The sequence below is a fragment of the Phascolarctos cinereus genome, unplaced genomic scaffold (assembly GCF_003287225.1).
Source record: "Phascolarctos cinereus isolate Bilbo 61053 unplaced genomic scaffold, phaCin_HiC Scaffold_726;HRSCAF=1367, whole genome shotgun sequence".
Classification (NCBI taxonomy): domain Eukaryota; kingdom Metazoa; phylum Chordata; class Mammalia; order Diprotodontia; family Phascolarctidae; genus Phascolarctos; species Phascolarctos cinereus.
Window position 1 is genome coordinate 415,002,120 of NW_027556098.1, and position 72,089 is coordinate 415,074,208.

Here is a 72,089-nt window from a genome sequence, read left to right on the forward strand (position 1 = left end):
CTAAGTAACCACATTAACCTTATTTGTAAAGCCAATTATACACTCCAGTGCCGACCTCCTCCCAGCACTAACCTGACTTCCAACTCAATCCACATTCAAATCCGAGGTGCGACAGTATAGTGGAGACACCACTGAACTTTGGTAGTGGAGGCCTGGGGTTTTATCACCTGGGTGACCTTGGTCAAGTCGCTTAAACTTTCTGAGACTCAGTTTCCTCATTTTAAAAATAAGGGTGTTGAATTAGATGATTTCCTACTTGTTTTAATTCTTATGATCTTATGAAATTAAATTAGCTACAGCCCGAATCCTGACGACCAAGTCTGGCCTTCACTCTGGCAGCAATATTAACCTCGATTTTATCCCTGATTTAGACCCAACTCTGCTTCCAACCCCGCATCATAACCCAACCTGACTGGTGTCATAGTGTGAGCCCGTTAGGGTGAGGGGAAGTATCTGTTGCTATTCCTGTTGGAAGCTCAGGCCACAGCTTGAGGAGGCTTTGGTCCCTCTGTACTTACATGTGGTGGAGGAGGTGTGAGAAGAGACATTCCCTCCCAACACCCCTTCACCACCCTCTGGAATAAAGTTTTTGGCTGGACCCTTTTGTCCACAGAGAATGCAGAGTGCAGAGGTGGGTGAAAAGAAGCATTCACCAAGATGCTGAAATCCATATATTCAACAGTAACGGCAGCATTTGTCTCAATATTCTAACATCACAGGGGCCTCCTGCATTAGCTGTTTCTAAGGTTCTTTTATCCATTTTTTTTACTGTGTTGTAAACACCCACATGACCCCTTAGTCCTAGAGATTCCAGAGATCTATACGACAGGGACTAGTACAACACGATCTCTTGAGAATGGACGCCAAAGAATGACATATATTGCTACCTTAAAGTATTACTGATGGAATAAAATTTAAATGACCATTCTTCAAGAAAAACTCATCCACTTGCTCCTCTATCAGACTCATTTAAAAAATATATTATTTGTCTGTTTACCTCCATTCATGCACATGCTCATCTGCGAAAACTTAAGATCTTCCAGCTTTGGAGAATCATTGCTTTTAGAAATGGTAAAGTAGTTAACACTAGAATGACTGCTCAAGATATAGAGTTTTTCAAAAGCAGAGTTTGTTTTATTCTGCAAATTAAAAATTAGGTAGATTTTTATAAGTAAAGCATGTATATTATGTGGCTGATGTCTTCACTTGAACTTGGTTATGAGATTAAAAGCATTGCTCTCTGGTTGAACATATGCTGAAGACGATCATACCCAGTAGTCATAGCAAAGGGGACAATATCTAGCAGCATCCATCTGAGTGAAGTATTCCACTATTTTAGTTTCGAGGCAGATGGAGGAAGCAGATGCAAGATGTGAGATATGGGATAAGACTCAGGGTGTGACCAGCCAGAAAAGTGATCAAAGAAGACTATACATTGAAGCCTCTCACTGTGGGGACTTGCCTGTGTGCTTTCTAGCTATGCTGTGTTCTGGGCCCTGCCTTGGACCACTTCTCCTGTTACCTGTTCCTGATTCCCACTTTGTGCTTAGGGTTAGGCTGCTTTCCGGGACTGGAAATCAAATGCTTTAATTCAAATATGGGAACTCTGTGGGGCAGGGCATTGTACGTGATTGCTGGGTGTGTCAACTAGCTTACACCTCATAGCTCTCCCCTTATTCCCTGAAAACCCTGCATGGAGCACTTGAAGGATTGTACAGGCAGCCTCTTGGATGCCAGACATTTACTCCAGCCTGGTATCTCCCCCTACCTTCTCCTGGGGTTCATCTTTTCTTCCCTTCTTTCCCACATCCTAACCCCATTACTTGCTCTCATATTTGGTCCATGTTTGTTTAACCACCTGGTCTGATTTGTGTCTTCTTGCCTGCCGAATTTCCACTTTCAACTCTTAGGATACCAGCCCCTACCCTTAGTGTCCCTGAGTGGTTTGCCTCTCTCCACACTGGGCTCACCCAGCACTGCATCCCACACCTTCACGCTGACCTCCCCTCCTCAACCTATTCTCGGGCCCTTGAAATGGACTCTTCACCCCTGTTGAGCAGGAAGCAGGTACTGAAGACAATGACCTTTACCTTTTTTCCCCAAAGATTTCTCCTGCCTAGTGTTTGAGTGGGGCAAAGAGTGCCCTAGGATTAAAAATAATCTTAAGGGTTACTTTCCCAGGCCCCTGAGGGGGTTTGAAGCTTATTCTGGAGCCCATCCTGTGCCAAAAGAATTGCCTTTGTTTCCCTTGTCCTGTGTTCCTTATCCTGTCATTTATCTTCCTCATCCTGCGTCAACCATCTTCCTCACCTTGTGTTTTCTTATCCTGCCCCTAATCTCCAACTTCCATATGAAACTCTAAAAATACATCATCTTCCTACAGGCTGTATAGCTTTTTGTCTGTATAAGCCTGGGCCTTTTCCCATATCGGTGCCCTTTGTCTAGCTCCTTGCTAACCTCAGGCCCGTGGAGCTTTGATGAAATGAAGCTCCCAAAGGCTACAGAGAAGGTCTAAGTGAATTCTTTCACACCTGAATCAACTCTCCCAACTCTAGACCTCAGCAGTTTGAGGTTTAATAATAAACTTTTTGACTATAACTTATGCGGATAGAGCATTGGTACTGACATTTTAGCATCAGCTGAGAGGAAAAAAAATGTGATTTGTTTTATGCAAGTCAATAAACAATGTCTTGCCATTGTTCTACAGAGAATAAAAATAGGAATTCAAAATTTTGAATTCCACAAAGATTCTTGAACTTTTTACAATTTTCACTTAAATTCTGTAGGAGGCTTGGAGTTATCAGTTAATATATTTTCCACTATACTATGTAATCTAGTACTGAATAAATAAGGAGAGTTGTCAGTGGATGAGTGGTCAGCTGCATCCAGCCTGTAAAGACATACTCCAGTGCAAAGGAAAAAAGCTCTAACAGCTACATCCAAAAAACCTCTATAAAGTTTTTTTTTCTTTTATGCCTTCTGGCAAGTGGGTCATTTGCTCGCATCTTGTTCCATGAGGCTCCAAAACTCCCCAACTTCTCTGGACCAGAAAGAAGTGTCATGTCCTATTGACTGGCTTAGTTAAAAAAAAAATGGCTTTTCTAAAGAATTAAGATGGAAAGTAACAGAAAGCAAAGTAGGCGCGAGGTGTCAGCAGTGAAAGTTAAACAAGATGAAGGATTGTTTGTTTGGAATTCCTGGTTTAATCCTTCCTCTCCTGGCTGCATTCAGGCAACTCCTTGCTTTACCCTGTTCCTGCGTCTCATTCTCTTTCTAACTTGTTAAGGAGCGCTGAGTGGAGATATTGGGAGTAGGGGACAATGAAGACTTCTTCTTGATATTCGTTAGGATCAAGGTCAATCAGAAGTAGCCCCTGCTCCAGGTTCCTGGTTAAATATGGCCTGCATAGGGGTGTGACATACTTGAAAGACAGATGGATAATTGGCAGCTAAAGTCTGAGCAGCATAGTGGAAAGAGACCCAGCCTTAGGGTCATAGGATCATAAGATCATAGAATTTAGGACCAGAAGGGGACTTAGAGATCATTTAGCTCAACCTTCTCACTTTACAGATGGGGAACCTGAGGCCTGGCAAGTTTAAGTGACTTGTCCAAGGTCATACAGATTATGAGCAGCAGAACTGAGATTTAAATCCAGGTCTTCTGACTCCCAGTCTAGGGCTCATTCTACTACATGCATGCTGCTTAGATCTGGGTTTTAATCCTGACTCTGCCATTTCCCAGAAATTTAAAAGCTAAGACAAACTGGAAGATAGGGAGGACATGCCCAGTTGCACTTGGTGAGTTCAGGTCACTTGGTCCAGATTGACTAAATCCCTGGGCACTAAAGAACCGAAACATGAGATTACTGAGCTACTGTCAAAGGTCTGTGAAGGACTGGGAAAGGGGAAAGGTTTCAAAGGAGTGGAGAAAAGTAAATGTCCTATTTTTTCCTTTATAAAATAAAAATGAAAGAGGATGGAATTTGTAACCTATGGTCTAGTGAGCTTGACTTTAATTCCTCAAAAATTTCTAGAAGAGACAGTTAAAGTTCTGGTAAGTGAACATCTTGAAAGGGAGGCAGTGACCCCCAAGACTCATGATTTTATCAAGGACAGTTGGAGCTAAGAAAGAGTGCTGGGTCTGTGGAATAGAATAGACACACAGGACATAGTTGTCAATTACCATAGTAATCTAGTGTTTGATAAACCCAAAGGTCCGAGCTTTGGGGGCAAGAACTCACCATTTGACAAAAATTTCTGGGAAAACTGGAAAGCAGTTTGGCAGAAACTAGGCATAGACCAACATCTCACACTACGTGCCTAAATAAGGTCAAAATGGATAGATCTGAAGGGTGATAGCATAAGTAAAATAGGGCAACATGGAGAAATTTACCTGTTAGATCTATGGATAAGTTTTTGTCCAGATGTGGGTGCCAGTAAGTCTGCCAAGTACCTGACTCAGCTGTCCAGAGTTGATCTTTGAGTTTTAAGTGATAATGTTCAGACTGCTACAGAGGGCGTCTCTTTTAGACGCTGTCTGGGCTCTCCTTTACCCCACTAGGGGGACTCTGGACAATTAAGAGCATCCCGAGGTCACCGCGTTACAGACAGCCTTCACCTGTGTCACAGATAACCCTCACAGATATCCAGCGCTTCTTCAACTGTGGGTCATGACCCCATATGGGGTCGAGAAAAATTTGGCAACGGTAAAAGGTTTCTGAATGCACAACGACCAAAAATTAATTCAAAATCAAATGCGTAAGGAATCCGAGGTGTTTCTGGTAGTGCTTGCCCGTGTTGCATGGGCACCTTCACTGTAGCCCTGGTTCGGAACACAAAGCATGCCCGCTTTGCACCATGCGTGTCCTCTGGCCACCACTGAGTGCTGCTGAAAAGGGATTGGGAGTGGAAAAAGTTTAAGAAGCCCTGGTCTAATCAATAAGGCAGGCATCTATACTCAGGTTGGTGAGTATGTCTCCTGCAGCCATGGCATCAAAAATTCTCAGAGATGGGATAGATTTTAGAAGTAACCAAGTCTACCTTTCCTTGTAACAGTAATTCTTTCCACAGTATCCTTGACAAAGTGCATCTAGGCTCACAGTGGTGGTCCATAGTGATGGGAATTTTCCTTCTAGGAAGCAATGAATTGTATATAATTTCATGGGGGAGTGGGGAAGGCTCGAGACTAACTATAGAATAGATGTCACTAAATCCTGACCATATCTGTGTTACTTGAGGAAGCAAGATGGAAGGGGAAGGAAGGATGAAGTGAGGAGTGGGGGCTCAGAGCCTTGGATGGGGTAGAAATGGAAGAAAGTAGGTATTGGAGACCCTTAAGGAGTGTGGTGGGCTAAGATTCTAGTGAAACTGCAGAGGCTTGAGTTAACTTTCCAGATTCTTACAAAAGTATCTGGGACTGCTGTTAAAAAAAAGTTAGTGAGCAGGCCTAAGGCAATCTGAGTTAACTTTTCTCCAAGACATATTGATCTAGGACCCAGTTCTGAGCCCTTTGGTGCAAGTAACATGTAAAGTCTTGTCTGGGCCTCTGGAGGGGAGCTCTTGAGACCGTTATAGAACTCTCTTGCTTTTTGTTTTGAATTTATTTTCCTTGAAGTTCCTACTTCCTTTTATCTACATCTTCCCTGCACATGGTCTACCTGGAGCTCTCCATACTGCTGCTGGGTGGTGAAGAGATAGATGTGTACTACTTGTATCCCAGTGTTCAGGCTGGCCAGGCTTTGGAAGACGATGGTCATTTACCGTCTTTTTTCTGATTTACTTTTCACTCAGAGAAATTATTTACTTAAATGACTCTAATCTTTTTTAATCCTGGTCTAATTCTATCATGGTGGTCTGTCTAGCCCTAATTTTAACTGTCTAGTATTTCATGCTATATTTAACCACTTTGGAGATTGCTTTTTAGCTGGGGTATATAAATAGGTTTTTTATGAAATGAATTGCTTTTGAATCTTGGGGTGTTGAATGATCTATTGCACCTGGTGTGGAATCAGAGCCTGGAGAGGGACAGTCTGGTTCCCTGAAAGCTGGTAGTTAAGGAAAGAAAAGACTGGAACTTCCCTCCCTTGTGACACCATCATTCATTTCTAGGGATAGGGGGATATTTGATGCCTGAGTGCCCAAAGGAGTTAGGAGCTAGGAATGAAGGGCAAAAGGATTTCATGGTCCCAAGGAATCAAATCCTGTGTGTGTGTGTGTGTGTGTGTGTGTGTGTGTGTGTGTGTGTGTGTTAAATTCCTGAGATCCCAGGATAGTAGGATGTAGAGTTATAATGGAGATAATCCAATCCAGACTTCTTACTTTTACAGATAAGGGAACTGAAGCCATGTGAAGCAAGCGAAATGACTCATCCAAGGCCACACAGATAGTAATTAGAAGAGTTGGAATTAAAACTTAGGTCTTATGACTTTAAATTGTCCATTACATCATAGATAGGGTACATGTATGGGGGCAGGTATATGAGTCACCTAGATGGTATGTAGTATTTGTCAAGAGGTTGGGTCCTCGGAGAGCATGGTATTAGTGAGTTAGATACTTAAGACCCCAAAGTGGGGCAGGAGAAGGGGAGATAGTCCTGGGACTCCAGTGTTCCTTTTCTCTCATTACCTTCCCTAAATTCTTTTTCCCAAATAATGTCCCCATTCCACTTTCACTCAATACTGAGCCTTCCTCTTTTTTTCCATGTCTTCCTCCACCACCTCTTATCGTTTCACATTGCTTCTCCTGCTCTTTGTGGACTGGGGACATTCTCCTGCCAAATTCTTCTGGGGATATGGGGCTGGGTGCAAAAAGCCGGGGACTGGACCTGCTTCTGCCTGGGACAACAGGATGTTACCAAGGAGATGGCTCCTCCCATCTTGTGGTCCATGGAGTTGGGGGGAAGACTTTCAGAAGTTGGACCAGGGCAGAGTCAAGAAGGAAGTAAATGCTGGTCCAGAGCAGCCTCAGTCCTCTTTTGACCCACTTTATATTTTGGGAAAAGATGATGACAGCAACTTTGGACATCTGGATTTGGTTAAAAAATTGGCCCCTATGTTCCAGGATTGTTAAGTGCCTTTCAGCCTTGATCCTTGTGTGATATTGGGCATGCCACGTAAGCCCTTTGAGCCTCAGTTTCCCCATCTGTAACATATGATGTCTAAAATCCCCCTTCCTACTCTAAATCCTATCATTGTAAACCCCCTACACATGCTGCATTCTCTCTCCTTTGGTCCACTGCAATTCAATTTTAGCACTGATAAATGCCTAGTAGTTTGCCTGATGGGAAGAATGCAAAGATAAAGCAAACAACAGTGCTACTGTGCTGATTTTGTGCCAGGCATTGTAATTAGTGCTTAGAGATACAAAGACACATATGAAAATGTCCTTACTGTCTAGGAGATTTCATTCTGATGGAAGCACAATGTGGGAATACATAGGAATATACAAGACACAAACCAGTGAGGTCATACAGGGCAACCTTAGGGGGAAAAGGTGCTGGCAGGTGGGGAGGAGGGCGGGGTCTTTGGCACAAGGTGGTCTTGGGCTGAGACTTGAAGGAAGCTGTGGATTCCAAGAGGCAGAGGCCAGGAGGGAGCACATTCCAGCTATGTCAAAGGTGTGGAAGCACCAGGGGATACGTTGAGTGTGAGGAACAGTGAGTAGGAATGTATGGCTGGACTGTAGAATTTGCAGAGGGGAATGTTGTATAAATGGACTGGAAAGCTAGGGAGGAGTCAGGTTATCGAGAAATTTAAATACCAAACAGAAGAGGTTCCTTTTAATCCTAGAGGTAATAGGGAGCCACTGGAGTGTACAGAGTGGGGAGGGAATGATATGTCTCCCCCAGGGAAAGCCACTTCGGCAGCTTCGTGGAGGATGGACTTCAAGGGGAGAGACTTGAAACTGAGAGACCAAAGTGGCAGAGTCCCTGCCCTCAAGAAGCTTATGGTCTACTGAGAGGTATCATCATGCACGGCCACATAACACGATGTCATCAAAACAGCAGAGAGCTCTCAGTGCTGAGGAGGGGAAGCTCATCTTCAGCTGTAGAGTCCAGAGATGGCCTCAGGGAAGAAATGGTGACTGAACTAGCTTTCCACTGGAAAGATTTCAGCCGGTGGCAAGGAAGGAGGCAGTGTCAGCTACTTCTCAGCCATATGAGTGGAAGGTTTCTCTGTAGAATGAAGGGAGGTGACTTCTGGGGTTCCTTCTGACTTGTAATTTATTAAACATGAACCACCTACCACGGGCCACACAGACTGAGCAACAAGACCATCCCTGCCCTCATGGAGCCCACATTCTAGTGGCTGATACAACACATACCCAGACAAGTTTAAGGGGGGAGGGAGCACTCCCTCTGGGAGGATCAGGGAGGACTGTCCAGAGGAGATTACACTTGAACTGAGCCTTCAAGGAAGAGAAGGATTCAAAGAGGAAGAGAGAGAGAAAGAGAGAGTGAGAGACAGAGAGAGAAAGAGACAGAGAAGAGAGAGAGAGAGACAGAGAAAGAGAGAGAGACAGAGAGAGAGGAAGGGAGGGAGAGAGACAGAGAGAAGAGAGAGAGAGACAGAGACAGACAGAGACAGAGAGAGGGAGAAAGACAGAGAGAGAAACAGAGTGTGTGTATGAGAGAGAGAGAAGGGGTGGCTTGCACAGAAGCCCAGGGTTAGCTAAGTTCTGGGAGCAGCCAATAATCCTGTTTGCTGGAGCCTAGAGTGCACAAAGGGGACTGTGAGGAGGAAAGCTAGAAAGATAAAATGAAGCAGGATCAAGGTGGCCTTGAGTGCCAAGCTGAGGACTCAATACCTTAGGGCAAAAGGGAGCCACTGGTCTTTCTGAGTAGGGGATGACATTGAGCCTAAGGAGGAGTACTTGGGCAGAGGTGTAGGTGGTGGATTAAAGAGAGGGAAAGTGGAAATAGGGGGTCTGGTTATTAATATCATCATGTTGCATAAAATTGATCTTGTAACTTCTGGTCCAATGGCCTTCCCATTCCTTGCTGCCCCGGACCCATCAGAGTGAATACAAAGGTATAAACCTGCCGGGCATTGGGAAGAGGGACCATACAATGGGGTCAGACCACTGGGATTAGGGGAGGCTCACTGAAGGGATAATTAGAGGAACATGGATTTAGAGCTGGTAGGGACCTTAGAGGCATTGAGCCCAACTCCCTCAGTTTACAGATGAGGAAACTGAGGCCCAGAGAGGTCAAATGGCTTGTCCAGGGTTGCATAGTCTCTGAAATGGGATTTGAACCAGGTGTTTCTGGCTCCCAGTCCAGTTGCCTCTCCCCTACACCAAAGGGTTCAAATACCATGTAGGCAACATTACGCTCTCAAGTGCAGGAACCAGACTGAAATGTAATTGGGAAAAACTGAACAAAAGACCAGAGACCATGTCAACATGTGACTTTCTAAGTCCACATGCAGCCCACTGGGATCCTTAGGTATGGTCCAGTGACCCCATTTCTCTTTGAGTTTGATACCAGCACAGGCCCCCAAGGACCATTTATCTGGGCCTGAAGAAGAGGCAGAGCTATCAGGGAAGGACCTGGCTCTAAGGTTGGTTTGGAGGAGACAGGGTTAGCCAAAGAGAGGAGGGAAAAGGCTGGAGAAGTGGTGTGGGGCCTGAGGGAAGAGAAAAAACTTCTGGGAATTGTTGCCATGTTTCCTGCTCATCAGCCCTTTTGTTATTTTAAATCACTATGGGAAGGAAGGAGGGAAGGAGGGAAGGAAGGAAGGAGGGAGGAAGGAAGAAAGGGAGAGAGAAAAGGGAGGAGGAGCAGGAAAGAAAGAAAAGAAAGGGAAAAAAGAAGGAATGAAGAGAAAAAGAAGAAATAGAGAGAGAAAGAAAGAAGGAAGGAATGGAAATGGGAATTTCAGGGAGTGTCCATCCATTGGGGAAGGGCTGAAAAAAATGTGGTTATATTAATATAATTGCATATTATTGCACCATAAAAAAATAACAAAAGAGACCATCTCAGAGATTCCTTGGTAACATGAGCTGAAACTATTGTAAAGAAAAACAATTTTGAAGGCTTTTAGCACTGTGAGCAAAGCAATGACCACCCATGTCTCCAGGAGCCCCAGGAATGAAGCATATGACCCATCTCCTGACAGAGATGTGATGAACTCAGGGTGCAGGAAGAAACACACACTGACTGTTCATCGATTGCTAATTTTTTCCCCATTTTTCTCTTGGTTTTTAAATTAAGAATTGAGGGTAGGGGGCAGCAATAATGATGCACAAAAAAAGAGGTGTTGAAATACATATATGTGTGTGTGTGTGTGTACATACACACATACACACACATATATACACACACAAATATACATACACAAGAACAGGCAGAAGTACAGAAGGAAACAAGTAAAAAGAACAATTTTGAAAGCCACAAAAATGCAATTTATTATAAACCTTTTGGAAAACATGCAAGCGGCGTGAAACGGAGATTCACACTTTCATATTCAGTCCTCTTGTGTTCTGCTGTGTATGTGGAAATGCTGATTTGGGCATGTTTAAGTTTAGACTATATATGTACATTTATACATATACACATACACATATTCAATGCACGTGAACACATACATATCCACATACACACATATGCTAAACATGCATCGCAACACACATATACATATATAACATATTTGCACATACATATACATATGCCTCAAAAATATTATAGCTTAAAAGTACACCAAGACTTTTGTAACATCCTGTATATACCTCTGTGATGTATGTGCACCTTTCGGTGGATCCCAAGAAAGTCTTTGAGGAGCTGACGTTTTGACTCACAGGTAGAATAGGAAAGTCTGGGATGAGAGGGCCTGTTCCCTAGTGGGCCTGGGGTGGAAAGCCCCGTGGGGAAGTTTGTCGTGGCAGCCAGAATGAGGAGGCCAGCCAGCCCTTGGGGCAGAGCCTCTGAAGAAAAGGTGATGCAAGGAGGTCCTGAGGTGTTCACTGGCAGGAGGAAAAGGCCGTGGATCCTTGCACCCCCGGCCTTGCCCCAAATTCCTGAGGCCCAAGAGGTGAATTGGAAGGAAGCACTGAAGATTCAGTGCTGGGCACAGCTTCCACTGTTTAGACTAGCACTGCTCTCAGCCTGTGCCTGGCCTCTGTCTACACTATGGTTCACATCTCCATTCTGATCTTTGTGTAGACCCTGTGTCTTACCTTTGAATCCACAACCCCTCACTCCATCCACATTATTCCCTTTATTGAACTCCTAGAGAAGCCAAGCCCCTCAAATTCAGAGCAGAAGGGACCCCCTTAAATTCCCATTCCAATTTCTTCTTTCCTTCATTCTTTCTCTCTTCATTCCTTTTCTCTTCATTATTTTCTTCTTTCTCTTTTTTCTTCCTTTCTTTCCTCCTCCTCCTCCTCCTTCTCTCTCTCTCTCCTTTTCTTCCTCCCTCCTTCCTTTCTTCCTTCCTTCCTTCCCTCTCACAGTGGTTTAAAATAACACAAGGGTTAATGAGCAGGAAACATGGCAACAATTCCCCTAAGTTTTTTCTCTCCCCTCAGGCCCCAGACCACCTCTCCAGCCTTCTCCTTTGGAGATTGTGCAAGCCTTGCCCTTCAATGAACAGAGGAAGAAACTGAGAGACATTGGGTTTTGTCCAAGATTCCAGAAAGCAGCAGAGCTCAGACTTAAACCTAGGCCTTCTGCCTCCAAATTCAGGCTGCTTCCATAACACAAGGGGAGATTTATTTCAAGTTAGTAAGGGGACAACCATAAAGTGTTGGCCATAGAGTCAGTGCAAAGCTGAGTTCAAATCCTGTCTCGGTGTGACCCTCAGTCTTGACTTCCTCCTCTGTAAAACAGGGACCACAATGGTTATTGTGAGGGTCCAAGGACAGCCATGTAAAGCTCTGTGCATACTGGATGACACTATCAATGCCAGCAACCCAGCGATTCTGGGATTCCCCTTAGGGTTGCAATTGTGGGGTCCCCATCTCCCTAACCAGACTGTGACATCCTGAGAGCAAGGACCATGGCTTCTTACTTTCTGGAGCATGTAATGGGAAGAAACATGGAGCCCATGAGGTAGGGGGCTCAGGGGAGCTCAGTAAAGTCAAGCTGATTGAGTGGAAGGACTTCAGGTTGGGAAGAGTGAGGACACATGAGTTTATTAAATTGAGGAGTCAAGTGGGAAGAAGGGATGGCCCAAGGGTGGTGATGGGCTCAGCTAGGAAGGTGTAAGGGTTGGGGTGGGAGTAAGAAGTCGTGAGGGCAGGGACCAGGGTAAGAATCAATCTTAATGGCCTAAAGCCAGCACCCTCCAGGTGTAATTATAGACCAGAAATTCAGATAGTTGAGGAAGCAAAGGAAGCCTATGAGAAGAATTGAGTATGAGAAATCATTTTCCTTCTCCATCCTCCCCCATGCCCATTCCTATCATATATCTCTTCCTCCTTCCATGTACCATCCTCACCCCAGACCATTTCCCACCCCAAACATCCCTAGTTCTCAAGACCACAGATCTGAAGAGTTCAACTAGTCCAACTGTGTCATTTTACTTAGGGAAACTGAGGCCTAGGAAGATTGCGACTGGCCCAAGGTCGTGCAGGATGTGGGATTTGAACCCATGTCCCTGGACTCTCTTTATCCTCTCCTCCCTTGCCTCCTTTCCGTCCCACCTCCACACCATCCCTAGACCACCTTTCTTAGCCTCTTCTACCCCTTCCCTAATCTGACAGCAAAGTCCGTCCCCGCTCTGTGTTCCAGCCTCATCCTCATCCTCATCCTCACCTCATTGCCAGCCTCTCCCCATTCCCACCCCCCAGGCAAGCTCTGTCCCTGCCCCAGCCCCAGCTTCATCCCAGAGGGAGCCTCGGCTTTCATCCCCACCTGTCATCATGAAGAGGAAGATGCCCGCCCATGTCAGGTAGTAGTTTATTTCCAGGGTGTAGCTCATTCCCTCCTGCAGGAAATTCCGGGCCTGAAGCAGGTAGAACAGGGCGCACAGGAACAGGAACAGGCCTTGGCACAGGACAGGAAACACAGGTCACAAGAGGCAGGGCTGGGGGCGTGGAGAGAGTGCTGCCTGGGAGGCAAGATGTCCTGGGTTCAATTCCCACCCAGAATATTTAGAACCTGTGTGGCCTGTGGCCAGTCACTTAGCCTTATTGAGCTTCATTTTTCCTCATCCGTAAAACAGGGATGTCAGATAGATAGATAGGTATAAGAAGACAGAGGGATAGATACATATATATGGATGTATATCCATATGTATAGGTTTGTGTATATAAATACACACACATGCATATGAACATTATATATACATAAAGCACTATATATATGTATGCATATATATGTGCGTGTATATATACATTTTATATATCTCTCTCTTATTTTTTTTACCTATCTCTCCTATCTTATTCTATCTATCTATATATCTATGTATGTATGTATGTATGTATGTATGTATCTATCTATCTATCTATCTATCTATCTATGTCTATCTCTCCTATCTATCTTATTCTATCTATCCATCTATCTATCTATCATCCATCTATCTTTCCTATTTATCTTATTCTATCTATCTATCTATCTATCTATCTATCTATCTATCTATCCATCTATCTATCTATCTATCTATCTATCTATCTATCTATCATGTCTAGCCATTTTATTCTATCTACCTATCTCTCCTAGCTATCTTATCTATCTATCTATCTATCTATCTATCTATCTATCTATCTATCTATCTATCTATCATGTCTAGCCATTTTATTCTATCTACCTATCTATCTCTCCTAGCTATCTTATTCTATCTATCTATCTATCTATCTATCTATCTATCTATCTATCTATCTATCTATTGCTTTGAAAACCTTAAAGCACTTTATAACTGTTAGCTAGAAACACTAACCATGGGGCTTAGACCTCCCTTACTACAGGGATGGGGTCATGGTAAGCCCTCCTTGGCCCCAAGAGGCCAGTGTGAAGGCGTGACTCTCCTCTCTTTTGATGAGAATGACACACCATCCCCCAAGTGCCTTTTCTAGCTGTCGGTCTGCTATAAGGTCTCCCCCCTCCAGCTCTCAGCTTCCTCCTAGATGGGTTGTTTGAAGAGAAGAAGAATGACCTCACTATGTTGGGGTCAAGGTACGGTATGTCCTCATGGATACAATAAGAAGGGTGTGTGCAACGATCCCTTGAGGACTTTTCCCCTGCATTAAGAAAGACATTGTGGCCCAGTGGAGGAATCTAGGGTGGGGAGTGGGGGAAGGGAAGAGTGCACAGCTCACAGTGGGTACAAGGCTGGCCTCGAGGTTGGAAGGACCATGATTCAAATCCTGCCTCAGACTTTCATGATGGCTCTATGGCTCTGAGTGAGGCCCTTGCCTCTCTGCACCTCAGTTTCCTCATGTGTAAAACGAGGTGGCCTAAATGATCTCTAAAGTTGCTGCTCTGAATCCCATCTTGGCCACATTCATATAACCCGTCTGGGCCTCGGTGGTGCTTACTGTAAAATGAAGAATGTGTTGTAGACGACCTCTTTGGTCTGGTCTAGCTGCAGACTCACGTTCTTATAAAATCAATGGCCAGCAAGGCTTCTCTGGAAGTCTGGCTGGTGCTGGGCAGCTATGAAGATGGAGAAAGGCAGAGAGCTTGGACTGAGCTAGAAGGAACAGAGAGCTATGTGGCTCCTGAGATGTGGCAACCCCCACCTTTGGGGCCAAGCTTGTGGTGCCTGGGCTGGGCTGTCCACCAAACTGTTTTATTGCTAGATCTGGAGTGAGAGATCTGGTCTGAACTCGTCCAAGAGTGGAACTGGACCTCAGAGGCCAGGTTGGGATCTCCCCAGCCAGATGGAGATGGCTCAGTGGGCAGAGTTGCAGTCAGGACAACTTGCCTCACACACTAGCTGCTCGTGGACCCTGGGCTAGTCATTTAATATCTCAGCCTCAACAATAGCCCCTACCTCGCAGGACTATCTTTGGGACCAAATGAGATAATACGTGAAGCACTTTGCAAACCTTAGAGCGCTACATGACTGCTAATTACAATTATTATTATATCTAGATATATTAGATATCTAGGCCAACACTCTCATCTTACAGGGAGGGAAACTGAGGCCTGGGAAGCCAAGTGATTCGCTCAAAGTCATGCTGAGAGTAAAGGGTGTGGTAGGACCCCCAACTCTGCACTCAGTGTTCAGAAACATTTTTAGGAAGAATCCCACCCACTTTACCAAGAGGTAGGTCTTACCTCTCTTGGATTTCCCAGAGATTTGGGATTTTTTTTAGTCTCCCTATCTTGCCAAGGTTGGACGTGCAACAGAGACTCGTAGGTCTGGTGCAGCTCTCAATGTAATTTTAACCTGCTGTGTTTCCAACCTAGGCCAGTTCAGCCCCTTTTGATCAATCTCAGGGCTCAATGCTTCAATGTAGCCCTTGTTTGGATACCTGAAAGGCTTAGCCCACTGCAGCTCAGAAACCCCAGTGTCAAGAGATCATCCCAAGGAGCAGAGATCACAGGCATGACCTGCCATGCTCAGAAATGTGGGCTCTCTTAGAGTCAGGCAGGGACTCTTCTCCTTTGGTCCCTGGGTTTTCCCATTTCCCAGACTTTCTCAGGCTTCTTTACTTACTGAGCTCAAAGACCCAAGTGTCCTGACCTTAGTGCCCAGGCTGGCGGATCTACCACACCCTGTTCCTAATCACCACTTCCTTCACCTGCCTTAGCTGCCATAACAGGAGTCACCCACCTGTTCTTTCCTGGACTAAATAGTCCCCTCTTGCCTTGGGAGTTCCCCCACATTTCCCTTTCAGCCACAGATTCCAGGCCATAAACGTGAGTTCTGTTGGTTTATTGACAAGGAAGCCTCTTCTAACATCCCCCATTTCTCAACATGATGTGGAGCTTACCTTCATGACACCTGTGTCAACAGATGAGTTCTGACCCATCCTGCCAAAGTAGGCAGGATTTCAATGTGGTCCCAGGCCATGTAAATGGGTACTTCTCATGGGAGTATCGGCCTAACCGCATTTACTGAAGCCCAGGGTCAGACCTTCTGATGATAGTGTTTTGGGCTTAGCTACAGAGGTGGAGGGGCCAGGATGCCTTTTTATGGTGCAGCATTCACAACAGTGAAGTCACAGGCCCTCAAAACAGGAGGTATTTGAGAAAGAAAACCAAGTGGGCAAAGTCAGAAAAAAAAGTGCATCTGACACTTAAAGTAATTAGAAGTGGCCAGGAAAGAAAACCACCTGATCATAGGCTCACCTCCTTAACTGTTTTACCTGGCTCCTGTTCTGCAGCTGGGCTGGATCCAACATATTCCCTAGGCTTAGGAACTCTTTGCCTGGGGCCCTAGGAAAAAGGGGTTCAAATGCCCCTTCTGTACGTCTTACCTGTATGACTAAGGTAAGGTTGTGCCACCTTTTCGAGTCTCAGTTTCCCTATCTGTAAAGTGAGGGGGCTGGCTGAGTCACCCTCTCCAGGCCCTTCCTGCTCCATATCATGGGGCCTAAACTTCTCTAAGGTGACACAGAACTGGAGGAAAATATTGTACAGAGGCACCCTGGCAAATGGGAAGAGCATGCGCATCTGTTGACCTCAGTTTAACATTTACTTGCCGTGTGACCTTGGGGAAGGCATTTTGCCTGTCTGGGCCACGATTTTCTCCTCTTTCCAATGAGGATCTCCCAGTAACTCCCTCCCAGGGGTGTCTTACGGGAAGCATCTGATAGACCTAGACGTGATGGTGGTGGTGACTGAGACTTGGGCTCCCTCTGAGGAGTTTGGCTGGCAAATGTGAAGAAATGACATAAGGGTGCTCTTTGGTGGAACTGCAGGATCTGGGATAGCCTTTTCATCCCAATCCCTCACCTGCTAATGCTTTTCCCTCTCAGATCAGCCTCCATATCCTCTGGAGATATCTTCTTTTATCTAGGCATTTGCATGTTGTCTCACTCTTCAGAAATTGAGTTCAAGGGGATAATCAATTTCTATCTTTCTTTGTACCCCAGATAGGTGGAAGAGTGGAGAAACCATTAAGTTTACAGTTAGGGTGGCCTGAATTTTAATCCTTTCTGAAACACTTCCTGCCTGTGTGACCCTAGACTAGTCACTTAATCTCCATCTAGCTTAAGTTTTCTTAACTGTAAAATGACAGTAGTAACAGCACCTACCTCCCAGGGTTGCTGTAAGGATGAAAATGTGATAATATTTATAAAGCACTTAGCACAGAGCCTGGCACATGTTAGGTGCTTAATAAATGCTTGTTTCCTTTCTTGCTTGCTTGCTTCCTTCCCCCAGTACTTAATAAGTGCCTGGAACATAGTAAGCACTTAACAAATGTTTGCTGATTGACTGACCTCCCTCATGAATTCTTCACTGTCTATTCCTGCCCAATGAGGATAGGGGTAGAACCTGTTTCTCTCCAAATCCTACCAGTACACTAATCAGTTCCTCTGGCCCTTCAACAGTAATGGGGCCCCTGGATATCACTAATGACTATATCTCTTCTTTGTAGAAAAAAACACCAGAGGGTCAGATAGAGATAAGACTGGGAATGAGCTTGGGGACAGAGATGAGGTTAGACAAGAATGGGAATGAGGCTGGACCTTGGATAAGGGTTTTGGGGAATTAAGGATGGGGGTAAAGTTGAGTCTGGATTGAATTGGTAATGAGATTGTATTGGGAATTGGGATCAGAAAAGGGCCAAGAATTAGGGATCATGCCTGCAATGAAGCTGGCAATGGAGGTGGAGAGGTCAAAGATGGGCACTGAGCCTGTGAAGAAGATAATGGAGTAGGCCAGGGCCAGGCAGAGAAGGAAACTGACGAGGCTAGCAATGAGTATGAAGATGACGGAGTAATTCAGGTAATCTGAGGAAAGAAGGAAAAGGGGTGAATGTCTAATGGGTTAGGACTCTCGGGGAATAGGGATTTGGGGTCTTGGGGAAAACTGGAAGGGAGGGGAGACCATCCCAGAGTGAGGAGGAAGTTTCCAATTAAGTAGGGGTTCTCTAATTTTGGGGAGGGTGTCCTAGGCAAGAGGGAGGTCTTTGCTTGGGATGGGATGAGATGAGAGCCCGTGGTGTTTGGATCTCTTTTCTGCGATAGGTCTCCCAGTGAAAGGGTGCTCTCTGCTCAGGGATGGGTGAGTTCCTGGGTGAGGGGGACAGGCAGACTCACAGGGCGGCTGGTCAGGCTCCAGTGTGCATTCGGTTTCTGGGCAGGGAACAAGGAGAGAGGTGTAGATGTCAATGACGGTGAAGTTGCCAGGAATACCCACTGGCACATAAAAGCGAATCCATGACTTATACAGAGAAAGCAGACCGGCGATGGCTAGCCCAGCCAGGCTCAGCAGCAGACAGAGCTCCCGGCTCAGATGGCGTGCTCGGTGCAACAGCCGATGACTGAGAGGTAACATGGAGATCCTGCGCTTTTGAATCCCCTTCCATCTGTAGAAATGACCAGCAGTGAGTTTCCCCCAAATGGCCAATTTGGAAGGGACCTCAGCAACAGTCTAGTCCAATCTAAACAGAAGTGGCCTCTGTGACCTCCTGACGCCACGACTTCTAGTCACAAAGTACGCCACCAAACCATTGCAACCTCTGGATTTCTGCTTCTGATGCTGGGGAAGCCTGACCTTACACTAAAGCCAACTCATCTTGGGACTTTTGCCCGATCACTTCACCAATCCCTGACCTGATTTATTACTGAATCTTGATCCTCAATCCTGATTTCCAACTCCAAGCACCTCCCTCTCTTCTTTCCCACATGGCAGCTCTGGTCCTGACATCCAGGGTACTTGAGTCATTTCAATCATGTCTGATTCCTCGTGACCCTATTTGGGGTTTTCTTGGCAAAGATACTGGAGTGGTTTGCCATTCCCTTCTCCAACTCATTTTACAGATGAGGAAACGGATGTAAACAGGGCTAAATGACTTCCCTACGGTCACACAGCTAGTGTCTGAGGTGATTTAAATTTTTTTTTTTTTTAGCAAACCCCAAATGGATCTCACCTCCTATGGGCCACATTGTCCCCTACCTGTTCTCAGACCAAGCTGAAGGACCACACTGTCCAAGTAGTCCACGAGGGGACTTTTTGGAGAATCCTCTTACCTCAGCCTCATCTCTCACCTTCCAAACTCTCCCCCAAAGGAACTGTGGGGTTGATGGTGGGCCAGACCCCAATTCTTGGGGAAAGGGTTATGAGACATGAAGGAGCAGTAAAAGAGCAGCCACTCCAAACGGATTCTCCAACTGCTTCAGAACTCCCTCCCCCTCAGCTTCTGCCTACCCCACCCCCATCCCTATACATCTCCCTAGACCAAAAGGCCCACCTGTGACCTCCCTTATGATCCTTAGGGAGCCAAGAGCTTAATAAAGGAAAGATGGCTTCTTATAGTTGATGTTATGCTGACCAGAAAGGAGAGGTGGATAGAGATAGATCATCTGGGAATCAAGCCAGATTTGGAGCCATGTCAAAAACCATTAAAGAGAACTATAGAATTTAGAGCTGGAGGAGGTTTTTGGCCAAGCATTGGCTCTGAAGTCAGAAGACCTAGGTTTGAATCCTAATTCAGTTCTTCACCTTTGTAACTTTAGGTAATTGATTTAATCTGTCAGGTGAAGAACTCAGTTTCTCCACCTGTAATCATGAAAATCAATTACATTTTGTTCTGTTGTGGAAAAAGTACTTTCCTCACAGTACTTTGTAAGACCTTAATATTATCTTCATGTTATAGTCTAGATCATTGAGACACAGAATTTAAGTGGCTTTTCCACAGCGAATAAGTGACAGGGTCAGAATTTGAACTCAGGTACTTTGTTTCTGGATCTACTATACCAGGTCCTCCATTTTAGGCAACTGGCCAAATTAAAATCACCTTTATTCATTTTCTGAGTGTATTATTTCCAAACTCCTTCTGTCTCTAAAATCAAAACAGTTTGCATAAGTAAATTGTAGCACCATTATATTGTCTGGGAAGTAGGGTAGATGACCTTATAGGACTTTTAATTTTTTGTCTTCCTATGTATAACACAGGTTTCCTCGAAACCATCCAACATTTTTCTAAATGCTCCTATGTGCATGAAGTGACAGCTAGTTAGATTTCTGAAACAATACCTATAATGCATGGTGATCATGCAAAAGAGATTTATTTTTATTTATGCTCACTAGTACAATGGAAACCTATACTTCTCAATTCTAGCTATCAAACTTTATCAACCAAAGGCATAAAAACATGAATTTATATAATTTATTTGACAATACGCGCATTAACCCCATGAGGAATAAACCACCAACTTGATTTGCTGGGGTTTCCCAGTAAACACGTCCCATAGAAGTACTCAGTGACAAGTTTCCCTCTCTGCCCAGCTGGAAGCCTTGTATATTCCTCCAAGGCAAGTCTTCAAATCCATCCATCAGCCAGCACTTCCTTCTCTGCCCTGCTGGAAGCCTTGTATCTCACTGACTGCCCTCAAGTGGACGTGAAGACTAGTTGCATTTCAAGTGTGAGGAACACAGTCGCAACTTAAGGTGATACTGAATTCAGACTTGGGGTTTGCAACCCAGGGACAGGCTGATGACTGGGGATCTGGCTAAGTCCTTATGGGTGATTGCTTCCCTAAGAGGATGATGCAAAGAAAATGTCAAAGCTCATGTCATGATCAAATATATATGAGTGGTTTACCAGATTCGGGGGACACCTGTCCTTAGCAGCTGTTTATCAGACATGTCATTCATAATTGTTTACCAAATTTGGGGCACATAGGCTATTGGAAGATTATGTCATTTCAATTTTTATCTTGTTACTGGAGGGGAAAAAACAAAACAAAACAAAAAAAACCCAACACAGCACAACTGCTTTGTGACAAAATGGAGTAAGTCACATTAAAAGAACTGTATTCTCACTAGAATGCTATATGCCCATGTAAGGAATGGAGCTGGTTGGATACATTCCCCACAAGAGACATATACACTTGAGGACTTTCTTTGAGGCAGTTCAAGGGAGGGGAGAGAGAGAAAGACTTCTGAAGCTGCAGACAAGAAGGGGGAAGCTGGCTCTTCACACTTTGATTTCTAGCCTACAGCCCTTACCCCTTGGGGGAGATCTGGGTCCCTCTCTGTCTCTCTGTGTCTTTCTGTCTACCTATCTTCTATGCCTATCTCTGTCTCTGTCTCTATCTCTCTGTCTCTTGGTTTGAGTTGAGATCTTAACTCACTCCCATCAGAACAGCTGATTCAAGTCTGTGTATGTTTCTATTTCTTTTGGGCCTGGATAAATGAGTTTACTCACCATTCAGCTGGCTTAGTAGGCACAATGTAGAGAGTGTTGGGACTCGAAGTCAAGAAAATGGCTTAAGATCCATCCTCAGACACTAGCCGGGCACATCAGTTATGCTCTCCGTGCCTTAGTTTTCTCCTCTGTAAAATGGGGATAATAATCGCACTTAACCTCCCAGCATATTGATGATAATCAAATGAGACAGCACGTTTAAATTCCTTTGCAAGCCTTAAAGCAGTATACAAACGCTAGCTATGATTGTTATTATTTCTTACATGCAATGGCTTTGTGTAGAGCCATTATTTTTGTGGGAAGGGTCCCCAAACAACAGATAAAGGCTTGGGGGCAACCATGCCACCTTAAAAGTGACCATGGAAGTGGCATTATTTTGGCACCCCTAGAAAGGAAATATTGGGGAGGAAGCAAGGGGGTATAACTCTAGCCTTGTCCAACTCTCAAAGACTTGAGAAAGTGCCCAGCTTCATGGCCCTTGTCCTATTTCTTTCAGGACAAGAGACACAGTTTCCCTCCAAATGGGATGGAGTAAGATGGCAGAGTTATCTTTTTATACCTCTTGTGAGCGGTCTTTAGAGTACCCATGTGGATATAGATACATAACTTGACACCTAGGTGCACCTGTGTTTGTATATGCATATGTATGTGTATATGTAAGTATATATGTATGTGCATAGATCTTTCTGCATATTGACATCTATACACATTTATAGGTATATGGCTATGTATACATATAGGCACATGTACTCATGTGCACACATGCACACAATACACATGTACATACACACTCATTATTCCCCCCCAAAAAACCCCTCCCCTTTTTCAAACTTACCCATCACTGTCAAGGGCACCATTTCCCCCTCAGTCTACAAGGCTCCCAAACTAGGCGATGCTTTAGACTCCTTGTTATCACTCACATCTCATTTCTAGTCTGTTGTCAAGGTCTCACCCTTGCAATGTCTCTCAAATTTGCCTCTTCCTCTTCTCTGATACTGTCACCACTGGTGCAGACATGAATGTCTGCACTTCATCGCCTCATGGCAGAACTATTGAAATAGGTGGGTCAATATGCCTATAGTCTTTCCCCACTCCAGTCCATTTCCTATTCAGCCACAAGGTAGTGGCATGGCACAGTGGATAGAGGGCATTGGGCTTGGAATATATAGCAGGTGGCCAAATGGATAGAGTCCTGGGCCTGGGGTCAGGTAGATCTGATTTCAAATATGGCCATAGATACTATTTGTGTGACCCAGGGCCAGTCACCCAACCTCTGTTTTCCTCAGTTTCCTCAGCTATAAAGTGGGAATAGTAATAGCACCTACATCTCAGGGTTGTTGTGAAGATTGAATGAGATGATATTTGAAAATCACTTCGTGCAGTGCCTGGTACATGGTAAATGATTAATAAATGCTGATTTCCTTCCTTCCCATATGTCCATAGAAATCTACATCTACATGTATTACGTAGGCTCATGTAGTATGTGTGTGATTTGGGTGAAATCTCATGTGGTGACTCTTGCTTGTTAGGCCATGCATCAGAACCCCAGGACACGTAGCCCAGGGCCCCTCCAGTTACCAGAAACCTGTGAGTTCCTCTTAACAGCTAGAATGATCGACGGTTCTTTTTCCTGACAGGGGATACAACGTTCCACTTTGCTACCTGTGCCACCACTCCTAATTTTGCCCCCATACTTCCTTCCTGAGGCCAAAGGGAATGCATGCGATCCCTCTTCCACAAACCAGCCCTTCAGGCACACGAAGACAGCTCTCCCGGCTCCTGCAAGATTCCTCTTCCTCTGCACTTGTTACTACCGGTTAGCTGTTTTCCAGTCGTGTCTGACTTTTCCTGACCCTTTTTAGGGCTTTCTTGGCAGAGACACTGGAGTGGTTTGCCATTTCCTTCTTCAGCTCATTTTATAGATGAGGAAACTGAGGCAAACAGGGCTAAGTATCTTGCCCAGGGGCACACAGCTAGTAAGTATCTGAGGCTGGATTTGAACTCAGGCCCAGCATTCTCTCCACTGTGTCACCTAGCTGCCCTGTGGTCCTCTGGCCTAAACATTCCCCGTTCTTTCTACTCATCCTTTCAGAGATCACTTTCTAGTCTCTTCACAGTCATTCCCCATGAATTTATTAAGTGCCTGCTGGAGGCAGCATGGTACTGTGTTTTAAGCCTTCATTTTGAGACTGGGTCGTAGTGATGGTACGGCCTGATAATAACTTGTGTGTCCCCCATGCCTGGAATTCTCTCTTCACCTCCATCTCCCGGACATCTTGGCTTTGTTCAGTTCCCAGCTAAAACCTTACGTTGTACAATCAGCCTTTCTGGATCCCCTCAATGTCAGTGACTTCCTCCTGATTATCATCTCCAAATTATCCTCTATGTCTCTCGCTGTCTTCCTTCCAAGTCAGGGGACCTGGGTTCAAATCCTGGGGCTGCCATTGACTCAATGTATGATCTCAATGTATGACAAATTGCTACATCCCCCTGGATCTCAGTTGCTCACTTGTAAAATAAAAGGCTTGTGACGTTCCTCCCAGCTCTAAATCCATGACCTGATGAATCTGGGTTCTGGGCTCTGTGTATGGGGTTCGGAGGCTACAGACAAAAAGCCATCCCTATCCTCCAGGAGCCAATATTGTCTAGGTTGGGAGAGAGGGGATATGAAGGCAAATACCAAATAGCTATAGAGCCAATGAAGTCTCATGGTAGTGGGAGCACCATAGTTATGGGATGGTGCTGTATGGTTGGTGGTGGCACTTGAGAAAAGCCTTGGAAGGAAGACCGGAATTCGAAGAGGCCATGGTGATGAGATGAGGTTGTTCTGGGGCCAGGGACCAGACTTGGTTGCCTCCTCAGTATGTTGTTTACTTGTCTCTGGCCCTGATCTCCCCGGTCTTTGTTTTAATCCTGGATGAAGTGGAGTTTAGGATACAAAGCCAGCTTAGACCTTAGTCCTGACCCTACCCTACACTAGGCAGGTCACTTAAACTCTCTCAGGCTATTAGCTGCAGAGAAGGTGTTGATCTGCACTGGGGGAGAGACTTTCCTTATAGGAAAGCTTCTTAGACAAGTAAAATCAGAAGATCCAGTCTGTATCCCTAAAGTTTCCTCAGACTTAGAAGTGGGAATGTGGGATATATAGATGTTGATTCTGCACCAGAGGTTGGAGTCAGAGAAATAGTTTTTTTTTTTAAATTATTACTATTATTTCTACAAAAAGTCAAGTGGAAACCTTAAGGAATGCTGTCTGGGGGCTAGGTGGAAGTTGAACAAAAGGGAGTTACATTAGAATAAGAAAATACTCGTGGTGGTGAATAGACTAACAGGTGGGAGAACCAGTTCTGAGGTTAGCAAGGGACGGGGTGGCTGAATTGTGGGGAGCGGGAGATATAATTAGAGGTAGAGACTCATGCGGGGAAATTAGACACTTTGGATAGGCTCTAACCTCTATAGTACCCAGTGAATGGGTAGACAGGGGAAGGAAATTTGAATGGAGAATAGGGAATACAAAGGCAGGCATTTGTTGATACATATGATCTTACAGGTATGCTCTTACACATGCCGGACACCCAACCTTTCCAGATTGTTAATAAAGCTTCTTCCTGATTCAACAGTGGCTTCATGGAATTCATGACATTGATATAGATAGCAGGAGGGACCAGTCAAGAAGCATTTATCAAGCACCTACTATGAACTGAAGAAAGAAATGGCAAACCGCTTCAGTGTCTTTGCCAAGAAAACCCAAATGGGGCCAGAAAGAGTCAGACATGACTGAAGAGGCTCGCTACCACCGCCACCAATGTATCAAGCACCTGATCAGCCCTGGTAACAAACAGAAAAAACAAAAACAAATGAAAAAGCAAAAAATAGTCCCTTTTCTCAAGGAGTTCACGGGCTAATGAGGAAGATAACACGCAAATAAGTTTGGACAATGAGAGACATACAGGATAATTTGGAGACAATAATCAGGAGGAAATCACTGACATTGAGGGGATCCAGAAAGGCTGATTGTACAATGTAAGGTTTTAGCTGGGAACTGAACAAAGCCAAGATGTCCGGGAGATGGAGGTGAAGAGAGAGAGAATTCCAGGCATGGGGGACACACAAGTTATTATCAGGCCATACCGTCACTACGGCCCAGTCTCAGAATGAAGGCTTAAAACACAATGGGGTCAGTTACATCAAGTCAACAAGCTTGTATACACATACATGTATACACGTACATACATATGTGTATATATAGGTATGCACATGTATACATATACATCTATGTATACATACATATACACCTATGGATACATACATATGCATTAGATTTTCTGGGAAATTTGGTGGATGGCTTTATAAGAATTCTCAATTTTTTGTCTTTCCATAAATAACAGTGATTCCTCTCACCCCATGCAAAATAGGGCATTTTGCATGCTGCTGTGTGCATGAGCTCCCTACTAAATAGTGGTGAGAATTCTGAAATCAATGCATAGTGCACATGCAGACCAATTTATTGATACTAAACCTAGTGCAGTGGAAATAGTAATTAGGTTTATACTTCTCAACATTAGCAATCAGTCTTCATTCATCAAATACATGCAAACATTAGTTTATGTGATCTGTTACAGCATACAGGTGACCCCAATAGCAATAAACCACTAATCCAATTTCCTATAACTTCTTAGTTAAGATATTTCCTGCCAGCACTCAAGGACAAAGTTCCTTCTCAGGCCAACTACAGCCCACGTGCTTGCTTCACCAGTGGGCAAATCTCCACTAGTTAATCAGCATTGTCCTAGAGAAAACATGGGGGATACTTGAATGCAAATGAAGGATCGCAGGATCCAGCTTCAGTCATGACCCAAGACAAAGTTGAATAATGGGGAGTCTGGTTATATTCAGGTTCTCAGTGGTGATTGGTACCTAAGCTTATGACAAAAGGAAACCATAATCAAAGCTCACATTGCTATCAAATGTTTATCAGTTGTTTGCCGCATTTGGAGGACATATGTCTTTAGCAGTTGTTTACCAAATGTGAGAGACCCACACATCATTAGCAGTTGATTACCAAATTTAAGGGACCCACAAATTATTGTCAAATTATGCCACTCAGATCCTTATCTTGCTGTAAGAAAACAACTTATATAGCAGCTATTCAGTCACAAAATGGAGGCTTCGAATAAGATGGGGTCAGGGCAGTGGACTAATTCTCGCTATAATTCACTGTGCCTACAGTTCCAGGCATTGTCCAAGAGGGACACACATGCTTGCAGACTTCATTTGGGACAAACTCCAGGGAGGAGAGACAGAAAGACTTCTGAAGCTGCAGACAAGAAAGGAGAAGCCAGCTCTTCAACCTATCCTTGATTTCCAATTGCCACCCTAGACATTTAGGCAAGCAAATTTTCCCTTGGGCAAGATCTGAGTCTCTCTGAGTAAGAGATAAGATCTTATCTCACTCCCATCAGAACAACTGATTCAGTCTTGTAGATGTATCTGGCATATTTTGTTATGTATAACTTCTCCAATTTCTATTTCCTCTTGGCTTCGATAAATGGATTTGCTTGTTTATTCAGCTAGTTAGGAAGCACAGTGCATAGAGTGTTGTGCTTGAAGTCAGGAAAATGACTTAAGATCCATCCTCTGACACTTAGTAGCCGGGTTACCCTGTGCATGTCACGCATGCTGTCTGTGCCTCAGTTTCCTCATCAGTAAGTGAGGATAATAATAGCAACTAACTCCAAGAGAAGTTGAACTGATCAAATGAGAAAGCTTATTTAAATCCCATTGGAAACCTTACAGTGCTACATAAATGCTAATGGTGAGGATGGTGATGCATTATTTGTGGTGTCACCATTTGGTGGGAAGGGTACAAGCCAGCAGGTGCATATTTGGAGCAACACTTAAGAATAACCAAGGAAGTGGCTTTGTTTCAAACCTGTTGCACTGGTAGACTAGTAGTATTTCAGAGGAATGGGGAAAAGAGATTATCATCTTAGTTCAGCAGTCCACTCAAAGACTGGAGAAAAGAACATCTAGTTTCATGGCCCTTCTCCTGATGCTTTCAAGGCAGTAGACACAGTTTCCTTTGGAGAGTGATTGGTCAAGATTCTAGAGATACTCAATTATGCTTCTCGAGAACTACATTGATAACACCCATGTGAATATGTATGCATATTTGTACACATACACATATGTGTGTGAATGTGTATATGTATGTGTATGTGCATGCACACACACACACACACACACACACACACACACACACTCATTGTCTTTCCTCTTGAGCCCTCCCCATTTCCAAACATCCCTACTATTGCCAAGGACACTATCATCTCCTTAGTCCTTTGGACTTGTAACGATGGTGTCATCCTTGACTTTTATCTCTCACCCATAATATCTAATCTGTACCCATGCCCATGAATTTCATCTTTTCAACATTTCTCAAATACACCCCTTTCCTCCCTTTTCTTTTCTGATACTGCCATAACTCTGACGTGGACCCTAATCTCCTCATGCCTGGACTATTGTAATAGCCTGCTGGTTGGACTACCTGCCTCAAATCTTTCCTTACTCCAGTCCATCCTTCATTTAACTGCCAAAGTTATTTTGATTATGTCACTCTCCTCTGCCCCAACCCCTCCCCCACCTCCTACTCATTGATCTCTACTAGCTCACTTCCACTTCCAGGATCAAATACAGAATCCTCTTTTTGGCATTCAAAGTTCCGCACAACCAGCCCTCTCCCACCTTTTCAGTCTTCTTATATATCATCCCATCCCACCTTGTCTTTGATCTAGGGACACTGGCTTCCTTGCTCTTCTTCCATCAAGACCATCCCATCTCTTGGCTCCAGGCATTTTCTCTGGCTGTCTCCCATGCCTGGAATGTGCTCACTCTTCATCTCCACCTCCAGGCTTTCTTAGCTTCCTCCAAGTTCCAGATAAAGTAATGTTTTCTACTGGAATCCCTATTAATTCTAGTTCCTTTCCTTTATGGATTATTTCCAATTTATCCTCTATGTAACTTGCTTATACATAGTTTTTTGCCTGTTGCCTCCTCCATTAGATCGTGAACTCCTTGAGAGCAGTATCTTTACAAAAAATGCTCTTTCCCCAATGATATGTTAAAACAATTTTTAAGATTTTTTTTTTAAGTTTTGAGTTCCAAATTTTGTCTCTCCCTCCCTCCTCTGCCCTGTCCTTGAGATGGTAAGCAATTCAACATGTGCAATCATGTAAAACACTTCCATATTGTTCATTTTGCATAGGAAGACTTGAACAATAAAAAAAGAAAGTAAAAAAATAGTATGCTTCAGTCTGTATTCAGATAACATCAGTTCTTTCTCTAGAAGTGAATAGCATGCTTCATCATGAGTCCTTTGGGAGTGTCTCAGAGCATTGCGTTGCTGAGAATAGCTAAATTATTCACAGTTCTTCATTGTACAATGTTGCTGTTGCTGTGTACATTTTCTCCTAGTTCTGATCATTTCGCTTTGAATCAGTTCATGTAAATATCTCCAGGTTTTTCTGAAATCATACTGCTTGTCATTTTTTATAGCAAAATAATATTCCATTACATTCATATATCACAACTTGTTCAGCCATTCCCCAATTGATGGGCATCCCTTCAATTTCCTATTCTTAGCCACTGCAAAAAGAGCTGCTAGAAATATTTTTTGTACGAATGGTCTTTTCCTTTCCTTTCTCAAAAAAATCTCTTTGAGATACAGACCTAGTTGTGGTATTGCTGGATCAAAGGGTATTCACAGTTTCATAGCTCTTTGAGCATTGTTCCAAATTGCCCTCCAGAATGGTTGGATCAGTTCACAACTCCATCAATGATGCATCAGTGCTCTCGTTTTCCCATCTTTTCCCCATCACATCTTCTCCGACATTTATCATTTTGATTTTCTGTCATATTAGCCAATCTGATAGGTATGAGGTGGTGCCACAGAGTTGTTTTAATTTGCATTTCTCTAATCAATAGTGATTTAGAGCATTTTTTCCAATGACTATAGATTGCTTTAACTTCTTCATCTGAAACCTTCCTCTTCATATACTTTTAACATTTATCAGTTGGGAAATGACTTATATTCTTATAAATTTGATTCAGTTGTCTATATATTTGAGAAATGAGGCCTTTATCAGAGATACTTGGTACAAATTTTTTTTGTTTTCTGCCTAATTTTGGTTGCACTGGTTTTATTGAACAGCAGTACCTTTGCCTTTCTCTGAATCCTTCACTCTTAGCACAGTGCCTGGCATATAATAGATGTTTAATAAGTGCTTATTGACTGAAATATATATCCTTTATCATTTATACATGCTGATATAGATATAAATAATGATCTAGACAGAGATAGCCCATTACTATGTGCCAGGAACTTGCTAAGGGCTAGGGATGTGCAACGAAAGGCAAAAGACCTTTCCTGCCCTTGAGGAGCTCACAGTCTAATGGGGAAGATGACCAGTAAGCAACTATGTACAACAGGGTAAATTGTAAATAATCAAAGGAAGGAGCTAGAATTAATGGAGATTGGGAAAGGCTTCTGGTAGAAGGTGGGATTTCAGTTAAGACTTGAAGGAAGCCAGGGAAACCAGGAGGCAGAGAGGAGGAGGGAGAGATTTCTAGGTATGGAGGAATAACTGAGAAATTAAGTAGTTTGTCAGGGTTGCACGAATAACATGACAGAGGCAGTTCTTGTACTCAGATCTTCTTGACTTTGAGATCACCCCATTAACCACAGCAACATACTGCCCCTATTGTTTCACTTTTCACCAACCAGTTTGCTCAGAACAGTCTGTTGAGAGAGGAAGTAGTGCAAATGGAATGAAAATGAGTCTTGGAAACGTGATATGGCTTGTCCATGGTCATAAAGGTCGAAGTACAGAATCATGAGATTTAGAGGTTATCAGGTCCACAGAATAAGGGGGTCAGGGGATCAGAAGCTGTCTTACTTTAGAGATGATGAAACTGCAGCCCAAGAAGTGAAGTGATTAATTTGGGGTGGTACACAGCTAACTACATAGCTATACAATAGTTAGGAGTTAATCCCAGGTCTTCCAACTTCAAATTAATTTTTATTTACATTGCACCACATTGCATTCTTGAATTACAGTATCAGACGCAGCAAGGTTATGACGCAGGAGGATTCTTCTTCTTTCTTGTATCTCCATGAAACAATGTCAAGGCCCTAGAAAAGGGGAGAAATTCTCATTATCCACTGATGATGTCTTTGTTGGGCACTGACTCCAGGTGCCAGGTGTTTTGCACACACTTGGAGTTGGCTTTTAAAAGGAGCTGTCCCAAGGCTTTAAGAGGCGTAGGCAAAACAGAGGTTGGGCAGAGGAAACAGGGAAGCATCACGTACACTGATTTGGATACCTGGAAAGAGGCCTGTTCAACCGTGCAGATTCTCCAGGGAGCCATGTGGAGATAAGGATGTTATCAGATGGAGAAAGCACTACTATTGAAGAGTTTGTAGACCAAACCAGGGATGTGGTTGAAACTGGAAACAGAAAAGGGAGGCATAAACTGAGACCTTGCTCTTCATTGGTACTGTGAGTCAAGTGGACTGTGCAGGTCCTTTTTTGTGTCATGCATCCCTTTGACAGTCTGATGAAGCATATGGCCCCCTTATAAAAAAAGAATGTTTTTAAGTCCACAAAATAATCAAGATTACAAAGGAAACCAAATATACTGAAACACAGTGATCAAAATATTACAAGTCAAGTCAAGAAGCATTCATTAACCACCTACTTCTGCCAGGCACTGTACAAAGTGCTGGGAGGAAAAATCAATATTCACTAATTCCCAGACTCCAGGTTAAGAAGCAAAGGTCCAGCAACTCTATTCCTCTTTTGTGATGGTAGTGGGGGTGTTGAAGCAACACCCAGTGCAATTGCATTGGGCAAAGGAGCTTTTATCTCAGCCGTTGTTCACAGTGATGAAACCACAGATGTAGATAGCTCTGTCCCCATCTTCTTCTCCATATGTGATCCCATTCCACCAAAAAAAAAAAACCCAAAATATCTTTCTCCTTCATGGAGCTTCCTGTTCTCACATTTCCATACCACAGCTTTCAGACCTGGATGATATCTTAGAGACCATCTAAGGCCTTAAAGGGGAAAAGCTTACCCAGGTCATAAAGAAAGCAAATAACAGAATCAGGATTTGAATTTGGGTCCTTGGATGCCTTTCTCACCACACCATCTTGCTACATCTGGCTCATCTGCTACTCCCAGCCACATCCTGATTCTCAGGGGTGTGGTTTTACAAGAATTTAGCTTTACAAGAGAAATAATAATTAAAAACAACTTGAACAGAAAGCAGGAATTAATGCTTTTCTACTCCACCCACTACAGTCTAGTAAAGGCATGATACACAGATACACAAAATGATGTTCTTCTCTTCCTTCAAAGCTCAGCTCAGATGCCTCCTCTGTGAAGCCCTCCCAGGATTTCCCCCTTGCTCTGTCAAAAGATAGAGCCCCTTACCTATATTTCCCCACTACTCTTGAAACAGTTTCACTTATATTCTATTTACTTATGCCTATGTCATACCCCACTGTTAAAGTGCAAAGGCCCGGGAAACCAAGAGTATATTGCTTTTCAATTTTGCATGAAGACCTAAGACCCTAGGAAGTTGAAGAGAAGATACTTTCCCATTATGAGGCTTCAGGTGGAATCCAATTCAGTCTTGGGGGCAGCATGCCCCCCCATGAGAAGCTCAGGCTCTTCCTGATTCCTCAGGGTTCTCTCTGTCCCCTTCCCCACCAGGGACTGGTGCACAGTGACTCCAAAAATGGTGAAATGCCTCTAGCAGCCTAGAAGAACCCAGACAATGGGGATCAAGGCACCTGGGAAGGAAAGTCAGGGGAGGAGGCAGCTCTTTAGCTAATCCAAGAAGGAAAAGAAGGATGGCAGTCAGAAATGGGTGGATAATAAGAACAATAGCTGGCATTTATGTTGTGCTTTAAGGTTTGCTTTGCCAGGCCTTTTACACGTGTCATCTCATTTAATCATTTTTAAGGGAGTGAGGGGTGAGGTGGGAATGTGTCTGAGGAATAAGATGGCCAAAGGTCAATTAGTCAGTCGATGAGCTTTTACTAAGACCTTGATACACGCCGGTCACTCTACTAAGAATTGGGGATATAAAGAAAAGAAAAAAACTCTGTCCTCAAAGAGCTTACATTTTAATGGGAGAGACAACATACACATAATTATGTACATGTAAAATATATATAGTATAGATGGAGGATAATCTGAGTGGGCAGGGACCAAGGGAGAGGATGTGGAAAGAAACAGAAGATGGGATTTGGATTGATTTTTTTTTTCTAAGGCAATTGGCCTTAAGTGACCTGCTCAGCATCTCACAGCTAGTAAGTGTCTGAGGCCAGATTTGAACTCAGGTCCTCCTGACTGCAGACCCAGAGCTCTATCCATTGCGCTACCTAGAAGCCCCTTGAAATGAATCTTGAAGGAAGTCAAAGAAACTAAGATGTAGAGATAATGAGGAAGCTCATTCAAGGGGACAAGCCAGAGAAAATACCCAGAGCTGAGGGATGGAACATCTTGTTCCAGAGTAGTAAGGAGGCCAATGTCACTAGGTAGAAGAGTACGTAGATGGGGAACGAGGTGTAAGAAGACTGGGGAGGTAGGAGGGACCAGTTTGTGAAGGGCTTCAACAGCCAAACGGAGGTTTGGCTACTTCATCCTGGAGGTCATGGGAACCATTGGAATTTCTTGGGTAGGAAGGTGATGCACTAAGACCCGTTTGTTAGATCACTTTGGCAGCTGAGGATGGATTGGTGAGAGGAGGCATTGGTGAAGAATAGTTCAGGAGTCAGGGGATGAAGGTAGCTGGGTCACAGGAGAGAAGGGGACATATAAGAGAGGCATTAGGAAGCTAGAAATGATAGGACTTGGCAACAAATTGGATCTATGGGGTAAATGAGAGTGAGGAGTCCAAGGTAACACCAAGGTGGTGCAATTATCATAATGGTCTGAGAGAAAGGTGATAAAGGTCTGTGCAAAGGTGGGGTGGCTATGACTGAAGAGAAAGGGACATAGAACAGAGATGTTATCAAGGTGAAAATGACAAGATTGGACAACAGGTCATTAATTTACCTTGCAATGATGCTGCAGCCACCATTTGGCATCTGGACAAGTTTGTGGGAGACAGGATGGAGGGTAAGGCAGGGCTAGGGACCAAGATGAGTTGCTAGAGCCAAGAAGACCAAAAAAAGGTTAGCCGAATAGTTGAGTCTGAATCCTGAATAGGGAAAATGAAGAGTCAGAGATCCCAGGTTCAAATCTCACCTTTGACATTTTACAACCTGTGTAACCATGGACAAGTAACTTATACTCCCTGGGTCCCTGTTTTCTCATCTAAATGATAAGAGGGAGGCACTCCATGGCTCCAGAGTTTTATTGGTTTTTTTTTTCCAGCTCTGAATCTAAAGACTACTCTAAGAAGGACTGAAAAAACCCAAGGAGCAGCTAGGTGGTGCAGTGAATAGAGCACTGAGCCTGAGTCAGGAGGACCTGAGTTCAAATTCTACCTCGGATACATGATACTCACTAGTTGTGTGACCCTGGACAAGTCAATTAACCCCAATTACCTTGCCACAAAAAAAACCAAACCCCCCAAAAACCACACAAACAAACCAAATGGGTCAGGTTGGAGGTAATGCTGGGAACCAAAGCAATCATTACATTATAGCCTCAATTTTTCTAGCACTTGAAAGTTTATAAGTGATCAGTCAACGAATGATCCTTTAAGTCTGTGCCAGGCACATGGTGCTGGCGATGGCCTGACAGAAGGAAATAACCCCTGCCTTTGAGTTCTATGTTTTGCACAAGCACATACTGTCAGTGAAGAATGAGCTGATCCAGTAAGACTCAGAAGAGAGATTTCCATTTCATGCTTCTTTATGAAGAAAGGACTAGGATGTCTCTCCTTGCCCCAAGGGTGTCTCACAATCCTGAGGGGTTAGTAGTACAGACATTATTATTCCCTTCTTATGAGGGAGGAGACAAAAGCTTACAGATCCTAGCACTGAAGGAGAATTTAGAGATAATCTGCTCCAGGAGTGTTTAACCTGGATTCTACCCCTTGATAGACTTTAGAAATCTATGGCTTTGGATAGAAAATTATATATATATATATATATATATATATATATATATATATATATATATATATATATATATATATATATGATATATATATATACACACACACACACATACACACAATCCTATCATATATACTCTGTGGATAGATTATATTATATATATCCTTACTATATATATACATATATATACACACACACACACACGCATACACACAATCCTATCATATATACTCTATGGATAGATTATATAATATATATCCTTATTTCTTTTGTAATATCACAATATTTATCTTACGCATTTAAAAACATTATTCTGAGAAGGGAGTCTATAACTTCACTCAACTGCACAAGAGGTCCATGACACATAAAAGGTTAAGAACACTCGATCTGCTCAGATTGGACAGATAGGAAAGTGAAGCATTTCCTGGAGTCAAGGAGCAAAGAAGAATTGAAACCAGAACCCAGATCTTCTGATTGTTGTTGTCGTTCAATCATGCCTGACTCTCCATGACCCCATTTGGAGTTTTCTTGGCAAAGATGCTGGAGTGGTTTACCATTTCCTTCTCCAGCTTATTTTTACAGATGAGGAAACTGAGGCAGACACAGTTAAGTGACTTGCCCTAGGTCACAGCCAGTAAGTGGCTGAGGCTGGATTTGAACTCAAGAAGAGGAGCCTTCTTAATTCTGGTCCCCATGCTCTAACTGCCCTTTAGATCTTCTGAACTTCAAGCAAAATCCTCCTCTCATTGCGTCATACCATCACCCTGTGTCCTTTGCTATCACAAACCCCATCTTTTGCCTCAATCTCCTTCATACTGAATGACATGCATGTTCACTTCAATCTAGCATAAATTAGGGACTGAGCTTAGGGTTGTAGACAGAGCATGAATTCTAGATCCAGAGGACTTGGGTTTGAATCTCACTTTCAAAGTTTCCTACCAGTATGAACACAAGTCACTTATACTCATTGCTTACCATTTTTCTCATCTGTACAATGAGAGTTGGACCAGTTACGCTTGAGGTTCTTCCTGGCTCCAGTTCCCTGCTCCTTAGACCCGTGATTCAGAAATGGGCATTTTTTTTTTTTACTTTGAAGACAGAGGCTCGAAGGAAATGCCCTTTCATTGTCCCAGAATCCCAAAGCCTGAGAAACAGAAGGATCCTCATCTGGCATCTGGCACCTGAGAAGGAGTCTTCTCTACAAAATCCCCAACCTCTGTGATGGGAATCTCACTACCCTATGAAACAGTCCTCTTACGCTATAGAAGAACTTTAGAAGTTTTTCTAGTCATCCTGTGAGTTTCAGCCTTCCCATAACTTCTCTTCTCCTTCCCCTAATTGGACTTAGTTCTGCCTTCTGGGGCTAAGCAGACCAAAACCAACTTCTGACTTGTACCTGTGTGCCCTGCTGATATTTGAATAGCTCTCAAGCCCACAGGAACCTTTTCATCTCCAGGCCAAACACCCCCAGTTTCATCAGCTGATCCTCAGAAGCATGGACTGCTGGTGGCCCTCCTTTGGACATTCTTTGGACATTCAATGTACTCCCTAACTAGTGGTGGCCAGGCCTGCAAATGGTGCTCCATGTTCTATCTGTCCAAGACTGATTAAAGTACAATGGCTGAGTTCTTCATTCTCTTTTCCTTTTGACACAGATTTTTTTTTCTTGGTTGTCATGTCACACCACTGACTCATCTTGAAATAAGTTGAAAAGATCAATGAGTTCAACAAAGGTCTGGATAAATGCCTGGATGACAAAGCTATAATGGATCACAAAAAATGGAATTGTGCTGATTGGAGCCTGCCGCTGTCCTGGGAGGACAGAAACAAGATAGACAGGGTAGTTGCCTCTTTAGTAGTTAGAACAATTCCAAGTTCACACTGGGCAGCCCCAGACCCTCAGATTACCCCCCCACACACCCAGTTATACTCTTTTTATAGCCTGTATGTTCATGGTAGTTTGCATGGTCTCCCCGATTAGAATGTAAACTCCTTGAGTAGAGGGATTGGTTCTCCTCTCCCCCTTCTTTGTATTGACAGCACTTAGAACAGTGCCTGGCACATAGCAGGATGATTAATGAACATTTGTTGAATTTAGTTGAATTGTAGAAGTCTAGGTCTGGTCTGAGGTCTGAGATTAGGGTTTTGGTTTGAATACCCTTGATTGGCAATGTGGGAGGAATGGGAGGAACAGTGTGGCAAGGTCAGGGCCGTGGCAATTTGGTCTCGTAGGTCTAGGGTTGAAGTTGGACTCAAAGTTAGGGTTAGGGTTGGGATCAGACTGTAAACAAGCCTTTGTTAAGCACTTGCTGTATGACAGGTACTGTGCTAAGTTCTGGGAATACCAAGATAAGCAAATAGATGGTCCCTGTTTTCGTGAAGTCATGGCTTTGATCAATGGTGGTAACAGAGTAACCACTAACTAAAAGTCTGGAAGGACTGATCCTCCTATAAGCTGAAAGCATCTTCAGAAGCCTCCTAGTCTAACCCTCTGATTTTACAGAGGAAGAAACTGAAGTCCAGGATGGTTAGGAGATTTATACATTAAGAGTCAGAATCAGGATTTGCACTCAGTTCCTTTGACTCCAGAGTCAATGCTCTTTTCACTTTATCATATGCCTGCACTATTTCTATTCACTCTAGAAGAATTTAGACAGGAAAAGTGGAAGGGAAGCATGCAAGGAGATTGTGATTACCGTTTCATGAGACCTGGAGCTGGAAGAGAACTCAGGGACCATTTAGTTCGACAGTTCCATTTTACAGAAGAGGAAACTGAGACCCAGGGAAGTTAGGTTGAGTCTAGGTCATACAGATAGTAGCAGAGGGGATTTGAACATAGAACAGTTTTCAGTTCATATCACCAGAAGTGAATGGGATTGGGAGAGAGAATCCAGTTAGGGGTGGGGACACCCGCCTCTCTGCGGAGGCTGAAGGTATTCTCAGTTCTAGGGGGAGTTCTGAGCAATCTACCACTCTCTCGCTCAGGGGTTCATAACTTGAGATCCATTAGCCTGAAAAACTGCGTAACTGTATTTCCGTATTATTGGTTTTCCTTGCAATGCTATCCAATTTTTTAGGAGTTGATAAAATATGATTCTGAGGACTCCCAGGTTTCAGCGGGCTGATTCCCCAAAGGGATCATGACAAGCAAAGGTTAGGGTTAGAGCCAAGCTGGCGTCTGGACGCTGAAGGGGATTGTTGAGTGCTTGGCCTCACAGCGGGGGCGGGGGTGGGGGTGACACAGACCAGAGCACATAGATGGACGGATGCCTGAAAGAGTCAGGGGGCTCCCGGGTCCCCTCCCGTCCTATTAAGCCCACTTTCTCTCTCTCTCTCTCTCTCTCTCTCTCTCTCTCTCTCTCTCTCTCTCTCTCTCTCTCTCTCTCTCTCTCTCTCTCTCTCTCTCTCTCTCTCTCTCTCTCTGTTCTTTATCCTAGGAAACCTCGCAGAGCCAGTCAGATCTGGGCGGGAGGGAGGGGCAGAGGTGATGGGGGCGGCAGGGGTGGGCCAACCCGACCCAGACCCCACGCAAGAAACCTCTGTTGTTTATCTTCCCAGTCCCGGGGTCCCGGGGGGACTGGACAAGGAACAAATGGAGGGGGTGTCAAAGAGCTGGGCGCCGCCCGCGCCTCTGGGAGCCGAGCACTGAGCCAGGACGAACAGAGAAGGCGGGGAGACGGGTGGGGCAGGGTCCAGTATAAGAGGTGGGAGCTTCCTCGGAGCAGGTCACTGTGGATCGGACGGAAGGTCGAGGCTGAAGGGGAGCCCGCCCTCACCACGCACCCTGCTCTGAGACCCTGCCTGAGGTGAGATCTGCGCCCTCCCCCGACCTCATATCAGGCCCCAAGGCACCCAAGCGCCCAGAACTCACTTGCCTCACCGGTCCAGGCTTTCCCGGCATCTAAACGTTAGTGACTCCCTTCCCCCGCTTCCCTTGGGGATTCAGAAGCCTGGCTCCGCTTGGGTGCCCAACTGTCCTCCTTCCAGACTCTCCCTCAACTCTCTCCATGCACCCCCTCCTCCCACCCGCACAGGGACCCTGGTGTCCCGGCCAGCCAGCCTTTGCACTCTCAAAGACCCAGTATTTTGGGGTTCCAGTTCTGGCTCCCGGACACCTGCTACCAGTCCTAAAATGCCCTTGGACCTCTAATTTCTCTGTATCCTCAGAGTCTCCCAGCCCCACTTCCTTCCCCACCCCCAACTTTGCCCTGCGTCTCCAGCTATCGAAGCCCTCAGCCCATGCACTTCTGCAAGTTTGGGTTGAGTTCCCCTTCTATGTCTGGGACCCGAATTTGAACGAGTCCTCGTCTCCAGTCGCTCCCCCTCCTCTTCCCTGCCACGTCCACCGTCCAAACTGAAGACCGCGGAGTACCTCACTTAAACCTATCCTAGGACAACTTGTTTCCCCATTTTTCTTAGAGAAAATGCCCCTTCTCACCTCCCCCCTTTTCAACCACTAATGGCCCTATTTAGCCTTCTTTCCAATCCGTCATCACGCTTTTCCTCCGAAGTTGGGATGGGAGTTACCAGAGGGGTGAGGGAGCACTAGCTATCTAGGGCTCTGAGGCTGAGCAGGAGCTGGAGGCTCCTGACACCTGAGTTCCTGCGTCCAGAGGGGGTTGAGGGCACAGCCAGGTACATGGGAAAGAAGACTGCATTTGGAGCACGAGTCTCAGCTCTGCGTTGCAGCAACACTCTGATCTTAGGCAAGTCACTTAACCTCATTTGTAAAGTGAGATTGGCCAGGATGGTTGTTCTCCCTCTGAATCTAGGGAGCTATAAAAGAGGATCACTGGGTACCTGAAAAGGCAGGCCTTGGGATAAGAACATTTGTATCCCTAAAGTTGGAGTGGGGGCAGGTCAGACTCTTGGGTCTCTGAGGGTCAAGGATCAGGAGGCTCAGATTCCTAGATCTCCAAGGAGGTGAGAGTCAGAGGGCTAATGCTTACCTGTGTCTGATTCCTTCTAGGCCCTCCAGGAGAGAAGTCACTCAAAAGGAGTGAATCAGCTGGGAGACAGTCTGACGAGAAGGCATCAACATGGCCCGTGGATGCTACCTTTGGCTGCTACAGCTGCTGCTGATGGCAGCTGTCCCTTGGGCCCAGCAGACAGAAGAGGGTAAGGCCAGGCATGAACTCCACTGTCTCCCCACCTCTTACTCCCATAACTTCTTTGGACCTCTTCTAGAATACACCGTCCCATCATGGCCTCTAAAACTGATCCTTCCCCTCCATGGGATCCTCTCCTGTACACTCTTCTTGACCTAGATTGGTTCTCTGAGTGACTCCCAACTTTCTGAGCATGCCTCTTTCTGCTTTGTCTTAATGAGTCCTCGTCTCTCAGCCTCTGTTTCTCCTCTCAACCCTCTCTAACCCTTCTCATATCTATTGCTCCAGGTCAAGACCTTTCTCCCCTTCCGTCTAATCAGGGAGGGCAACTCACTCTTAGACTCTTTTCTATCTCAGCTCTTCCTGTCCCTATATCAGCTTCTGCTCTGTGGGGAACTCTCTCCTGATCCTCTTCAGCCTCTCCAAGTCAGGGCTTTCCATCTCAGTGGTCCTGAGACCCTGTCCCTTCCTCTCTTCCTATTCTAATGTATCTTTCCATGTGTCATCCCTAAGGCTGAGGCCATCTTCTTTCATTGCAGCATCTCTGAGGTTCCCTTCCTTCCGTCCTTCCTTCTCTCTACTGCTGTCTCTATCTTGGTTTTTCTGTATAGTCTTCTGACCATACAACACTTTCTTGGCTCCCAATATCCCACATTAGTGGTATCTTGTCATCATCTCTGAAGCTTCCTTCTTCTACCATTCCAAGTCTGTCTGTCCGTCTGTTTTTCCCTCTGATACTCTATAACAAACCCAAACCAGCTTCTGTTTCACCAGCCCTCTGCCCTATGTCGAAGAACTTCTTTCTCCCTTTCTACTGCTATGTGTTTCTGTGGACCATCTTTCACTTCTGATTCTCAATCCATCCCTCCTCCCATCTCTGTGTTCTTGAGATGCTCCCCTGCTTCACTCTGACTATATATCTGTCTTTATGCCCCTCAATCTCTCTTTTTCTCCTTAGCTTTCATTCTCCTGACTTGAGACATCTCCACATGCCCAGGTCAGGATGTCTCCCCCCACCCATACCAATATCCTAGAGGCTCCTCCCACTCCCCATTTCTCTCCCTGCCTCTATATCAGCTTCTGTCTCTGCGTGGAACTCTCTCCTGATCCTCTTCAGCCTCTCCAAGTCAGGGCTTCCCCATCTCAGTGGTCCTGAGACCCTCTCCCTTCCTCTCTTCCTCCCTCCCTTCTCCCTTTCCCCCCTCCTTTTCTCTCTTTCCCCCTCCCTGCCCTCATCCTCGGGTGTTTCTTCTTGCAGAGTCTGACAGGGAAGGAGACAAGATCATTGAGGGGGAGGAGTGTAGCCGGGGTTCCCACCCCTGGCAGGTGGCCCTGTTCAATGGAAATCAGCTGCACTGTGGTGGAGTGCTTGTGGCTAGCAACTGGGTGCTTACAGCTGAGCACTGCATGATGAAGTAAGAGGGTGAGGGCTACAATGGGGGAGGAGAGTCTCTCTTTTCTATCTGTCTTTTCCTTGCTCAATCTCTCTTTTTATCTCTGTCTCTTTCATGTCTTTTTGTCCTTAATTTTTCTTTTTGTCATTGTCTCTGTCCTTTGGTTTTCTGTCTTTTTGTCTCATGTCCTGACTTCTCTGTCTTTCTCTTTCTGCCTCAGTCTCTCTATCTTTCTGTCTTTATATGCCTGTCTTATCTGTCTATAGCTCAGTCTGTCTTTCTCGGTTCGTTGTAGAATTGACAATGCAGTGAAAAGAATCCTGGGCTTAAAGCCTGCAGGCCTGGGTTGGACTTTGGCCTCCTCTCCTCAGTTTTTCACTATGGGTATAAAACTTCTACTACCAACCAGGCAGGATTGGGTGGATCAAATAAGATAATGAGTAAGGGCCGGGAAAATGTAAGGGATCATTATCATTGTTATTGTTATTATTTCTTATCAGTAGTATTATCAATGAGGAAAATGGATGTGACTTGCCCGAAGGCGGCCAGTGACTCAGAACTAAATTCTCTTTGTGTTTTTGTCTTTCTCTTCAAGTCTTTAAATGCTTATCTCCTTTGTCTGTTTCCATGTCTGCTGGTGCCTCTCTCTCAATCTCTGCATCTCTGACCCTCAGCTTCTGTATATCCATCTCTCTCTTCCAGTCTCTCTGTCTGTTTCTCTGTTCTTCTCTTCTCTCTTTCCAGGAGCCTAAGAACATAAGAATAGTCCAGAGATTCTTAGCCTTGGGTCCCAGGGGTCTGTGAACAGATTTCAGGGGGCTGTAATCTTGGATGGGGAAGAAGTATTTTCACTAGCCTCTAACTGAAATTTAACATTTCCTTTAACTATGAATGCAGGTAACACAAAGCATTCTGAGAAGGGGTCCATTAAACAAAACAAACAATAAAATTAAGAACTCCTGTTTCAGGCCAACCTCTCATTTTATAGGGGTAGAGGTTAGGGCCCCACCTGAGAAATTAAGTGATTTGTCCAAGGCCTTTTATTGTTCAGTGGTGTCTGATTCTCTGTGATCCCATTTGGGGTTTTCTTGGCAAAGATACCAGTGTGGTTTGCCATTTCCTGTTGCTGTTTCTGTCTGTTTCTGAGGGTCTCCCTCCTCTTTCTCTATCCCTGCGAATCTCTGCCTATTGCTTTCAGGCTCAGCACACTTCTAACAGTCTCTTTGACTCCCCAGTTCATACAATGTGCACCTGGGCAAACACAGTCTGAACGGCAGAGAGAGGGGGTCCCAAGTGATCCAGGCCACCCAGTCATACCGGCATCCTCAGTACTCGACTGTCACCCACGTCAATGACCTCATGCTGATAAAGCTACAGAGGCCAGCCAGGCTGGGGACCAACATCAGACCCATCACACTGCCCTCCAAGTGTGTCTCACCTGGCACCTCCTGTACTGTCTCTGGCTGGGGTACCACCACCAGCCCAGATGGTAAGTCTGCTGTACAGTCCCCAGGAACCCAGGCATCTCACTTCCATAACACTTCGTAAGGACCCAAGAATCCAACCCCCTTTTCCGCTTAAGCCTTGAGAGTCCATACTTCCTGAGATGCCACATTTTTCAGGAATTTAGGTCTCCTGATCCCTCCCAGCTCCCAGCCCACCCCTCCCCACTGGAGAACCATACGTGTGAGATTCCCGTCTATCTGCCCCCTGCCCTTTGGTACCAGAGTCTTCAGTTCCACAATCCTGCTCTTCTGGCAAGGGACAGGCCTTCAGGACCATCAGAGCCTATTTCCTGGATACTGAGGCACCTGAGCTTTATACCTCTTTACCTCTGATTCTCAGGGATCAAATCTGAACCTTCGCTCCCCAAACTCACATTCTCCTGGAAACTCATACTTTCTAACTCCCCAGTCTCTATCACTTAGGGATAGCAGTGTTTATCCTCACTCCCATCTGCATTAGAGACCTAGGTATTGGGCATCCCCAGCCCCTGACTACCAGGCTCATGGGATTAGAGCAGCTATGGATCACCGCCCTTCCTCTCCCTGCCTTGAGGCTTCATACATCCTTATTCCTGCTGGATGACTGAGGATCTTTCTCTTCTCCCCCATCTCCAACAGCAACATATCCACAAGAGCTCCAGTGTACAAATGTAAGCATCATTTCCACCGCGGACTGCAAGAAGGTTTACCAGGATCTATTGAAGGAATCCATGCTGTGTGCGGGCATCCCGAACTCTAAAACCAATGCATGCAATGTAAGTCTCCACATTGTCCTGTCCCTCCTCCTTCACCCCTCTCCCTTTCTCCTTTCTCTTCTCTCTCCTCTCTTTCTTTTTTCTCTCTTTTCTCACTCTTTTTCTTCTCTTTCTCTCTGCCTCTTCTCTTGTGCCTCTCTCTCCTCTCTCTCACTCTTTCTTTTTCTTCTCTTAGCTTCTTTCCTCCTCCTCCCCCTTCTTGTTCTTTTCTCTCTGTCTCTTCAGCTCTCTCCCCTTCTCTCTCTCTCTTTCTTCTCTCTCTCTCTCTCTCTCTCTCTCTCTCTCTCTCTCTCTCTCTCTCTCTCTTCCCTCTCTCTCTCTCTCTCTCTCTCTCTCTCTCTCTCTCTCTCTCTCTGTCTCTGTCTCTCTGTCTCTGCCTCTGTCTCCCTCTCTCCCTCCCTCCCTGGAAGGCCCCAGAAAGCTATTCTTAGCTTTCTACTGTTTAATACGTATAGGCAGCTGGGTGGCACAGTAGACAGAATGCTAGATCTATAGTGAGGGAGATCTGAGTTCAAATCCAGACTAGCTGTGTGACCTAGGGGGCAAGTTGCTTCACCTTTACCTCAGCTTCCTCCTCTGTAAAATGATAATAATAATACCTACTACCCAGGGCTGTTGTGAGACTTGAAAGAGGTAATATGTGTAAAGAGTTTTGCAAATCTTAATACTCTCTATAAATGCTAGCTTTTATTGCCAGTGACTTGGATGAAGCTATATATAGTAGGCTTATTGCACTTTCAGATGATAAGAAATGCTATCATGATAGATAGCAGAGTCTGGAAAGAACTGGATAGGCTAGAACACAGAGCCAAATCTATGCAAATGACATCTGATAGAGATAAATGTAAAGTTACAAATTTGGGTTCAGAAAGTCAATTTCCCAAATATAAGATGGGAAAGCTTATTATTAGAGAGCTATTCATGTGAACCAAATTGGGGTGTTAGGGGACTAAGACTTCATTGTGAGCCACAAATGTGGCCAAAATACTTAGGTTGCCTGAATAAAAGGGAAACATCAAGAGTGAGGAACCAGCCAGTATCTTAATAATCTACCCTGGTCAAACGGCATATTGTGTATTGTGCTCAGTTCTGGGAATATCATATGAAGAAGAATAGTAAGAAGCTGGAGATATGGGCTACGTAGTATAGTTAGGTGTATCTAGTAAAGTGTTTATCTTATCGGAATGAGGTAAGTTTGGAAGATCTTTAAGGGATTGCCCAAGCATCTGCCATGGGCCCAGTGCCGTTATTATTATTATTTTTTTAATCATTGATTTGGAAAAAGGCACGCTTGTCAAATGCATAGATGACAGGAGGATTAGAGGGGGTACCTAAGATATTGGATGAAAAAGTCAGGATCCAGACTGGATCAGCAGGCTGGAACAATAGCCTTAATTGATTTACATGAATTTATACCAGGGATACAGAAAAAAAAAAAACTACGATAGTTGGGTTTAAAAAAAAATCAACCTTAAATACAAAGAGTGAGATGGTACATCTGGGAAAAAACTTCAGGGGTCTGAGCTGACCACAAACTCAACATGTACCAATTGTGCACAGGGCATTCCTAAAAGTTAATGCTTCCCTAAGGTTTATGAAGAAAGGCGTGGTGTTCAGATCAAGGCTGGTAATCACTCAATACTTTTCTCTGGTCAGATTACATCTGGAGCCCTCTGCATATCCCACTTCAGTAAAGATGTACAAAGAGAGGTTGGAGGAGGGTAATGAGACTGACAAGAGAGTTAGATAATACATCATTGAAGACCAGTTGAAAGAATTGGGAAAGGTAATCCCGGAAACCTGTATTCCAGAATCGAGAACAATGGAGCAGATGAGATTTGTTCTGCTTGGCTTCAGGGGGCAAAACTAGAAGCCAGTGGAGTAAGGCTAAGGAGAATTGTAGAGAGGAAGATTTAGTCCTGATTTTTACGGCTGCCTTGTTGTGTAACTGGTACATATGGAGTTTGTGGTCAACTTAGAGCCCTGGATTTTTTCCACCCAGATGTACATTCTCACCTTTGGTGCTTAAGGATAATTTAAAAAACAAACAAAGTAAGAAACAAAACAAAACAAGCAAACAAGCAAACAAAAACACCTGTCTTGTTTTCCTGTATCCCTGGGAAAGAAACTGCCTAACAATTAGAGCTATGCAAATTGGAATGGATTGCCTTATAAGAAAGTGAATTTTCCATCACCTGAAGTCTCCAAAAAAGGGCTGGATGACCCCATCTGGGCTGTAATACAATAAAGGATATATTAATGTTGATTATGTGCCAGGTGAAGGTTGGGCCAGATTACCTTCGAGGTCCTTTACCATGATGTATTAGGTACACGATGCTGTATTAGGGATACAATGAGACCCCCTGTTCCCTAGGGGCTTACAATATTCCGAGGCCAGATTCCAAGCACCTATCCTGGTGGAGAGCACAGCCTAGCATGAGACTATTGTGGTCAAAAGCAGGGAGTCAGGAGAACACAGGGAATCTTTGGGGTTGACCGAGGGAGGAAACTAACATGTTTGACTGGAAGGTAAAATAACAATTCTTAGCGTTTATAGAGCGCTTTAAGACTGCCAAAACACTTTACAAATATAATTTCATTTGATCCTCACAACAGCCATCGGAAGAAGCACTGTTATTATCCCTATTTTACAGTTGAGGAAACTGAGACAGAAAGAAGTTAAGTGACTTATTCAAAGTAACACAGCCAGTGTGTCTGAGACTAGATTTGAATTCAGGTCTTCCTGATGCCAGGTCCATCACTCTATCCACTTTGCATCTAGCTGCCTCTAGATAGCATATGTGAAAGAGGCTGTGTAAGATAAGGCTCGGAAGGTAGATTAGCGCCAGATCTTCGAAGGCTTTGAGTACCCCAATTAAGAGATTAAAACTTCATTCACTAGAGATTGGGAGCTACTGAAGATTCTTGAGGAGTGCCATGGTCAGAATAGTATGTTCAGAAGAATCTAAATCACAGGCAGGGTCTGTGTCCAAATTACAGGCAGTGATTTAGAATGGCGGCATCCCAGGCACTTTTAACGCTCCAGAGTGGGTCCCAAGCCAGATGAAAATTTAATTGGGAAATATTTAACAAAATAAATGACAACATGATAGAACAGATAATGTTAATATGTGTCTCTCTAAGTCAATATGTGACTCCACAGGGGTCCTACAGTATGACTTAGCGGTCCCCATTTCTGCTTGAGTTGGACATCACTGGTTTAGCGGATATATTGGGGAGGGGAGGTTACTACAATTAAGATGGACACCAATGAACAGGTAATTTATAATAGTCCAGGCAGGAAGGAATTGGGGCTTGAACTAGGGAGAAGGCAGTAAGGGTGGAGAGAAGACCTAGCTGGGAGAGGCTTGGAGGAGGGAACCACAATAGAATTGTTTGGAGGTGGGGGCTGAGGGAATGGTAAGATTCAGAGTCAGAGAGCTCCCAGGCTACAAACCTGTATGTGTAATCTGTCACCTCCCCCACACCACTTTGCAGAGGTGGGGGATCATCTAGTCCGTCCCATTTTATAGGCAGGTTAACTGAGGGGAAAAGACTTGTCCAAGGTCACTAGCAAGTCCGTGACAGGACATAGGCTAGAAATGAAGTCTCCTGTTTCACAGCCTAGGGAGTTGTCTCCTGTTTCACAGCCTAGGGAGTTGCCTACTGTTTCCCCTTCCTATGTCTGCCCAAGACAGGAAGGGAGGATTTAAGGGGAACCGATGGTGAGGTAGCCTAATGCACTGTATGGGGCACTGGATTTGGAAGCAGGAAGGTTCAGGTTCAAATCCCATCTCTGGTACTTATTAGCTGTGTGATACTAGGCAAGGCATTTAAATGTTCTGTGTGTCCTAGTTTCCTCATTTGTAAACAAGGGCTTTGGATGAGATGGTCTTGAAAGTTAATTCAAGGTTCTGGCTCTGCCCGTCTCTATTTCTGCCTCTGTGTAATGTCTAATATCTTGTCTTTATCTTTCTGTCTTCCCCTCCCATTTCCCTGTCTCTTCCTCTCTCCCTCTTTTTCTTTTCATCTGTCTCTGACTCCCCTTTTCTTTTTCTCTCTCTCTGTCTCTTCCCCTGAGTCCCTCTTGATTCTAGACTTCAGAAGCAATCAGTTATAGTGGAGAAGGCCTCGGTAGGCATTCCAGCTCCCACACTTATTAATGTTCTAATTTTGGAAAAGTCAGTCAATGCCAGAATCTTGGGAAGGTGGGGATAAAAGCACTTTCACTTTTGATCTCCCAGGGATATTGCAAAGAAAACACTTTCTAAACCTCAAAGCACTAGAGAAACAAGATTTGCCATTATTATTCAAAGCTGGAAGTGCCCTTGGGGATCATCTAGTCCTCCATTTTATTGGGAGGTTAACTGAGGGGAAAAGACTTGTCCAAGGTCGCTAGCAAGTCCGTGTCAGGACACAGGCCAGAAATGAAGTCTCCTGTTTCACAGCCTAGGGAGTTGCTTACTGTTTCCCCTTCCTATGTCTGCCCAAGACAGGAAGGGAAGATTTTAGGGGAACCAATGCTGAGGCAGCCTGATATACGGTGTGGGGCATTGGATTTGGAAGCAGGAAGATTCAGGTTCAAATCCCATTTCTGGTACTTATTAGCTGTGTGATCCTAGGCAAGGCATTTAAATGTTCTGTGCCTTAGTTTCCTCACTTGTAAACAAGGGCTTTGGATGAGATGGTCTTGAAAGTTGATTCAAGGTCTAAATATATGATGATCTCATGAAAGGGGAATGAGATAAACTAACCTCTTCCTCTGTCAGGTCAGGGTCCCCTTTAAGGCATTTTTGGCCGCCATTCTCTCCACCAAATAAGACAGTGAGAGGGGAAGCCAGGGCTTGGTCCCAAGTGACAATGTCTCCCATCATCTGGGGAGGGTCACTGTCCATGGGTGATGCCCCATACCCTGTCCTGCAACAGCACCCCTTGGAACAATGTCCTCTCTTGCTGGTAAAGACAGAGGAACTTTATCGAACAGGACCAGGCATTGGGCTCATGGAACTGGGATTTGGGAGCATAGGTTCTACTCCAGGCCAGAAGATATTTTCTATGAAATTTAGCATTGACTCTCCCATCTCTCTCTCTCTTCCTAGGGTGACTCTGGGGGTCCCTTGGTATGTGGTGGAGTCTTGCAGGGCCTGGTATCATGGGGAACCTTCCCTTGTGGCCAGCCCAATGACCCTGGTGTCTACACTGAAGTTTGCAAATTTATCCCCTGGATCCGGAAAACTATGAGGAGTTGAGTGTGTGTGTGTGTGTGTGTGTGTGTGTGTGTGTGTGTGTGAGCATATTGGTGGAGTACCTGGGGGCAGAACTCCCAATAAATGTGATATCCACAACCCTGTCTGTATTTACATGCATATCTTATGCCTTTGCTTTAAGAAAGGAGAGACACCCTGTGTTTTGGGGCTGAGGTAAAAGTTAAAGGTAAAAGTTGGGGGCTAGAAATCTCTGTCCCTCTTACCCAACCTCAGAGGGGAAAAAATATAGGGGAGGGGAGGGATAGGAGGATGCAGGGAAAGAGGTGTCAGTCCCTGGGGAATATTCCTGAGACTCCAGGTAGAGAGCATTATTGACCTATAATAGAATGACTGACTCAGAAACTGGCCAGCACTCTATCAAGAGAAACCATGAAGTCACACCTCACACCTGCTTCCAGAGGGTTTTTTTGGGCCCTGCCATAGCCAAATACTCTGTTTTTTCCATACCTTGGACATTTATTTATTTTCATTTTAGGAAAATAAAATTTTAAAATCTTTTGGCTTTACAACACTTAAAAATTCCCCTGTATGCCTTCTAAATGTCTCTCTCAGAGAGCCATCCTATATAACAGATTTTTTTAAGAAAAAAAAGAGAATAAAAATCAGTGAAACAATGCATGCAAAAAATCTAACAACATATACAACATCTCACATCCATGGACCCCAACCTCTGCAAAGTTGTGTGGGGGAGGTGTTTTCTCATATCTCAGGGAGTATAGCTTAAATATTTCTAGCCCACATTTTCCCCATCTCTCTCTCCTAATGTCATATATATACCCCATTCCCTTGTTATCCACTTAGGTCCCTGCCCCTTCCCCCTTCCTCTCCCATAGCCTGGTCTGATTGCAATGCTCCACTGATATTATCAATGTGGCCACACCCTGCCCATATGATGCCATTTATAATCCTTGCATGATTTGGCAGATGGCTTTTGGAGTTGCTGTAGCCCCTAGATTTCTAACTCATTGATAGGCATCTTTGAATTCAGCCAGGCTGGTCTGGGGCAACTGACCCGTAGTCTGTCATCAGCCTGGATTCTGGTCCCTCATCTTGGTAGGACATGCTGGAACTCTCTCTCCATTGGCATAGCCTGTGAGGACTTTAGGCCACCTGGTGTCATGGATCAGGCATTGAAGGGGGCCTTAAGAGGGAATCCCTTATGTCCCCCTCCTAGCCAAGAAAGGGTCAGTCTATGATTGAGGTTGGAGAATTGAACACAGCTTATGTGACAGTTGGCAGGTCACCTGGTGTCCCTGTGCTCTAGATCACTCTCAAAGGGAGCAGATCGCTGAGCAGGACCTGCAGGAGGCAATTCCTCACAGGGCCTATCTGTGTCGATGATGTCACCAGGCCAAGAAAACGGCAGCAGCAGCAGCCACATCATGATGTTCTTGTCGGGTCACCTCCATGCTCCCTATGTGAGGAATGTAAGTGTCCTTAACATTACTCCATGTTCCCTCACAGTGGATCAAGTGGCTGCTCTCAGACCTTGTGGTCTCTGGACCCTTTACACTCTTCAGAAATTATTGGGGACCCACCAAAGAGGGTTAGTTATTAACGTTGACCTTATTAGAAAGTACAATGTCTTAGTATGATAATAAAAAGAATTTTGACCTCAAGGACCCTCAGGGACCCTCAGGACCTTGACCACATCCTGAGAATCACTGGTATAGTGGATACAGAAATTGATACCGGAGTCAGAAGGACAGGTCCCCCTGATGATGCCTGCTGGCTGTGTGATACTAAATCGCTTAAACTCTCAGGGCCTTTGGTGACTACTTCAAACTGTCAGTCACATTTGAGCTGCTGCTCTGCCTCAGTTTCCACACTGAGAGTTCTCCACAAGTCTGGACCCAGGAAAAGAAAATCCTCTTCTAAGTTTCCCATATTCCCCCATGTTATTCTTCTCTCCTCTCATCGATATTGTGATCTGGGCTGAAAAACAGCCTCCAATATTTGATAACTCTGTCACTGTGGGTGAGTTATTTCTCCACTATAACCTCTGTATGTGGAAAATGGGGATGACAAGATATGTGGAATGTACCTGCTACAAGGGGCTATTGGGAGGATCCCATGAGATCAAATACTCAAGATACACAAGGGGCTATATGACATGCCCAGGGTCACAGGACTCTGGCTTGTGGTATGAGCAAGCATTCTGCCATGAATGCTGCCTCTGACAAAGGAGATAATGGATGGAGAGCATCCTTAGAGCTCATCAACGGTCAGATGGTGAGAATGAGGAAGAAGTCAAAGACCAGTGTGGTCACCCCATTCTACAATGCACATGATTGGCCCATTGGAGCCTCATGAGTAGGTCTTTTATGAGTCATTCGGGTGTACCTATATGTGTGTACATATACACAAACAAATTCACATATATTTATACACAATATAAATATGTAGATGCTTGTATACATATGCATATACACACATATTAATATCTTATCACATATAATATATTAATATAGACTAGATATTGACATTTTATTTAACATATTATATATTAACATATCTTAATATCACTTCCATCATCACTTGGCAACGTGTCCTTCTGAATTTAACTGGATGAATCTGCCATGGGTCATTAGCTCTTTTTTTTTTTAAATAGTGATTTTTGGTTAATAAAGCAATTTCTTCATAATAACTTCATGAGGTAGGTTGTATTATTATCCTCATTTTGCAGACAAAAAGACTGAGGCTCAGAGAGATGAAATGACCTAATGAAATGAGGTAAGTATGTGAGCCAGAAAGCAAGGAAAGAAAAACATTTATTAAGCTTTTACTAAGAATTAAAGCCAGGATCTCTAATTTCAAGTTCAAGGCTCTTTGTTTCATCATTGTCTCTCTGTAATTTGAAATTTTAAAAGCAAGTTTTATTGAGGACTTTTGTCTTCAGTCAGTCAGTAAGTACTTTGTAAAAGCCTCTCCCATCTTCCAGGCACCATGCTAAGTGCTGGCAATACAAAGAATGGTAAAAGACAACCCCTGCTTCCAAGGAATACACTGTGGTCGTTTTCTTCTGTGTCCCATCACACAACCCCCTCCCTTCCTTGCTGATCCTTCCCCCTTTTGTAACAAAGAAAAGCAGCCAAGCAAAATCAACTGACAGAGAGACCTCATCTGATAGTGGACATCGCCTTCTGCACCCATGATCCCTCACCTCCCTGCCAAGAAGAACAAGGAAGTGTGTTTCATCATTTGTCATCCTGGATTAAGATTGGTCCTGGTACTTATATTGTCTTTTAATGTCATTGTAAGCACTGTTTGCTTAACCTTCTCCCTGATACAGAGGAAGCTCTTAATAAGTGGTTACAACCCACTGACTGGGCTTTCTTTGTTTTAAAAGAGTTTGTACTAGTCTTTCCATGTTTTGCTAAATTCCTCACATTTGTTCCTCATTAGTGAAACAATACTCCACAATATTTATATATTATGGTTTGGTAAGCTGTTCTTCAGTGATGGTTACCTACTTTCTTTCCAGGTTTTTTTTTTTTTTAACTACTGCAAAAAATGCTGCCATGAAAATGATAGTATCTATTATAGCACTTTTCAGGGTGTACCTAAGTGGTCTCACAGTGCATAGAGTGTGGAGTCTGGAGTCAAGAAGACTCTTCTACCTGAGTTCAAATCTGACCTTAGACACTTCCTAGCCATGTAACCCTGCAAATCACTTCACCCCATTTGCCTCAATTTCCTCATCTGTAAAGTGAGCTGAAGAAAGAAATGGCAAAGCACTCCAGTATCTTTGCCCGGAAAACCCCCCAAAAAGGATCATGAAGAGTCAGACACTACTGAAAAAAAAAACTGAACAACAATGTGATGTATAAAAAGTTTGAGAGACGTAATTTCTGGGAGAGTAATAATTTCATTGATCATGATAGCATATAACTAATGAAAGGGGCCAGTGACACTCTCGAATGCCTAAAACGCCTCATGGAATCCACAGAACACTTATATGCCCTTGGAAGAGTGGGTGTTCCTGGGGGTGGCAATTGACTGTGATTGGCTAACAAATAATGAGAGAGAATGAATAGTATAATGAGAGGTGGATCTGTTCTAATGAGGGGCTGGGGCATGTGACTTTGATCACTCAGTTTTTATTGCCAGAGAGACTTATCTATATCCCATCACTCATCTGAAAAATGGGAGAATCTGAATTTTCCCAGACCTGTTTGAGTAAAACACAGAGGGCGGGAATCCATCAATTCACCTAAACTAAAATTTCTTTACCTTTTTGAACAGATCTGAGTTTTCCTTCTCAGTATTAGCCTTGCACTTCAAAGGCTACCTGAGTAACCTGCAGTGGCTGATTTCTGAATGAGGAATTAGAAAAGGGGAAAAAAAAGCCTTAGTCCTAATTCAATAATTAGTTATTAATTAGATATCAGTAATGAGATTATCAATATAGATATCAATAACTAGAAATAATCATTTCTCTCAATACCTTCCCTCATTCAACTGTCCAGCCATGCTGACCTAGCTTCTGTTCCTCACACACGATGCTCCAACTGCAGTCTCCTTGCCTTAGCAGTGATTGCCTCTCACCTCTTACCCACACCTCTTAGAATCCCTGGCTTCCTTTCTGACTCAGCTCCAATACCACGTTTTGAAGTAGAGACCTTTCCAAATCTTCCAAATACCACCTTCCCCCAACCCCAGATGCTAGAGCCTTCTCCTCTCAGGTTCTCTTGTACCTGCTTTGTATGTATCTTGAATGTATGAATGTATGTACTCTTTGCTTCCTCCCATCAGGGCAGAGACTGTTTTGCTTTGGTCTTTCTATCTTAGCACAGACCTCTGGCTATATGACCCTGGGTAAGTCACTTAACCCTGCTTGCCTCAGTCTCCTCATCTGTAAAATGAGCTGGGGAAGGAAATGGCGCACCACTTCAATATCTCTGCCAAGAAAACTCTAAATGGGGTCACAGAGAGTGAGACGTGACTGAATATTTTCATGACTGAACAGCCATGATCCTCTCTTGGAGGAGAGCAGAGTGGCCAGTATCTGGCCCCAACTTTCTATTTCTCCTCCTGTCATGAATCCAAGCCTTCCTTGAAGAAGGGTGGTAGTAGAAGACCCTAGAAACATCTATTCTTACCTCCCTGTGGGCAGCATCTAGACATATCTGGACACAGAATCTACATGAGCAAGACAACGTGCCCCACACACATCCTGATGTGTTCCTTTGCCCATTTCCCCTCCATTCCCATGGTTCTCAGCCACTGTGTTTCATGTCTGGTAACAAAGTATAGGTTTATAATTTCTTACAGTGACATTATAACATAGGGGGTGCAAGGATTATTCACTTAGTTTTGTAGATGACTTAGTTGAGTCCTCTAGGACTCAAGTGCGGCCCTTTGACTGAATCTGAACCTCACAGAACAAATCCCCTTAATGAAAGGATTTGTTCCGTAAAACTTGGACTCAGTCAAAAGGCCACACCCGAGGACCTAGAGGGCCCCATGTGTCCTTGAGGTGGCATGTTCCTCACCCTTGGGACTCTGGGAGATGGAGTTACTTTCTCAAGGTCACAAAGGTAGCAGACATCTGCAGTGGGACTGAATCAAGGTCTCCTGACCCCGAGACCATGACCATATTGACGCCTCACTCCCCTCAGGAAGCCCTACTCTCCTTCTGTCTTCTCTGTTTCCCTCATTCCCTCTATTCACCCATCTACCTCCTGTCAACTAGCTGGTAAACAATCATTCCTCACGTTATGCCAAGCTGTGCTAAGCTCTGGCGAGCCTCCATGTACCCCATTTCCTTCCATTTCTCCTTCACCTCTACTCCTCTTCCGCTCTCCTCCCTCATTCATGGTTTGTCTCTAGTCTACCATTCACCACAATTTCCCCTTATTCATTTCTCTTCCCTTCAATAAACATTTATTATGTGCTAGGTTCTGGCTAAGTGCTGAGGATACAAAATTAAAACGAGAACAATTTCTGCCCTGGAGGTTCTTCCATTCCTGGTGCGAATTGTGTATAACCAACCACAGATTAGTTGATACAACATACATATGAAATAAATAAATCCAAAGTAATTTCAGTGTGTATGTATGTATGTGTGCATGCATGTGTATGTGTGTATGTATGTATATATGTGTGTGATATATGTGTATGTGTATGTATGTGCATATGTGTGTGGTGTATGTATGTGTGTATGCATGTGTATGTGTGTGTAGGAAGCTAAAATAATTAGGGAGTCAGTAAAGGCCTCTTTAAAGAGGCGGCCCTTTAATTGAACCTTGAAGGGAGTTATGGGTGTCAAAAGGCAGAGGTGGGAGAAGGAAGGCCATTTGAGGCATGGGGGAAGAGCCTATGGCAAGGCACCAAGGGATGAGGTAGAATGTTCTGTATATGTGAATTTATTAGGGAGTGTCAGGCTAAGTAGTGCTGGGTTACAAATGTAAGTAATCAGACTGAAAGGGAATCCAGTGGCTGATTGGAGAGGGACTGCAGGGATCTCTTTGCCAGTGCTTGCATCTGGGTCACAGCTCTGGGAGGCCGTCCTAGGGCGAGGAGGAGCACTGGCATGGTGGAGCTTGTAGTGGCTGGAAAGGAAACCTTCCTCACAGTTCCAGGACAGAAAGGAGTGCTTGTGGTCACTAATAGACCAGAGCACAGGCCAGGAAAGGAGTAAACACTTCACTCCTTATACCACCTTGCTAGAACTGAAAATTTACAGGTCCCTACAAGTATCTCTGAAAACAGCTGTACAAACCCTCAAAGCTTGGGACAGTACATTGGAAACAGACTCTTACCTTAACAAAAAGTTTAAAACTCAACTAATTGGCCGGGATCATGAGCAAGCAGTTCAAAAAGAGTCAGACTATATTATCTTATTTTGGTGACAAAGAAGATCAAAACATACAAGCAGAAGACAACAAAGTCAAAGCTTCTACATCCAAAGCCTCCAAAAAAATATGAATCAGTCCCAGGCCTTGGAAGAGCTCAAAGGGGATTTTGAGAAGCAAGTAAGAGAAGTAGAGGAAAAACTGGGAAGAGAAATGAGAGTGATGCAAGAAAATCATGAAAAACAAGTCAACAGTTTGCTAAAGGAGACCCGAAAAAAATGCTGAAGAAAATAACACCTTGAAAAATAGCCTAACCCAAATGGCAAAAGAGGTCCAAAAAGCCAATGAGGAGAAGAATGCCCTAAAAAGAGAAAGAGAAACAAGAGAGACAGAGAGAGAGAGAGTTCCAAATGGCCAGGAAGGTGGTGGCCTAGATAAGGTAAAATGTGAATAGTGAATAAGGTTGATAAGGTAAAATTCTGAGCTCTGGGTTCCAGGGGCAGAGTTCCAGGGCAAGGATAATGAGAAAGAATCTAGGTAATATGATTTGGAAATGGCCAGAGAGTATGCAGTGCCAAGCCAAGAAGGCCAATTTGGCTGAACTACAGAGAACAAGATGGGAATATTGTGTAATCAGCCTGGATTTTGAAGGTTCTACATGTCAAACAAGATTTTTGAAAATTGGTTTTCCTCATCCTCCCATTTAACCACCAGTCTCTTTAGGGCACTGTGCTCTACCAGTATTGACCCCATTTGCATCAATTTACTCTTGTTTGTTCTCTCCCTGCTGCCACGAGAAGTATTTCTGGCTTCACTTTCTTACCGTCAATTACTTAAGAGGAACAGGTAACGTAATTAGCAAGAGTCTGCAGAAGCAAGTTCAGACGTCAAGTGTAACTCCAGGATTATCTGATCAGTTCTGCTCTGTCTGCAAATCCCACCTCCCGATGTTAGCTATAGTTCCAGTGTTTCCTGGCCACTTTTCTGTTTTACCCGATATGGATCTTCCCCTTCTGTTATCTCTTCCTTGATGTGTAAATCATTATCTTTCCTTGTTTGCTTTTGAAAATGTATCTGAAAAACTGCTGCTCGGGACTCATTGTCTTAATTTCAGTGATGCCTATGCTTTGAGGGCAATAAACTGCACTTCCCTTCTCTGAGTCATCGGTTGTATGATTGTGTTAAAAATGAGTTTTTGGGGACACTATAGCTGATTCCATTTTGTTTGATATTGGCCATTTAGCCGTGTTTGGCCCCTCCATGAGCTGAAGGACCAGCTGGTTCTCATCAGTGTCTTCTTTCCTTTTCTGATTGGTACAAAAAGACAATCGCTTTAACAAAAAAAAAAAAAGAAGAAGAAGAAGAAAAAGAAAAGTAGAACTCCCCTTCCTTTCTTGTCTAGCCTGACAGGTACTTCTTTTGATTTAATGAAACTAGCTATCCTAACAAGGACACACCCCTTATCTATCTCCTGCCAATAATAATGTACAATCTCTTTTTAAAAAAGTGCCCCCCCCCCTTTAAATAACCCACTGAACTCTAATGAGTAGCTATCTTTTTTTTTTTTTCTCTCATGGAAGATACAAATACTACAGGCCGAACTGTGATTGACATACATTCACATCAACTGCTGGTAGGTAGGTATCATACTCTGGGTCTAATAAAAACTTGTTTCTTTGACTTGTGCTGTTTACTGGAATTAACTAGCTGAACCGATAAGAAAATTCACGCAACAATTTTGGCAACCCTAGTAGAGACTGGCCACCTTTACCTTCACAGGTCCTGTCTTCAAGGACCTTTCCTAGCATGTGCTGGTGAGTTCAGCAAGTTGTAGTACATATGGCATCATCGCATTTCAAATTGAGAGATCTAGGGAGAAAGGTCAGTGTTTTGTGTGTTTCTGTATTGTGTGGCCCAGGGGTGGGGAACCTGGCCCTCTAGGTCTTCCGGTGTGGCCCTTTGACTGAGTCGGAATTTTACAGAACAAATCCTTTTATTAAGGGAATTTATTCTGTGAAATTTGAATTAAATCAAAGGGCCGCACTTGAGGGCCTAGAGGGCCACATGTAGCCTGGAGTCCCCAGGTTCCCCACCTGTGGCTGTGGCCTGATTGTCACCTTGTGTGTGTGTGTGTGTGTGTGTGTGTGTTGACCAATCTTCGCGTCTAAATTCTCAGTTAAAAATCTGGCTTGATCTGGTATCTGACACTTAGACACCAGGTAGTCTTCAGAAAAACTGTACTTGGGTAGGGTGGGACTAAACATAACTCTGGTGGAGGTCAAACTGGTTATCTGACCTGAGTACAGGGGAAAGGGAAGGCGGGTTTGGATTATGTAAACCCCAAAACATCAGGGGGCATCTGTATTACTAATGATACAAAACTGATACAAATCTCAATTTTGCCTTGAAATTTCAATTATCATGACGGGATCCAATTGGTATTTCTGCTCTGGAACAGTGTCCTCAGATCCATTCTAATGAATTAGAAAATAATTCCAGAAAGGGCTCTTTTGTCTAAATTCTGAACTTGTACTGTGTCAAACCAAATGACTGCATTATATTACACTATACCATACCATACCATACCGTACCATACCATACCATACCATACCATACCATACCATACCATACCATGCCATACCATACCATACCATACCGTACCATACCGTACCATACCATACCATACCGTACCATACCATACCATACCGTACCATACCATACCATACCATACCATACCATACCATACCATACCATGCCATACCATGCCATACCATGCCATACCATGCCATACCATATCACACCATACCATACCATACCATATCATACCCAACCATACTGTACCATACCATGCCATTCTATAGTATACTATACCATTCTATACCATTCTATACCATTCTATACCATTCTATACCATACCACACCATACCATACCATACCATACCGTACCATACCATACCATACCATACCCTACCATTCTATACTATACTATACTATACTATACTATACTATACTATACTATACTATACTATACTATACTATACTGTAGTGTACTGAATGTCCCTGGCCATCATTTGTTACCTTTGAACATGAAACCTTACAGATTCTAAGGGGGTAAAATAGACATGCAATTCCTGAAACAAATGGGTTTTTTTGTTCATCTGGATAGATTCTGAAGTGCATAAATTTTGTCAAGTAAACTGTGAAAAATTAATGAATTTTTCTCTTGGGGAAAAGAGATAATCATCTCCTTGTGAGGTTTTACCGGAGGTTGGGTTCTGGCACTGTTGGTCACATTTTACATCTAGTACCTCATCACCTATCTCAGATACCTCCCTCTTTGGGGATACTGCCAATCCAGACACAGAATCCTCTTTCTTGAATGGGCAATAACATTACTCTTTGGGCGGCAAGGTGGCACATTGAATAGAGCACCAGGCTTGGCATTAGGAAGACCCAAGTTCAAATCTGGCCTCAGATACTTACTAGCTGTGTGACCCCGAGCATGTCACTTCATCTTGTTGGCCTCAGTTTCCTCATCTGTCAAATGAGCTGGAGAAGGAAATGGCGAACCGCTCCAGTGTCTTTGCCAAGGAAACCTCAAATGAGGTCATGGAGAATCAGACACAAGTGAACAACAACAAAAGGAACGAGAGTTTGGATTTGGCACAGAACAGGAGCATAAGCAGTGATTTTCTTCACCTGCGTTGGGACGATTCCTCATCTTTCCCAGCTCTCAGTGTAAGTCAAGAGAAATGCTGAGAATTCAGTAAAGCATTGCAGGGAAGTGTAAGGTCCATCTTCTGTGCTATTTAGATGAGAAGAGAACAGGAAGATCTCCACGGCCGTAAAATGATCGTTCTATTTGGAGAAGTGCTTGCTTGCTTTCTCAGAGAGATCGTTAAAATTACCTTCGAGATTTCTCATGATCTTCAAGCTTCATCTTACTGATCTTGATATTCTTGATGATGTACAAAAGTAGATGGAATCATGTAGCAAAATCAAAAATTGACCAGTTTGAGATTTGGATTTACATTGGGTTTTGATACATGAAGTAGGAGAAATTATTATGTACAGCATAATTCATCTGTGTTCAGAATGGTAAATGCTGGTGCCATCTTTGCATCCATAAGAGCAATTCAATTTTACTTATTCCGTACTGGTCTCTGAATGCAAATAGTATAGAATGCCCCCACCTCTGGACAGATGCATTCAGCTGAGTTGATGTCATGTGACTGGCAACCTTTTATTTCTTATTTAAGGATTTATGTCCATAATATTTTTGTTATTAGGATGTTTTTTTGTATTGTGATTTCTACCACAATACACAATATCTTTGCCAAAAGAAAACCTCAAATGGGGTCATGAAGAGTCACACATGACTGAAACAGCTGATAACAGCCAACAACATACATGGAACGTATTTAATATTTACATATAAAGTGTGTGTGTGTGTGTGTAAATGAGAGGATTTTTTGAAAGATCTTTTACGTACTTGATGACTATCAAGGATATATGTTTTTATTAATAATTGTTTATTTTTACTGAATGTTATTGAAGCAAGAAAAACAAATGTACTCTGCCCTAAGCTATGAAGAGTGGAATGTGTTATGCAAAGGAGTTAAATCTCTAGGGTTTGTAATTTGATTTGTTTTGAGTTCTGAATGCAAGAGTAACTTTTCGAAATATTGTGAAGCCAGGAATCCATCATTCAAGGGAAATGCCATGACCTGCTCAAATGGAAGGGGAATGAAGAAAAGCTACAGCTACATGGAAGTACTTGGGAAGGCTGAGAAGCTGTTGTTCAATCATTTTCAGTCACGATTGATTCTTTGTGATGCCATTTGGGTTTTTATTTTTTATTTTTGGTAGAGATAATGGAGTGGTTTGCCATTTCCTTCTGAGGCAGATAGGGTTAAGTGACTTGCCTAGGATCACCCAGTTAGGATGTTCCTAAGGCCAGATTTGAACTCATGAAGATAAGTCTTCCTAATTCCAAGCCCACCACTCTATCCACTGTGTAGCCTTGCAAAAGTAATGCCAGGATCCTCTTGACTCAGTTTCCCCATAGTGCTATTTCCTTTCTGAACAGAAAAGTTTCCTGCCTGGTTAATCTTGCACCTGGCTATGACACCCTGTGAATAACTTGGACCTCTTGAATGATTGGCTCTTTCTTTTTTTAAGCAATTGGGATTAAGTGACTTGCCCAGTGTCACACAGCTCGTAAATATCAACTGTTTGGTCTGAGGCCAAATTTGAACTCAGGTCCTCCTGATTTCAGGGCTGGTACTCCATCCACTATGCCACCTAGCTGCTCTGATTGGCTATTTCTAAAAGTTAACTATGTCTTTTACCCCATATCAAAAAGCTAAGGAAACTTTATCCTGGTATATCTATGCTAGGTCAGCCTGTGCCTTTAGGCATAGGTCAGAGGGAATCATCTTGATCTTGTTACAACTGCATCCCTCCTATTTTTCTTCCATAGTCAATTTCTATAACCATGTCAGATGAATTGTAAAGGTGTCATAATGAGTCATACTGTCAGAATTCTCCAGCATCTCCAAGCTACAATAATGGGATTTAGGTATGAATGTCCCCATTGCTTAGATTTTTACTATTCTGAATTTGTGATCTCTACCTGCTTTAACTTCTTAACTTAAACAACTAGGAAAAATCAGTCTTAGACTTAGCATCTCCTTGCTTATTGAATTAATAATGATATATTCATGTATAAAATTATGTCTTTGAAGTATCACATTCTCTCTGAATGACATGGGGATAACATATCTTCATAGAGGGAATTATGGGATATTTGATAAGTGAGGGAGACGTAAAAGCTTTCATTTTTAATGAAATTGTAACCTTTACTTTGTAAAAAACACCAAGATTAAACTATTTCCACCTGACAACTAGGAGGTATAGTGATTGGCTTTCAAATGTTTTCCATTGGGTAAAAGAATATACTTACAGGATTCCAGATAACGGTAATTACATTAATGGTCTTAGAAGCTGTTGTGCCAATGAAAAACAACGAAAAGGCCAAAGAAAGATGATAGTTCTAAATGATATATTTAAAATTTTACCTAGAGATAATAAGGAGCTACTGGATTTCTTTCAGGACCATTTGAATATTCATAGATACCTAGCCATACAAGCACACAGGCCTTAGATCTGTTTTTATAACAGGCTTTGGATATGTTTTAGTAATTGTTTATAAGGTCTCAAGACAGATCACAGCTTTCACATAGAGAATTGTTTCAACTAGTTATCAGGAAACTTTTAAATTGTGATTAAAGAAAAAAAAAAGATTGGAGGCAATCAGGGTTAAATGACTTGCCCAGGATCACGCAGCTATAAGCGTCTGAGGCTGGATTTGAACTCAGGTCCTTCTGACTCCAGGGCTGGTGTTGTATCCATTGTGTCACATATGAATCATGATTTTTTTTTAAATGAAAAGATGAAGAGAGATAAATGCTACCCACCTCCTTCACGAAAACAACTAAAACTTCTGTACCTGAGGTACATGCATTATATGTTTGTACACTGGGAAAAGAGAAGGGAAATACTTGTGTGCTCAGGATGAGCAGAAATAAAACCCCTTGCCAACCACATAATAGGTCAGGAAGAGTTCAATGAGATTTCTAAAAGGATTAACTTGGCACTATGGAAAAAGAAAGGCTAGTTCAATGCAATAGCACCATTCTCTAAAAGAAATATGCTTTTACGGTTTTATTCATAAAAGCAAAAAATCCAGTAGTTTACCTCTCCAAGCAGATATATGGCCAGTAAATACTGAATTTGTTATTTTCTCTTACTCAGTCTATAGAGGTTGCTGTTTGCCTTAAGCAAATGGCCAAAGATCACTTTGCTTCCTTCCCTTATTATGTGTGGCTATTATTTTATGCAAAAGAGCTGGATATAGGTTTATAAATCATAATAGGTCTTTACAGTCACATGATCCTAATGCACTTAGCTTTAGGAAAAGGTTATTTCAACTTGTTGAAGTCAGTTAAATAGATTGGCTGGCCAGAGCATTTCAATATGGGCAAGATGATTAAAAATCATTTTGTTAAATGCTAAAATCTTGAATATTTAAACAAAGTTATGTTGAAAAATACCCCTAAGATTTAAAATGTAAAAAAAAAATTATCTTGTTTTGTGAGATCTTCTTAAATAGATTAATTAAAAAAAATTCCTTTTAAGATCTCTATTTCTTTCTCATAATATCAAGAGACAGAAGTACTTTTTTATTTTTACAAAATCACGTCCACAAAGATACTTTTAAAGCTTCTCTTTCTAGCCTATAGGTAGCATTACCTATACTGATACAAGTTTCAGGTAAAGATGAAGAGCAAATGGTATGTAAAGACTGAAACTTTCAGAAAGGTTTATTATTGTTCTTGTTCAGTTGTTCTAGACTTTTTATGACCCCATTTGGGGTTTTCTTGGCAGAGATACTGGAGTGGTTTTGCTATTTCCTTCTCCAGTTCATTTTACAGATGAGGAAACTGAGGCAAACAGGGTTAGGTGACTTGCCCATGGTCATCCAGCTAGTAAATGTCGAGGGCCAGATTTAAACTCATGAAGATGTGTCTTCCTGATTTTAAGCCCAGTGCTTTATCCACTGCACCATCTAGCCACTCAGATCAGTCACACATAACTTAATCTGATAGTCTTCCTTTAGTCCTAATGTTCATAAGGTTAATTCCATAAGACTTGCACTGGCTTTCACCACACAAGCTAATTACTGAAAGGCCAATGTAATCAGATTTTGTTCCACCACACTAAATTATATTGTCTATTACAAACAGGTTAGAGACAACATTACCTAGAAATTTCCACAAATGAGCTGGAACTTGGAAAGTGGTCAAGAAAGAAACATATTCACCCTGAAAACAAGATGAAAAGGCCTGTTCCAGGTACTGTCAACAACCAAATTCCTAGTTAAAGATACCAAGATGTTTGTTCAAGGATACATGTTTTTGAGTTTAAGTAGATCAAGCTGGACAATCTGTGGACAGTGGTGAAGGACAGACACCTTTGACATAGAATTTCAAGGGAAAATGTTTCCCAAAAGCAGAGGACTTCATGAAGTAGAAAGCTACCTCTTCCCCAACAGAATAAGAAACCTGTTGTCTGGATGGACATTAAGATGCATTCCCTGATGATGAAGTTATGTTTATTGTCTATTGTTTCTTAGCATGTTCTAGGCCTTTTGGGAAATGTTTATGATTGTCCAATCCTACTAAGATGTTTTATTTAACCATTTTCTTTTTCCTTCTCATATTTATTATAGTACAGTTGATTTATTGATTGATTTTTAATACTTAATTTAATTTGAAAATTTAAATATTCATAAATAAAAATAAATAATTTAATAATTAATCATTAGTTTTTAGGGGAATGTTCTAAAATCTATGTGATTTGTTAGCCATATATTTTTGTTCAAAATATAACCCTCTTTGGACTGTTACCTATTGATGTATGAGCAGCTGACTTAATCTCACCCTTATATAAGACATCTCAAAGATAAAAATGGTTTTGTGTAGGAGCAAAGGTGGGGATTGTTTAAAATGATTTTTTTGGAGAACATAACTGACTCCATTTTATTGTTTTGGGCATTTAGCTGTGTTTGATCCATGAATGACCTGAAGGGTCAGCTGCAATAGCTGTCTTTTTTCCTCCTCTAATTGGTACAAAATCGGTACAAAAAGACTAAATTGCTAAACAATTTGTCTCATGTAAGGTATAAGTACTACTAGCTGAATTGTGAATGACACATTCGCATCAACTTCTAACGGGGTATATCACACTCTGAACCTAATAAAACCCTGTTTATCTGAATTGTGCTGGCGTATTGGCATTTGATAGCTGAACTGATAAGAAAATTAATGCGTCATTTGGCAGCAGTACCGAAGAGTGACTCCAGCACAGTTTCATTGCACAGAAGCCCTCCAACCCACCTAAGGTGTGGAAAATCTACTGGAGAGATTTCTAGGCAGGAAAAAATTGACTGATTAGTAAAATTCCTGTCTATCTAGAAAATCTCTGAGATAAGTTATAGTTCTGCTTGTTTATATTTGCTTGTACTTGTCTTTCGCTTACACAAGAATGGTCTATTAGACATAAACCATTGGACTCCAATGTGTTAGTCAAACAGCTACCCTGATACAGATCGTGTTCTGTGTGTGTGATTCAGGACTCAGAAGTGAGGGCTTGGTTGGGAAGTTAGCGTTTTAATAAGACGGTCTCGTCTCCTCTGCTTTTAATGAGTGACTACCTGGATTAAAACGAGGATTTGTTTAAATTCTATGCCCTTTCACTCTATTTCCCACAGACACATAAGAAAGAGATTTGTCTGATGGGACATCATTTGTAATTACCATACTGTCTTGGCTACCCTCTCTGTCAAAATTCCAGAGTAATCCTGGTCTGGTCTGACATAAAACTCGACTGGTCACTAAAGGCCCTCATCACTAACGATGGAAATCTAATGTCTCAATTACTCCTTGAGTAGCCAATGACCATTTTAGAATCCTTCAGTTTCTGGTGATTTGAGTCTGCTTCTGGCAACTCTGGTTTGTGACATATTGTCTGTAGATTTGGAAGCTAAATTACTCCTGATCACATTTACTTATCTCCTAGAGATGCCCTTTTGGGCTGTCTCCTGGCAAACTGGAAGAAAATTTGCTTCAGAGAACGCATTCTGTTTAAAACCTGGGTTTGACACCTTTGCAAAAATGTCTGGACTTCATTAACTTCTGAAACTAGACAACCTTGACCCTGGGGAGAATCTTTTGGAATTGAAACATTGCCTATGCTTAAGTTAATTGTTGAAACTTCATACCCAAATCAACTCTGTTGGGTATCTGCGATTCTGATGCTAAACTTATTTCCAAAAAACAAAACAAAACCAAACCACACCAGGGACTTCCACTGATCCTTTGATTGTACTTTCATTGGGAGATAAGTTTTAAGAACAGGCAGGAAAAGAATGGGGATACTTTTTGAATGAAAGTTTAAAAGCTTTCAAAAGGGTATCATCTCTTCTTTGTGCTCCAAATTCTCACTAGGCTGGGAAGGGAGAGACTGAGACAGATAGAGAGACAGACAGACAGACATGCACACGCGCACACACACACATACACACACACACACACAGATACACAGAGAGAGACAGAGAGAGAGATAGAGAGATAGAGAGATAGAGACAGAGACAGAGATGGAGAGAAAGAGGCAAATATAGAGACAGAGCACACATAAGATAAAGGGAAAATCTTCCCCCTTTGCAGAAATTTATAGCATTGCAAACTAATTAAAGATAAAATTTTTGAACTAAAAAGAAATCTTTTTACCATGCATTTCCCCAAAATATTGATGAAAATGTAATTTGAACATATATATATATACACACACATGTATGTGTGTATATATACATATATAAGCATATACACATACATATATACATATAGATAGATAGATAGATAGATTTTTTTTTTGGTGAGGCATTTGGGGTTAAGTGACTTGCCCAGGGTCACACAGCTAGTTTCAAGTGTCTGGTCCAAGACCAGATTTGAACCCAGGTCCTCCTGACTCCAGACCCAGTGCTCTATCCACTGTGCTACCTACCTGCCCCATGAATATTTTTCAAAATAAATGCTGAACTATTTTAGTACTTTTGGGGTTATTTTTTTGGGGGGAGAGAGGTACAGGGGGACCTTTTCACATAAACAGCACACACACCGCCTTTATCACTTTTGTTCATAGAGAGCGACAGGAAATGCTCAATTCTTGACAAAAGAAAAATGAAGCCAATCTCTAACAGCTTCCAAGATAATTTAAGAGAGATTTTCCTAGAGGATTCTCCAGAGAAAAGAAAGAAAATGGGGGAAAATGGTTTTGGCAATTTTCAATCCTTATCTGAGATGCTTAAGAACCAGCTTTTATTATCTCTCCTCTCCATCTTGGAAAGAGCCTTGTTTAAATCAGGAACAAGCAAAACTTAATTTTAAGAGAATAATTTTAGCTTACCATTGATTCTTTTGTGAACAATTTAACAGAACTTAATTGCCTAGGCAAATTTGAAGCAAAGTCACCTAAAAGGAATTGGAATAGACTGAAGGGGCACTCTTAAGGCAGTGAGGGCCCTCTTCAAGATAAGATCACTGAACTGATGCTATTGCTGAAGAAAATATGCAGACTGAGGACAGTCTTGTCTCTATTTATACAACCTTGTAACTTTTTTTTGACCTATAAGGTTGCTTCTTTTCCCCCTGAGGTTTCTCCAAATTCACAGAAATTTCCATTTTGATCAGGGAAAATTAAAAGTTTTGCAGTAAATTTTTACTGTAAAAGAATACTTATGCCAATTTGCAAAGGTGAGATACATTGGAATGAGGAAAATTTGTTCCGAGGATGAGCTTTGAGATAACGTTTGGGAAATATAAAGATGAAGGACTGAGAAATTAGTGAAGTAAGTGAAGTGTTGCATGAGATTGCAGAAAGAAAGGGGAACTTACAGTACTTTAATAAAAACACACACAAGATAAAGTTTGTAGAGGTTCTAGAGCCAAGTGAGATAAGAGAATGGGAAGATGTCTGTGTCTGCAAATTTGGGGCCACTATTCGCAGAGAGGCTTGTTAGAATTAGTCTTCAGCTTTCTCATTATCTCTAAGTTTTGTTTTTGGCAATATGGAAAAGTAGCTAGAATCATGAAGCACAACTTAAAACTAACAGTATTCAATTAAGTTGCAAAGTTTACCTAGCAGAAAACATAGAAATAAATTTACAGCAAGAATTCTTTGAGTATAGCATGTTAAAGTCTGTCCTTAATGGAACAATGGAAGAATATGTTCTAATCTTGATGTGGGCTACATACATTCACGATTTCATTATTTATATGAGAGGTTATGTTTGTAATTCCCACCTTGTAAAGAATATGTCCCCCAAAATGTGGGAGTTGGAAATCTAAGACTTCCGTGTTAATCTTTGGCAATGCATTTACTGAAGGTGGTATGGTTTATAGTTTGAAGTGCTGGTAGCGAATGGCCTTTGAGAAATGAGATTCTGTGCGATGCTCTCTGTAACTGTAAATCCAGACTTCATTTGATTATTTTTCTTAAACAAAATTGTAATGTAGTCTCATAGGGGCAGCTGGGTGGCCTAAGAGTGCTGGGCCTAGAGTCAGGAAGACCAGATTTCAAATCTGACCTCAGACACTTCCTAGCTGTATGACCTTGGGCAAGTCACTTCACCTTGTTTACCTCAGGTTTCTCATCTTTTAAGTTAGCTGGAGAAGGAAATGGCAAACCACTCTAGTATCTATGCCAAGAAAACCCCACACGGAGTCACAAAGAGTTAGACATGACTGAAACAACTGGACAACAACATTCATTTAGAGTGAGACACGTTTTTCTCATAATGTTGACTATATTTGACCCTCTATAGGTAAAACAGACCTCGATTAAAATTCAGTTAAAATTTGGCATTATGGTAAAATGTTTAAAATGTTTATAGAAGACAAAAATAAGTGCAATCTTTCTATCAATATAAGTGATCTTTGGAGGTGGTGAACATACTTAATATCTTGTAACTTTAAAAAAATTTAAATTCATTCTGGGGTTTTGAGAAATTAATTGGTAAAATTATTATTCATAATGTTATTTGTCTGTGCCTTTAATAGCAATGCTATTTGGCCACTTTCATAATAATAAGTTTAATTGAATAATAATTACTCTATATTGTTTTCTGAATGCTACTTCTATAGAATGCCTAACTAAATGACTTTTTTTTGGCAAGGTAATTCAAAAGTGCATTTCACTGGATTAATGTCATTTGACTGTCAATACATTTTGTTTGGGGTCTATGATTTAAATCCTTGATATTGTTTTACGTTAATATTAGGCTTATAATTTCTTGCATTGTGTTTTGGAAAACCATTGTACATGAAATGCTATTAATTTGTGGTATGATACCTGGAGTATAATGCATTTATAGAAGGCTAAGTCCACTTTTGATCTGAAAGTTGTGATATAACTTTGAACTGTTACTGGTTAGCTGCCTTTATCAGGTAGGGGCAGCTAGGGGGCGCCATTGTGCATACAGTGCCAGGCCTGGAGTCAGGAAGACTCACCTTCCTGAGTTCAAATCTGGCCTCAGAGGCTTACTAGCTGTGGGACCCTAGGCAAGTCACTTCACCCTGTTTGCCTCAGTTTCCTATTTGTAAAATGAGCTGGAGAAGGAGTTTTCAACCTTGTAAACATCGCAAGGCCTCATCAGCTCTATGAAAGAAGGAGCCACAGGAAAGGAGTATGTGAATAAAGACTTTGTAAATTCTACCCTGAGACTAGAAATGATTTGGGACATTACTTTATGGAGGTACTAAGCCCTTCTGAGGTTGAGCACATAAGCCCCTATACAAAGGAGGAATTTTAGGGGTACATTTGCCTGAATTTCAGAGCAATTGTGGAGAGAATAGATTGTCTCTGGCATGGCCCTGGACCTGACCTCTCCTTCTCCCTTCAGCCATCTATCCCAATATACTACAGTGTGTAGATTTGGCAATCCTCCCCAACCCGCTCTGTGATAATAGTCATCCTCAGAACCTGGCTCAATACATGCTATGTGCTGGGGTCCAATATGGGGACCAGCATGTAAGAAGGTAAGTCTTCTTCTCCACGGCCTGGGAAGCTTGGTAGTTGGCAGTGGGTTGTGGATCCCAAGGAAGCATGGTAGGGGCACTTGAGTTGAAGAGGTTGTATAAAGAGTCAGCACCGAAGTTCAAACCCCACTTCTACTACTTACTAATGGAACCTTGGCCTAGTGATTTTTTTCTCTTTGAGACCCAGATTATTATCAGTAAAAAATGAGTGGATTGGGATGATCCACCCAGCCCTGACATTGTAGGGAGTCCCAATGCTCGTGATCACTCCATGAGCCCCTTTTCACTGCCAAACTTCTTCCTAGCCCTGGACAATTTTCTGCCCTCAGCAGCCCACAAAAATTACACACAGTCAGATGTGGAAGGGAATTTAGAAATACTCCAAGTTTCATCTTGCATTTTATATGGCTTGGCCAAGGTCTCACAGCTTGAAACCTCTGTGTATGAGAGAGAGAGAGAGAGAAAGAGAGAGAGAGAGACAGAGAGAGAGAGAGAGAGAGAGAGAGAGAGAGAGAGAGAGAGAGACAGAGAGAGACAGAGAGACAGAGAGACAGAGACAGAGAGACAGAGAGACAGAGACAGAGACAGAGACAGAGAGAGAGAGACAGAGAGAGAGAGACAGAGAGAGATAGAGAGAGAGAGAGAGAAGAAAAAGAAGAAGAAAGAGGGAGGGAGAGAAAGAAAGGGAAAAAGAGAGACAGAGATACAGAAAGAGACAGAGAGATACACGTATTGAGAGAGACAGAAATAACAGAGAGATAGAAACAAACACAGACATGGACAAAGACAAAAAGACAGAGAGAGGGAGGGAGGGTGAGAGATTGGGGGAAGGAGGGAGATAGTGAAGGATGGAGGGCACTTTTCCTTAAGGATCCTGTTCTATAGCTGTGGTATGTTGCAGCTTCTGGCTAAAAGGAGGTGGCAAGTAGAAGTTTCTGATCTTCTCAGCCATAAGAAAAATGATTCTTCTAAGATACAGCAGTGAGCCTCTAAAAACCAGTGAAAAGAAAAAGGAGTGAGGGAGAAACCTCAGGAAAAGGCCCTTCCTTGTATATAGTTTCTCTGTCCAAGGTAACATGATGTCCTTCTCAGCCCCTCCTTTCAATATTGTCCACCTCCCATTGAGTTAACCAGAGGTGATTGCCACTCTTCTTCCAAAAGAACGTATAAGCTGTGAACCTGCCATGATTATCTTAGCTCTGTGAGAGAAAGGCAAATGACCATCCCTTTTTTTTGTTTGTTTTTTTGCTTTTTGATGATGCAATAGGAGTTAAGTGACTTGCCCAGGGTCATACAACTAGTATGTGTCAAGTGTCTAGTCTGAGACAGGATTTAACCATCTGTTTTACAATAACTTCCTGGCCTCATTAATAAAAATGATTAAGTTAACCAGAAACTATGTCTCTCAAACTTTTTTAATCACCACACACTTCACTCGCATAAATATTCATTTTTCCTCTGACAGAATCCATACTATCGCCATCATCCATCTTGTCCTGTGGCAGGGATATCAGCGGAGCTGGGCTTGCCCTCATGTTGCTTTCCTACAAATGGAAGTCAGATGTTGCTGCAAATGCTCCTGACTGGGTACTGAAGTATTTTCCTCTAGGATTATTCTAATTTCTTGTGGAAGTTACAGAGGAGTGTGGGCAAGCTATGCATGGGGATCCATTATAGATTGTCTGCTGCCATGTTTGGGTCTGGGGATTTGTCTGGTCTTGCGTATTTTTTCCTGGCTCTATCTTTTTGCATTTGGTTTAATGTGGGGCTAATTTTGCTTTCAGGTGGTCAGTTAATATATTTCATAGATGTAGGTCATAGAAAGAAGACCACCAGATGCCATCTTGTCTGATGCCCTCCTTTTATTGACAATGAAGCTAAGGTTCCTACAGGCAAAGGACTTGCTCAAGGTCATTCAGGTAGTAAGCTTCAGAGGGAGGATTTGAGCCCAGAGACGGAGCTATTTCTACTGAACCATATGGCCTTCATTTTTAAGAGGAAATGGACTGTAGTAGTCAGAGTGCTGGATCTGGAATTAGGAAGATCTGAGTTCAAATCATACCTTAGATGCCTATTAGTTATGAGACTCTTGGCAAGTCCCCTTAATTTTTCTGAATCTGTTTTCTCATCTGTAAAATGGGAGAATTATACTTGATTACCTTTACTGCCCTTTCCAGCCATAAACCCATGATCCTGCGTCTTCATGTTATCCAACGAAATTGTCTCGTGGTCAACCAAGCTGGAGAGTTGCCCCCAGTGACATCTTCAGGGAAGTCCAACTGCCATGTTCATGAGGCTGTGCCTACAATCCTTCCCCCTCCTCCCCCGTCAAGTTGGACAGATTCAATCTTCAGATAGGGTCCCAAAACCATGCTTTTCAGCCTGCTGACCCCAGGCCACTGTGGATCTGAGCTCTCATAGTCCTCCAGAAGGGTGCAGCATTCTTCCATTGGTCACATCAAACATTGCCTTTAATGCACTGGCTGGCAAAAGTCATGCCATGCTTAAAGGACAGCCTTATCAAGGTAATGATGGCAGGCAACTAAAGGAACTCCCAGTGATGGGCCCTGCAGCAAAGGAAGAAGGAGAGGTGAGCAGGGATGGGATTTCCCCATTTTCCAAATTGAATATTTGAATGTCACCAAGCCAACAGCAACAGTATGAATGTAATAAGCATGGACTATATTACAAACCCATTTAGTTTGCCCATCCAACCCAAGGACCTTGTGCCCCAATTGGAATACTCTCTGAGGGCGTGTTGGCAGGCCCAGCCTACACTCTGTGGTCCTTGGATTACCTCCATTGCCACAGCGAGACGTTGGAATAGGATTTTACCAGAGACATATCCTCCTCACCCTCCAATCTCATCCAAATATCTCTCCCATATCCCCTTTATAATTTCCTTTTTTTCCTATGCACCCCTAACTTCTCTCACATATCTTCATACATGCCTAAACCCCCAAATCCCTTCAGATGCCCAGCATCTTCCTCCTATATCCCTCTAATCTGCAATCTCCCTTTCTTATTTCCAGCTTCACTGCACATAGTAGAGATTTATTAAATGTATAACCACTGGTTCAGAATCAAATTGCTAGGTTTCCAGGGACTGGGTTCAGTCTCGGGGACTTTTCACTGATCATCTTGTCTTTGCCTCCTCCTCCATGCAGGATCTCTTTGAGAACATTGGAATTTGGTTCCTTTTGTC

At 43.1% G+C, this 72,089-nt stretch overlaps 2 protein-coding genes across 2 annotated transcripts; one reads left to right on the plus strand and one right to left on the minus strand.

Moving 5' to 3' along the window:
- Positions 1–12,088: 12,088 nt before the first annotated feature.
- On the minus strand, positions 12,089–18,417 carry LOC110220143 (uncharacterized). The gene is made up of 5 exons (XM_078146253.1): positions 18,153–18,417; positions 17,618–17,843; positions 16,365–16,534; positions 12,853–13,008; positions 12,089–12,335 (listed from the first exon to the last, which is right to left on the minus strand). The coding sequence occupies exons 1-5, from the start codon at positions 18,388–18,390 to the stop codon at positions 12,268–12,270; spliced, it is 858 nt and encodes a 285-aa protein (XP_078002379.1). The 5' UTR covers positions 18,391–18,417; the 3' UTR covers positions 12,089–12,267.
- Positions 18,418–37,928: 19,511 nt separating this feature from the next.
- On the plus strand, positions 37,929–48,495 carry KLK7 (kallikrein related peptidase 7). The gene is made up of 6 exons (XM_021004051.1): positions 37,929–38,206; positions 39,370–39,518; positions 40,767–40,923; positions 42,138–42,391; positions 43,026–43,162; positions 48,262–48,495. The coding sequence occupies exons 2-6, from the start codon at positions 39,440–39,442 to the stop codon at positions 48,409–48,411; spliced, it is 777 nt and encodes a 258-aa protein (XP_020859710.1). The 5' UTR covers positions 37,929–38,206; positions 39,370–39,439; the 3' UTR covers positions 48,412–48,495.
- Positions 48,496–72,089: the final 23,594 nt, after the last annotated feature.

Coding starts and splice junctions, on each gene's coding strand:
- LOC110220143 (XM_078146253.1), bottom strand. CDS start 18,390: ATGTTACCTCTCAGTCATCGGCTGTTGCACCGAGCACGCCATCTGAGC. Junction 17,844..18,152: donor GGAGCCTGACCAGCCGCCCT/GTGAGTCTGCCT, acceptor TTCTTTCCTCAG/ATTACCTGAATTACTCCGTC. Junction 16,535..17,617: donor AATTCAATCCAGACTCAACT/TTACCCCCATCC, acceptor CCCATTTGCCAG/GGTGCCTCTGTACAATATTT.
- KLK7 (XM_021004051.1), top strand. CDS start 39,440: ATGGCCCGTGGATGCTACCTTTGGCTGCTACAGCTGCTGCTGATGGCA. Junction 39,519..40,766: donor GGCCCAGCAGACAGAAGAGG/GTAAGGCCAGGC, acceptor TTCTTCTTGCAG/AGTCTGACAGGGAAGGAGAC. Junction 42,392..43,025: donor TACCACCACCAGCCCAGATG/GTAAGTCTGCTG, acceptor CATCTCCAACAG/CAACATATCCACAAGAGCTC.